Raw genomic sequence first — 68,433 nt, 5'->3', positions numbered from 1 at the left:
TGATGCGTTTGAGAACCCAGTCCTCCAGCAGCACTACAGGAACCTGGAAGCCTTGGCTTTAGATCTCATGGCCCCGGAGCACATAGAGGATCTCACCAGTAAGATGAATACACACACACCATATGCTCCTGATTGGCCCACATGCTTCTTTTTTAGCAGTGCTCAAGCTCGCTTTTTCTTGTCCATTCTTTCTGTTCAATCTCTCCTTATCTTTCTCTCTCTCCCTCTCTCAGTGCCCAATGTGAATATGATGGACCAGCGTCTTGGTTCCCTGGCTCAGGAGTTCAGAGATCTGGTGTACCCTGCTGACTACAACCCAGAGGGCAAGACTGCACCCAAACGCAAACCAGGTGAGTTCTGTATGAACTATATTGTGGCGTATGGTTTACTTGCTTTGTGTCCTGTAGGGGAGATTTTGGTCCGGCCCATGGGGTAAGAAAGAACAGAGTAGTAGCTGGCAGTCTCACTGTTGAAATACTGGTTGTTGTAACATCCTGGCCCTGTGTGTGTTCAGCTGAGGCGGCAGGCGGCACAGAAAAGAAGCCCAAGGTGGAGATGTCTGAGGACGAGCTGAGGGGTCACGTACAGAAAGGCAACCTGGGTAAGCTGACGGTGCCCGTGCTGAAGGACGCCTGTAAGCAGTTTGGGGTGAAGGTCACAGGGACCAAGAAACAGGAGCTAATAGACGCCCTGACTGCACAGCTCACCAAATGAGGCGTAGATGTCAAAATATGTTGACATCTACGCTGTCGATATTCTGGTCAGATGCACTAGATCGCAGGATTATTGGTCTATCTTTGGGCTTCCATTTTAAGGTTTCTAATCTGAGATATATCACTGTACTTAAAATGGAAAGTTTCTCATTTGTGTTGCTAGAATAATATTGTTTCTTTACATGTTTTAAACTTTAATAAAAAATGAAAAGGAACCATTTATATAATTGTCTGTAATTGCTTCAAATTTTACTTGTCTGCAGTTTTTGAACATAAAGGTAACTGCCAAAGTAAAGGGAACATCAACATAGTGTCTTAATAGGGCGTTGGGCCGTCACGAGCTGCCAGAACGGCTTCAATGCGCCTTGGAATAGATTGTACAAGTGTCTGGAACACTTTTGGGGGGATACGACTCCATGACAAATTCAATAATTTGGTGTTTTGTTGATGGTGGTAAACACTGTCTCAGGCTCCACTCCAGAATATTCCTTAAGTGTTTCATAAGGTTGACACGCACACACCCTTTAAACCCCCTATGTACCTTTGAGACCCCTCTTTCAAAGTCACTAGCTAGGTTTCCATCCAATTGGCAACAGATTTTCAGGTGAATATTCTTAATTCTGCATAAAAACAATATGTGCATTTTCCATCAAATTGACTTGTTGCAGATAAAAGCCTGTGCTGATGGGTTAAAGTCCCATGTACTGAATACATTATTTTTTAAAGAACTATACTGAACAAAAAATAAAAACGCAACAATTTTACTGAGTTACAGCTCATATAATGAAGTCAATAAAATTCATTTGTAAATAAATTCATTATGCACTAATCTATGGATTTCACATGGCTGGGCAGGGGCACAGCCATGGGTGGGCCTGGGCCAGCCAATCAGAATGAGTTTTTCCCCACAAAAGGACTTCATTACAGACCAGAAATTCTCCTCTGTTTCATCAGCTGTCTAGATGGGCTGTTCTAAAACGATGCTGGGTGTGGAGATCCTGGCCTGGTGTGGTTACATGTGGTCTGTGGTTGTGAGGCCGGTTGGACTTACTGCCAAATTATCTAAAACTATGTTGGAGGCGGCTTATGGTAGAGAAATTAACATTTACATTCTATGGAAACGGCTCTGTTGGACATTCCTGCAGTAAGCATGCCAGTTGCATGCTCCCTTAACTTGAGACATCTGTGGCATTGTGTTGTGTGATAAAACTGCACATTTTAGTGGTATTTTATTGTCCCCAGCACAAGGTGCCCCTGTGTAATGATCATGCTATTTAATCAACTTCTTGATATGGCACACCTGTCAGGTGTCATCATCTTAGCATAGCAGAGATGCTCACTACCAGGGATTTAAACACATTTGTGCATACCATTTTTGAGGAACTTTTTGTGAGTGTGGAACATTACTAAGATTGTTTTATTTCAGCTCATGAAACATGGGACCAACACTTTACATGTTGCAGTTACTATGACTCGGGAAAGCATGCAGTTTATTAAGCTACAGATTAAATAAATTATGATAAACTACAGGTGGTGAATGTGCATGTGGTGATGAGCTTGATGCCTCTTCCCAATAAATATCAAGGGTCTTATTCTGGTGACATGTTCAATGCTTGGCTGCCATTTGACAAATACAAATATTTTACTCATCCATTATATCAACATGTGTAGACTATAGCCTATACCCTCACTGTATCTGCAAATTGTTGGCTAGATTGCACATGCAAAGACCAGAGTACATTAAAATGTACGTGAAAAAGTAAATGTGTGCAATGTCATCACTGACTGATTTTTATCCACAAGTCAGTTTGGTGGGAAAAAACGCATATATTTGTTAGAATATTTGCATTAAATTTGTCGACAACTGGAGGAAAACCTAGCTACTGAAGTCTCTTCTTGCCATAGTAGCTAAAATAATGGGCATTTTTCTGCATGACCCTAAGCATGATGGGATGTTAATTGCTTAAGTAACTCATGAACCACACCTGTGTGGAAACACCTGCTTTTAATAATTTATATATCCTCATTTACTCAAGTGTTTCCTTTATTTTGGCAGTTACCTTTATTTCCCGTCCTACTTGTATGATTAGAAAAAAGGAGTGTCTCAGTGCCACACATACTGCATTATATCGCTCATTCAGCTACAATAAAGAACACCTTTGTTCCGACGACTCCTCAAAGTACCAAGTAACGAGAGATGGCGCTTTGGTTTTGGCCAGTAGCATACGGACCGGGCTTACCTGTTAATATGGACCAGTGCGACTGCAAACCGGACAGCGATTGTACCTCAATTTACTGTGGAGATGATAGCACTGGTAAGAAGGATATTCACATCCGATAAATTTAACTGTTATCCTATCCGTCCAAGATGTTAAAATAACAAGTATCATACCGACATTTGCTCGGTCTGTGTAACATGCCGACCGGAGTTTTTTTTTTTTTATCTGTTTCAATCTCTGTAGAGACCGTTGAATCCGAAATGTAGGCTACATATTATAAATATATACAATAACGTATTTAGACTAAAATCAATACAAAACACAAAAGTGTACCAAGCTGGTAAACCCACAGTTTATAAAAGTAGAACAAAAAATACCCCGTTTCAAAATGTATTTGGGTTAAAGGTTAAACTCTTGACAAGTAAAGAACATTGATCAGTCTCATGCTTCTCTAATCTTTCCCTGCAGGTCTGTGGTTGGACTTCAACAGTGTTTTGACAGGAGCTCTCACTGTGGTGGGCTATCTCCTCTACAGATTCTCACAGGGTCAGGAGTTTTACACCACAACAGTACTATTTCAGCAAATGCTTTTTTGATGTACATAATGTTGTCTTCTCTATAAGATGATCCTCTCTCACATCTGGGGACTGACTGTATGGTTTTAACATCAGCTGGTGTTGTGCATCTGATTGCTTTATAATCAATTTGTTATGCCACCGTAAATAGAATTTTGTTTGATACTGAGTGAGTTCATTTATCTCTTTGGTCCGCTGCAGCCCTCCCAGCTCTGATAAGATGGCCCATCCATCTCTTCTGCACACTCACTGGTATGTCATCATGCCTGGAGGTTGAACCTTGAACCCTATTGCATTATTCCGCCTGCATATCTTCATCTGAGCAACAGATTAAATTAAATGTCTTCTTGATTAAATCCTATTTGAAACTAAATATTATTCCCTCTTTTTTAGGTGTGTCCTCACTGTGGGGTTGGGTGAGCCACCTGATGGGAACTCTTCGTAGTACGTACTGTCACAATTCTTCCCTTTCCCTTATCAGAACCCACACTCAGGAAAATATTCATTAACATGTTTACTAAACTCATCGGAATGTAAATGTGCAGTAGATTCATTGATTGCCATCACAGGTTTTAGGTAATTATAGAATAATGTATGATGTGGTGGTGAATGATTTGTTAATTTTGTCTTTGTGTGTCAGGCTTACAGTACTTACTGAAGTGGCTGTCACGTATTTGGAGGTTTATAGTTGGTAAGAGATTGCTAATACCCACCCACTTTATAAATGATAATGTCTTTGATTCATAACTCTAAAAGTGTTGATAATGTATTGATATGGTTTTGTTCGTCTATCAGCTTCATTCACAAAACTCAGCGGGTTCACTGTTATCATTCAAAACAACTCTGGTAAGGTTCTCCCTCTCTTTTCTCCCTTTTCTAGTTAATTGCACGTTCTGTTCCTTTATACAGTACCAGTCAAAAGTCTGGACACCTACTCATTCAAATGTTTTTTCTTTTTACTATTTTCTACATTGGGGTAGTAGTGAAGACCTCAAACTATGAAATAACACATGGAATCATGTAGTAAACAAAAGTGTTAAACAAATCCAAATATATTTTATATTCTTCAAAGTAGCCACCCTTTGCCTTGACAGCTTTGCAAATACTTGGTGTTCTCTCAACCTGCTTCACCTGGAATGCTTTTCCAACAGCCTTGAAGGAGTTCCCACATATGCTGAGCACTTGTTGGCTGCTCTTCCTTCACTCTGTGGTCCAACTCCTCCCAAACCATCTCAATTGGTTCAAGGTCGGGTAATTGTGGAGGCAAAGTCATCTGATGCAGCACTCCGTCACTCTCCTTGGTTAAATAGCCCTTACACAGCCTGGATGTGTGTTGGGTCATTGTCCTGTTGAAAAACAAATGATAGTCCCACTAAGCGCAAAACAGATGGGATGGCGTATAGCTGCAGAATGCTGTGGTCGCCATGCTGGTTAAGTGTGCCTTGAAATCTAAATAAATCACTGACAGTGTCACCAGCAAAGCACCATCATACCACCTCCATACTTCACAGTGGGAACCACACATGCGGAGATCATCCGTTCACCTACTCTGCGTTTCACAAAGACATGGCAGTTGGAACCACAAATCTAACATTTGGACTCATCAGACCAAAATACAGATTTCCACCAGTCTAATGTCCATTGCTCGTGTTTCTTGGCCCAAGCAAGTCTCTTCTTATGGGTGTCCTTTTAGTATTGGTTTCTTTGTAGCAAATAGACCATGAAGGCCTGATTCACGCAGTCTCCGCTGAACAGTTGATGTTGAGATGTCGTCTGGTATTTGAACTCTGAAGCATTAATTTGGCCTGTAATCTGAGGCTGGTAACTCTAATGAAATTTTTTTCTGCAGCAGAGGTAACTCTGGGTCTTCCTTTCCTGTGGTGGTCCTCATGAGAGCCAGTTTCATCATAGCTCTTGATAGGTTTTTGCAAATGTTCAAAGTTCTTGAAATGTTCTGTATTGACTGACCTTCATAGCATAAAGTAATGATGGACTATCATTTCTCTTTGCTTAGTTGAACTACCGTTCTTGCCATAATATGGACTTCTGAATACCACCCCTACCTTGTCACAACACAACTGATTGGCGCAAATGCATTAAGAAGGAAAGAAATTCCACAAATTTGAACATTTCACACCTGTTAATTGAAATGTATTTCAGGTTGAGAGAATGTCAAGAGTGTGCAAAGCTGTCAAGGCAAAGGGTGGCTACTTTGAAGAATCTGAAATATTTTTGGGTTATTCCATGTGTTATTTCATGGTTTTGATGTCTTCACTATTTATTTTATAATGTAGAAAATAGTCAAGGTAAAGAAACCTTGACTGAGTAGGTGTCAACTTTTGACTGGTACTGTATGTGTAATTTAGTTTCCCATACTGTTCCCCTCAGGTTAACTATCAAATGTGAAGCAATGTGTGGAATCTGTAAGCAAACTGAAAGAGGAAATTAGACATTTCTATTATGTTCCTTGCTGCGTCTGTATTCCTGCACAAAAAAAACATCCTATCAACTGTCCTTTAGTCTTGTGGGTTGTTTTCCTTAATTATAGAACTAGCACTTGATGAAATCATGACACAAAACCCTCTCCATTCATTGAATTAACTGTTCCACTCATGTCTGTTTATTTTCCAGGGGCTTCTAGTGACAGTCCCCCAGGCACAGAGCCTTCTCCCATCCCTATTTCCATAGAGCCTGGGCTGAGGCTCATCCTTACGGGGCCTCCCGGTGGAGGTCGGACCTCCCTTGCAGATGCCTTGGTTGGCTGCAGCCTCCCTCAGGTTGGGGGGTCCCTGGCGGCTGTGATGGAGTGTACCAAGAGGAGGGTGGTGGTGGACAGGAGAGAGCTGATCATAATCGACACCCCAGACCTCCTGGGTCCATCTCTGGGTGACAGTAAGAGAGCCTTGGAGACCCTCCGCAGCCTGCAGCTGGCCAGCCCAGGCCCACATGCCTTCCTGCTGGTGCTCCAGACCCCTGGCTCTGGAGATGGGGTGGACCAGGATGCTGCTAGTGCCACCAGGGCCCTCCTGGAGCTGGTCGGAGAGAGTGCCACAGGCCACATCCTCATTGTCCTCACCCATGCAGACTGTTTGGGTCCGGGCTCCACGCTAGCCCAGCTTCTGGAGGATGATGCTGGAGGCCTCAGAACTGCTCTGTATCTGTGTGGTCAGAGGGCTGAGCTTGTGGACAACAACCCAGACAAGCCGTTGCAGGAGAGGAGGGAGCTGGTGAGGGGGCTGCTGGAGAGGCTGGCAGAGATGAGGGCACTGAGGGGACACTACACCCACGAGCTGCAGAAAAGGGAGGACCAAGTCAGGGAGGAACTGCTGATGGACATGGCCTCTGTGTTGGCACGGAAACTCGGACAGGAGTATTGAGAGTTGAAGAGTAATACTTCATTTTTGGTACAGATGCATTTTGTTGACTTATTTTTGTCATTCTTGGATTCTGGGTTTGTTATTGTCTTTGGGGAATTGATCCTCATGATGTCACTGTCTCCGCATGTATTATTGTTAAGTATGTCAGACTTAGCATGGGCTTGTTGGGTAAATTTTGTAAAATCAATATGTTCTTACAGTACTGCTGTCAATTTGCCTTCATGTACACTACTTGTTTTCTTGCAGACACCCTTGTCTGTCTACGACATTCCTCCCATGGTTTCTTTTTTTTTTTTAAGTATTAAAGTTTCTTCCAAATTAGTGCAGTGACTCGGACTGTATTTCCTGCTAGTGTAACTGCAAGTCAAAAGAGCCCTTATAAACGTTCATTCAATTTGCGGATGTTTTTGCATAAAATAAATGTTTGGTCTCAACCCATTTTTAGATAACTAAACCATAGATTTAGTTTTTTTTTTTAGTCTCGAGGGAGTGGAGGGACTACAGTTCGCAGATAGCCTGCGCCAGTCCTATGACAAGCAAACAAGCTATTGACGTTTTGCGCATGCTCATATACGGCGCGACAAGGAAAAGGTGCTAAAGACAAAGGACTAAGCAACCCCAGGAAAAGAGGCGAAACAATTCATTTAACCAGGATTATGACAACCATACTACAGTATCGCATGAAGCGAAAGGTAAGTGGCAACAGATAAATATACTAAATATGAAGGGTTTCGCATCCATGTTTATGCTATCAAACAAATGGCACGTACAGCCAGCCATAGAAGGAACATTAGTCTTTGCAGCTGCCTTCCTGTTCTACTGGATTTTAGCTAGAGCGATGGATTTGAAATCAGGTAGATTTGACATATTTCTGTAAATATCACTTGTTTTACAGAATACTAAATAATACTAAGACACTCTTACGCCTGTTGTCTGGTTATATCAGTTTACTGTGATGCCACAAGCATGCCGCTCTTATTGAGTCAGCTGTTAGTATAAATGTTTACTCTGTGTCTTGTGTTCCTTCCTGTTAACCACTGCTGAAAAGACGCTTTAGAAAAACAGTTATCCCTAAATTGTTATTTCAGCATGGCATTGATTTAGGTGACAACCTCTAAAGATGGATTTCTGCCTCTTCCTCCCTCAGCTGTTTTCTTAAGAAGTCGTCTGTATGTCTACATGTCACAGAGCCTCCTGTATCAGGTCCCTCATCTTTTCCACTGGAGCAAACTCTGTGGTGGAGCCGTGGTCCTCTGGGCTCTCTAGAAATGGAAAGAACTCCTAAACTCTCATGACACTTGAGGTGTTAAAGTTATGACACATATCAGAATGGAGGAAGTTGAAAAAAGAGACTCATACTCTTGCTTCTCTTGCTAATTTTTCCATAGATGATCCTTGTGGTTCATTCTAATTTTATACTGAAGCAACTGGAATATCAATGTCTACACACCCAACTTTTTGTTCACATTCAATTCGGGCCTCCTCACTCAACTTGAACACTGTTTGCCAGCAGTTTCTTTTCTTCCAATTGTCCCCTTTGAAACAGCAGGTGTAGTTGAAGTGACCTGGCCCCCCTCAGTGTCATCCAGTAGACCCACCTCCCCCTTCCCTTGTCACACGCTCGCCCCTACAGCAACTGAAAGGTTGCCATGACGATGCTAGTCGTGTCAGCGTAGCGACAGGGTGATGGGGAGTGCTCCATGTTCTGGGAAGGGGAGGGCAAGAGGGGGGCTGCAGGACCTGGGCTGTATGCCATGGAAGCTGAGCAAGCAGAAAGGGGTGGTGGTGCGGGGAGGGGTGGGGTGGGAGAGGTCAGACCTGGGAGAGCATGCTCTCTCCACCCCTCCGGCCACGCCTCCACCGCCCATCTACCACGAGAAGCAGCGGCGTGAGCTGTGTGCTCTGCACGCGCTCAATAACGTCTTCCAGGATGGGGCAGCTTTCAGCAGGGATACTCTCCAGGACATCTACCAGAGGTGGGTGGTTAAAGTTGTGTCCTCTAGGGAAGATATTTCTCTCCTCCATTCTCTATTTCTCAAATTCCTTTCCTCTTTCACCCCCTCTCTCTTTTTCTCCCCCTTCTGCATCTCTCCCTCTACCTTTCTCAACCTTTTTCTCTCTTGCTTCTTCTGTCCTCATCGCTCTCTTGTCCCTCTCCACAGACTCTCTCCCGGCACTCTGGTAACCCCCCACAAGAAGAGCATGCTTGGAAATGGGAACTATGACGTGAATGTCATTATGGCCGCTCTGCAGATCCGAGGATACGAGGCTGTCTGGTGGGATAAAAGAAGGTATACCTCTGTTCTCATCAAAGCTATATGGCCTTCTTCCCTATCTAGTCATTTAACATTTTTATCCAAAACGATGTACGTGGCCCATGCAGAGGTTTTCAAATCCACAACAAGCACCATCCAACCCACTGAGCCATTGGAACCATAATGCTATGCTCATTTGTGTTCTCCATCTAGTTTACTCCTCTCCCTTTTTGGTGCGTGTGTTGTCTGCAACTATGTTAGTCGACTCAGCAGTGCTCAATTTAGTATACTTCAATCACTGGCCGTACGCCAGCTATAGAGTGGAAAGAGGAAGACTTCCTTACATATCCTCTTCATTCTGAATCCCTGTCAGGCACATGGCAGCTACTCATGATTACCCAAACAGCTACCGAAACCGATTGCGACATAAGTACAGTGCATTCATAGGGGAGAGTGGCTTAAGTTAAGTCCTTTTTTACATTTAGCATCACTACGTCAAGGCAAATGTTCTTTCTAACAAAGATATCTACATATATTTCAGGATGTTGTGTATCCCTGGAAATAATCAGAATTCATGTAAACATTACAGTTTTGAAAACATAGCTAGGGGTAAGTGGGTGATGGGGCTGGTAGGTCAAAGTTGATTTCATGGAATGGGTGTGTGGTATACATTTACATTTAAGTCATTTAGCAGACGCTCTTATCCAGAGCGACTTACAAATTGGTGCTTTCACCTTATGACATCCAGTGGAACAGCCACTTTACAATAGTGCATCTAGGTCTTTTAAGGGGGAAGGATTACTTTATCTTATCCTAGGTATTCCTTAAAGAGGTGGGGTTTCAGGTGTCTCCGGAAAGTGGTGATTGACTCCGCTGTCCTGGCGTCGTGAGGGAGTTTGTTCCACCATTGGGGGGCCAGAGCAGCGAACAGTTTTGACTGGGCTGAGCGGGAACTGTACTTCCTCAGTGGTAGGGAGGCGAGCAGGCCAGAGGTGGATGAACGCAGTGCCCTTGTTTGGGTGTAGGGCCTGATCAGAGCCTGGAGGTACTGAGGTGCCGTTCCCCTCACAGCTCCGTAGGCAAGCACCATGGTCTTGTAGCGGATGCGAGCTTCAACTGGAAGCCAGTGGAGAGAGCGGAGGAGCGGGGTGACGTGAGAGAACTTGGGAAGGTTGAACACCAGACGGGCTGCGGCGTTCTGGATGAGTTGTAGGGGTTTAATGGCACAGGCAGGGAGCCCAGCCAACAGCGAGTTGCAGTAATCCAGACGGGAGATGACAAGTGCCTGGATTAGGACCTGCGCCGCTTCCTGTGTGAGGCAGGGTCGTACTCTGCGGATGTTGTAGAGCATGAACCTACAGGAACGGGCCACCGCCTTGATGTTATTTGAGAACGACAGGGTGTTGTCCAGGATCACGCCAAGGTTCTTAGCGCTCTGGGACGAGGACACAATGGAGTTGTCAACCGTGATGGCGAGATCATGGAACGGGCAGTCCTTCCCCGGGAGGAAGAGCAGCTCCGTCTTGCCGAGGTTCAGCTTGAGGTGATGATCCGTCATCCACACTGATATGTCTGCCAGACATGTAGAGATGCGATTCGCCACCTGGTCGTCAGAAGGGGAAAGGAGAAGATTAATTGTGTGTCGTCTGCATAGCAATGATAGGAGAGACCATGTGAGGTTATGACAGAGCCAAGTGACTTGGTGTATAGCGAGAATAGGAGAGGGCCTAGAACAGAGCCCTGGGGACACCAGTGGTGAGAGCACGTGGTGAGGAGACGGATTCTCGCCACGCCACCTGGTAGGAGCGACCTGTCAGGTAGGACGCAATCCAAGCGTGGGCCGCGCCGGCGATGCCCAACTCGGAGAGGGTGGAGAGGAGGATCTGATGGTTCACAGTATCGAAGGCAGCCGATAGGTCTAGAAGGATGAGAGCAGAGGAGAGAGAGTTAGCTTTAGCAGTGCGGAGCGCCTCCGTGATACAGAGAAGAGCCGTCTCAGTTGAATGACTAGTCTTGAAACCTGACTGATTTGGATCAAGAAGGTCATTCTGAGAGAGATAGCGGGAGAGCTGGCCAAGGACGGCACGTTCAAGAGTTTTGGAGAGAAAAGAAAGAAGGGATACTGGTCTGTAGTTGTTGACATCGGAGGGATCGAGTGTAGGTTTTTTCAGAAGGGGTGCAACTCTCGCTCTCTTGAAGACGGGAGGGACGTAGCCAGCGGTCAGGGATGAGTTGATGAGCGAGGTGAGGTAAGGGAGAAGGTCACCGGAGATGGTCTGGAGAAGAGAAGAGAGGAGGGGATAGGGTCAAGCGGGCAGGTTGTTGGGCGGCCGGCCGTCACAAGACGCGAGATGTCATCTGGAGAGAGAGGGGAGAAAGAGGTCAGAGCACAGGGTAGGGCAGTGTGAGCAGAACCAGCGGTGTCGTTTGACTTAGCAAACGAGGATCGGATGTCGTCGACCTTCTTTTCAAAATGGTTGACGAAGTCATCTGCAGAGAGGGAGGAGGGGGAGGAGGATTCAAGAGGGAGGAGAAGGTGGCAAAGAGCTTCCTAGGGTTAGAGGCAGATGCTTGGAATTTAGAGTGGTAGAAAGTGGCTTTAGCAGCAGAGACAGAGGAGGAAAATGTAGAGAGGAGGGAGTGAAAGGATGCCAGGTCCGCAGGGAGGCGAGTTTTCCTCCATTTCCGCTCGGCTGCCCGGAGCCCTGTTCTGTGAGCTCGCAATGAGTCGTCGAGCCACGGAGCGGGAGGGGAGGACCGAGCCGGCCTGGAGGATAGGGGACATAGAGAGTCAAAGGATGCAGAAAGGGAGGAGAGGAGGGTATATTTTACAGGAGGTTTGTGGCACCTTAATTGGGGAGAACAGGCTCATGGTAATGACTGGAGCGGAATCAGTGGAATGGTATCAAACATGGTTTCCAGGTGTGTGATGCCATTCAATTTGCTCCGCTCCGGCCATTATTATGAGCCGTTCTCCCCTCCGCAACCCCCTTTGATATATTCAATATATTATAATGTACAAAATATTAGGAACACCTGCTCTTTCCATGACAGACTGTCCAGGTGAAAACTTGATCCCTTACTGATGTCAGTTGTTAAATACACTTTCAATCATTGTAGATGAAGGGGAGGATTTGTAGATGATTTTTAAGCCTTGAGACAATTGAGACCTGGATTGTGTATGAGTGCCATTCAGAGGGTCAATGAGCAAGACAAAAGTTTAAAATGCTCTTGAACAGGGTATGGTAGAAGGTGCCAGGTGCACTGGTTTGAGTGTGTCAAGAACTGCAACGCTGTTGGGTTTTCACGCTCAACAGTTTCCCATGTGTATCAAGAATGGTCCACCACCCAAAGGACATCCAGCCAACTTGACAATGCTGTGGGAAGCATTGGAGCCAAAATGGGCCAGCATCCCTGTGGAATGCTTTCTACACCTTGTAGAGTCCATGCCCTGGCAAATTGAGGCTGTTCTGAGGGCTAAAGGGAGGGGTGCAACTCAATATTAGAAAGGTGTTCCTAATGTTTTGTACACTGTGTATATCTTGAATGTATTCCTATATTCAGATATAGATCTCTCCATTCAATATGACTTACCCTTCCATTTCTTGACCAGTTGTCTGGGACAGGGATGTTGTTCCATTTCTTGACCAGTTGTCTGGGACAGGGATGTTGTTTAAATGTGCCAATTTGTAGGAAAGTTATCTGCATTAGAGGCTACTAAGCCCATGAAACTTGTTTCATCCCTTGCTGCTGCTCCAATGGACTTCTTCCCTTCTCTCACTTCCTTGGCTACTTCTTTCAAGAACCTTAAGAGGGGCTAGACCCCTGCTTGTTTTCCGTTTGTAAACACAGGCATGATGATCTTGAGTTCATAAGCATGACACATTGCAAAAATACTATACTACTATGCATATTATGCATAGAACTGACTAAATGTAGTCATCATTTGTATGGGGTATGGTGGCCAATTACTCAATTTATCCCAAGGCAAACATTTTGGCTATATTAGCCCACACAGCTACAAGGTTGCATGTTCATGCAATGTTAAGGACCTCCTAATGTTGCTTATAGAGACCCCAACTGATGTATAGAACAATCATAGAAGTATCTACTTTGGTTTAAATACAAGTATCAAAGTCATTAGAATTTGTGAAAATCTTTTCTTCGGACATAACTTGCTTATCACTTTTCCCATGTGGTTTATTCCTTCACAGATGCCATGAAATTATGACCCCTTCATAAATATTTGGTCACATGATCAAGTTTGTGTATAGATATCTAGAAACAAGGGGTGGCTTAACTTACCTCACAGACATCATCATGGATTTACAACATTACAGTAGCTACTGAAAATCCACTCATGGAAGTCTGTGATTGTGTAACCTTTATTTAACTAGGCAAGTCGGTTAAGAACAAATTCTTATTTACAATGACGGCCTACCACGGCCAAACCCGGACGACGCTGGGCCAATTGTGAGCCACCCTATGGGACTCCCAATCATGGCCGAATGTGATTCAGCCTGGATTCGAACCAGGGACTGTAGTGATGACTCTTGTACTGAGATGCAGTGCCTTAGACTGCTGCGCCACTCGGGAGCTTGTGATTGACTTGTGTATTGTGTTCCTGCAGGGATGTGGGCAGTATTGCGCTATCCAACGTAATGGGCTTCATCTTGAACGTCCCGTCCAATCTGCGCTGGGGTCCGCTGCGCCTGCCACTCAAACGCCAGCACTGGATAGGGGTGCGGGAGGTGGGTGGAGTCTATTACAACCTCGACTCCAAACTACGTAGCCCACATACCATCGGAAACCCTGATGAGCTCAGGTAGTGTGTGTGTGTGTGTGTGTGTGTTTGTTATCCTGTCCAGTCAGTAGATTGAGTCCATCATTATTTGCGTTGTTCATTTTACATACATTGTGGAGCAGCCAAGAGAGAATGTAATTTGTATTGTCTCCACTAGGCGTTGCCACATAGTAATACAAAGTCAGTCTCATTCCCAAATAATAATCACTTCCACGGCCGCCATCCACAATGATGATTGATCCTTTGTCTAACTTCTAATAAATAACAAGCTGACATCTTTATTTTCCTTCTGTTCTTTCGATTCCCTCCACACAACAGGAAGTTCCTGCGTTACCAGCTGAGAGGGAAAAATGGTGAGCTCCTATTGGTGGTGTCTGAGGAGGTGGAGGTCCACCAAACATGGAGGTCAGATGGCTGTTGATTGAATGTGCCCGGCAACCTTTTCTCTACGAGATTAGACTTTTCCCAGTTGTTGCTCAGGATAACATGGTGCAATCAGGAGACAGATTGAAGAGCAGGTGGGGTTGTGTTCAGCCAATCACACAGATGCACACCGACCAGACATACTTTTTTTTCTCACACACCCATTGCTGGACTCTGGCTGATGAGACCTGAAGCGATGAAGGAAACAGATGAATACAGGGAGGTAATGAAGAAATCACACTACACAACGTTATGTTTGGTGTTGGGATTCTGTGTTTTTATATATATTGATAACTATTTTTTTTTTTTTTTTGTACGTTTCCAGTTTCCAAGTGTGAGAGGCATGTGACTGTGTGTAATACTACCCATCTGTCACTCTTGCTCTTGCTAGCTCTCTCTCTCTCTTTCTGTGTCCTTGCTCTCTCTCTCTCTGTCCCCCCTCTCTCTCTCTCTGTCCCTCTCTCCCTCCCTCCCTCCCTCCCTCCCTGTCTCCCTGTCTCCCTGTCTCCCTGTCTCCCTGTCTCTCTGTCTCTCTGTCTCCCTGTCTCTGTGTCTCTGTGTCTCTCTCTCTCCCTCTCTGTCCCTCTCTCTCTCTCTGTCCTCCCTCTCTCTCTGTCCTCCCTCTCTCTCTGTCCTCCCTCTCTCTCTGTCCTCCCTCTCTCTCTCTCTGTCCCCTCTCTCTCTCTCTGTCCCCTCTCTCTCTCTCTGTCCTCTCTCTCTCTCTCTGTCCTCTCTCTCTCTCTGTCCCCCTCTCTCTCTCCTCCCTCTCTCTCTCTGTTCTCCCTCTGTCCCCCTCTCTCTTTCTGTCCCCCTCTCTCTCTCTGTCCCCCTCTCTCTCTCTGTCCCCCTCTCTCTCTCTCTCTCTGTCCCCCTCTCTCTCTCTCTCTCTCTCTGTCCCCTCTCTCTCTCTCTCTCTGTCCCCCTCTCTCTCTGTCCCCCTCTCTCTCTCTCTCTCTCTCTGTCCCTCTCTCTCTCTCTGTCCCCCTCTCTCTCTCTCTGTCCCTCTCTCTCCCCTCTGTCCCTCTCTCTCTCCCTCCCTCCCTGTCTCCCTGTCTCTGTGTCTCTGTGTCTCTCTCTGTCCCTGTCTCTCTCTGTCCCTCTCTCTCTCTGTCCCCCTCTCTCTCTCTGTCCCCCTCTCTCCCTCTGTCCCCCTCTCTCTCCCTCTGTCCCCCTCTCTCTCTCTCTGTCCCCCTCTCTCTCTCTGTCCCCCTCTCTCTCTCTCTCTGTCCCCCTCTCTCTCTCTCTGTCCCCCTCTCTCTCTCTGTCCCCTCTCTCTCTCTCTGTCCCCCTCTCTCTTTCTGTCCCCCTCTCTCTTTCTGTCCCCCTCTCTCTTTCTGTCCCCCCCTCTCTCTCTCTCTCTCTCTCTCTCTCTCTGTCCCCTCTCTCTCTCTCTCTCTCTCTGTCCCCTCTCTCTCTCTGTCCCCTCTCTCTCTCTCTCTCTCTCTCTCTGTCCCTCTCTCTCTCTCTGTCCCCTCTCTCTCTCTCTCTGTCCCCTCTCTCTCTCTCTCTGTCCCCTCTCTCTCTCTCTGTCCCCTCTCTCTCTCTCTGTCCCCCTCTCTCTCTCTCTGTCCCCCTCTCTCTCTCTCTGTCGTCCCCTCTCTCTCTCTCTGTCCCCCCCCTCTCTCTCTCTCTGTCCCCCTCTCTCTCTCTCTGTCCCCTCTCTCTCTCTCTCTCTCTGTCCCCTCTCTCTCTCTCTCTCTCTGTCCCCTCTCTCTCTCTCTCTCTCTCTGTCCCCTCTCTCTCTCTCTCTCTGTCCCCTCTCTCTCTCTCTCTGTCCCCTCTCTCTCTCTGTCCCCTCTCTCTCTCTCTCTGTCCCCTCTCTCTCTCTCTCTGTCCCCTCTCTCTCTCTCTCTGTCCCTCTCTCTCTCTCTCTGTCCCCTCTCTCTCTCTCTCTGTCCCCTCTCTCTCTCTGTCCCCTCTCTCTCTCTCTGTCCCCCCTCTCTCTCTCTCTGTTCCCCCCTCTCTCTCTCTCTCTCTCTCTCTCTGTCCCCCCCTCTCTCTCTCTGTCCCCTCTCTCTCTCTCTGTCCCCTCTCTCTCTCTCTGTCCCCTCTCTTTCTGTCCCCCTCTCTCTCTCTCTGTCCCCTCTCTCTCTCTCCCCTCTCTCTCTCTCTCTCTGTCCCCCCTCTCTCTGTCCCCCCTCTCTCTCTCTCTCTCTGTGTCTCTCTCTCCTATCTGTCGTTCTCTGCACATCTCTTCTTTACCTGTCTGTCTTCCTCTGATCATGTCACTGCTCACAATTCTATTTTTTTCACCCGGACAACATTAAATCCTGCCCAAAAAAATAATAAATTTGTACAAACACAGAGCTAATGATGACAGCAACCAATGGAATGCCAAGCACTCCATGGTGTGTCTATTGTGTACATAGACTGTAATATAGTTGGTGAGAAGCACGTTTTCTCAATAGCACAGGAGGACCTGTGTATGTAGCTGTTTTATCCTCTGTTGCTTCTGAGACCATCCCTATCTGTTAGTAGGAAACTCTGCTAGTTAATGTCTTCAAATTAGAAATCCTCTTGGCTGAAGCCATGTTAGGCACAGGTATTGACACATGGCTATATAAATAAAGATTCAATTAAAATGTATTCATGAATTAATTGACAAATGGCTGTATATTGTATCATGGTAGAGCCAGGATTTGTTCTTGACCATGCGGCCTGACCAGGAAAAGCCACACACCTGTTTTTTTTGGCTAATCAGTGCCCAGAGTTTTTTTCTGGTTAGATCATGTGGTCAAGAAAAACTCATGACCTCATGACCTGCAAAAATCCACCAGCCAAATATACAGAGTTGTGGAATTGGTACAAATGCTAATTAAGGTTTCCAGTTATTCGCTGGAAATGCACTGATGTTAGATTTGGATCTATCTGGAGATACCTTGGCTGTAATGTCCACAATGGTAAAGTCCACAAAAAGTAAAGTGGAGTCAGAGGGAAAAGGTTGACAGTTGAGGGAGTAATGGAAAGAGAAAGTATGTCCGATAGATGTGTAGAAGAAAAAGGGAAAGTTTGAGAGTCCAAGACCTGTTAGTTTAGAAATTGAGAATTTTTGACAGCTGTTTGAGAGATTTGGTTGATAGATTTTTATCATCACAACAACATATTATGAATTATTTAAGACTTGATAAGGCCTTAATTTGTTTACTTAGGACGCAGACATTATTGTCTACCAAAAGAGGGGTTGTTAAATTTTGCACCTGGTGGGCTCAATCCTGAAAGCTTTCCTATTCATCTGAGCATCAAATCACATGATTCATTCAACTGTTAATTTAATCATTTGCAACAGTCACACATCATGAGACAAAACAATGAGGTTGCTGGTCTGGGGATGCCCCTAGGGGACTTCAGGTTGGGCAACCAAACTCACTGGTAGAAAATCCCTTTCAAACCAGTAAGTAGTGACATAGTGGATTTAGCGTTTTGCCATGACAATCCCACCCACCTCCCTTCTGTTAAAGGGTCCTGGTTATGTTACTGTTTTCTGTTGTTTTTTTTCTCACAAAAATAAAAATGCTTGTAATGGCACTTTATATGTACACCTGAGGATGTGGCTTAATTTCTTGAGTGCAATTGTTGGAATTTGGATGGAAAATGGAGCGCATTTATAATAAACCCTACTTTGCCTGCTTTGTTTTCCTGCTACTGCTTGTTAAGTGTCATTTGCGTGCGCGGACCCATGTTACGGGCGTTTCGCTCGAGCGTTGTTTTGACACTGTGGAACGAAGAGCGCGCGTTTGGAAGTACGGGAACGCGCCAAACAGTGCAGATGTGTCGCAGATTTGAGAAGTCACTGTACGTACGGAGAGATCGAGTGGAATGGAGAAATTAATCTGGAACTAAATCGAAAACAAACCTCACTTTCTAGAGGGAGGGTTGGGGGAGGATAATACAATTTTTAAACACGACTTCTAGATATTTGTCATAGCCTATACAGTTACTTTGTAGCGACAGAGCTGAACTAACAGCGGTTATTCTCATCTCTACTAGATCAGTTTATTTCAAAGAGTAAGCAGAACGTTCTATATTGGACCAATGGAGCTGTCAGCGATTGGTGAACAAGTGTTTGCTGTGGAATCAATAATCAAGAAAAGAGTTAGAAGGGTAAGGCGTTCATATTGGAAACAAAACGCATGTACCATAATTGGATAATGACAATTTTACGCACTTACGAGAATATCCATTATAGGGTACCCTATATTTAGTAGGGAACACAGATGGCTACATTGAAAAGCACTTTACCAGTGGTCTATTTATATCCAGTATCCATTGACATAAACGTTTAAGGGGGCGTGAGAGTGGGGAGTATCTCTTTAAATTTAACATAACGTGGAGCGTGTTGCAATCGCATTACACTCCGGGTGCCAGTGGTCTATCCTAACGGAAGCATCATATCGGAACCTAAACATTGCATTCAGTCTTGTGCATTGGCAGAAGAATAGCCCACGGGTTATTCAATTATTGCGCATTTGTGAAGAGCTACGCAGTTTCGCTTGAGGAAATGGCAGATACAGGTTTGTGGGTTATTAGGGCGCAAACCGCGGCCGCCTCGTTTGACAAGCATCATGTATGATACGAAGTCCTTGTAAGTGTTGGTCTTACATTACATTAAAAGTGAATTCGATTCGGTCCATGAGTCATTGTCAGTGCAGGCGCTCATCAACCGTTAAAATGGCCAGTCCCCGTAACATAGGGAAAACATTTCATTCTGTCAAATATTGTTGTGCATGTCTTTAATCTCTGTCCAGTTCACATATTAATTTTATAATGTTCTGAGCGTGTGTAGGGGGTGTCTCGTGACGTTCCTAATTCTCTCAAGTCACCAGTGTGCTCGTGCGATGACGTCATTCTATTTAGCAACTGTCAAAGTCAAGAAGCTACGTAGGGTAACGTCATATAGCAACGTCATGGAATCTGACTTCCCGGTAATGACATGATTACATCGTATAGATGAGAAGACATGCATTTCCTTGATTTTCAAAAGTTATTATAGGCTATTTATCTATGTGCTTGGAGTAGACTGTGAGCATAGCAACATTACCATTAACATCCTCCCACACACACTCTCCTCTTTCTCCCTGATTGATGTTTGTCTCCAACGTTCTGTGTCACAGGGGAACGTGGAATATCTATTGAAGTGGAAGGGATGGCCCCCCAAGTGAGTATCATCTCTATGATGTCATCATCATATCCAGTAATCCAGGACCATGAGTCATGCAGAGTATTATTGGATGGATGAGTAACCACGGCGATGTCTTTGTACAGATACAGTACATGGGAACCAGAGGAGCACATCTTGGACCAGCGTCTGGTGCAGGCCTATGAGGAAAAGTAAGTCCATGAGACACTGTAGAGGCTTTACCTAGCTAACGAATATCATAGCACAGTAGTAGTAGTAGTATTAATACACCGTACTGTAGTAATAGTAAACTATGCCTGTTTGTACTGACTGACCTTACCATTCCACCAGAGACCAAAAGGACAGAGCTCTAGTGTACCGGAAGAGAGGACCCAAAGCTAAAAGGCTTCTACTACAGGTGGGATGGGTTAATGTTAAATGTATCTTCTCCTGTGTCTGTTTAGACAGAGTAATACTAGTTGGCATACTAACTAAAGGGGTAAGGATGTTGGAGAAACACTGCTACTAAATAAGACATCTTTATTATTCCCCTCTCTGTAGAACACTATTTACACCATGGATCTCCGTAGTGCCCACAAGGCCCCAGAGAAGCCTCCAGCTCGCCTACGTCTCTCCCTGACTCGCTCACTGGACTCTGAGGCAGAGGATCCAACCTACGGGGCCTGTAGACGGAGCCTGCACCCCCACCTGGACCACCACAAAAACAAACCCAGGAGGTCACAGTTCGTGCACCTGGCCTCTCCCCCTGGTCCCCCTACCCCCACACAGGACCCCACACATGAGGACTGGGGAAGGAGGGAAGAGGAAGATGAGGAGGAGGAAGCTCGACAGGATGAGTCAGAGCGAGAGACAGAGATCTCCAGCGGCATTCTGAATGGTAAGTGTGTTAGTCGGTCACAGGAAGTTTCTATTCTGCCTAATCACCAAATTGACCTAATTCTAGACTGTGTGTGTGTGTGTGTGTGTGTGTGTGTCAACCTGTTAGTAGGTATAGTACAGGAGGCCCGCTGGGCAGACAACCAGGAACATAAGCTCCCCGATCCCATCCAAACTGGCCACTGGCAGAGCAAACAGACACAAGTAATGGCAAGAGAGAGGGTTGACAATAGGGTTTAATGTATGGCGCAGAACAGTACATGTCAATCTTCCTGGTAGAACACAGATGGCCTATGCATAGCCTACAGGCAATGTACTCATCATGCAAGCAATGCACAGTGCTCTTATCAACCTTTGTCAGTGAGTTCATGATATCAGGAACGAAAGACAAATGAGATACACAATCTAGGTCACCATAGAAATGTAACTTAATAATAAGTTTGTTCTTGAATTGCGGTGGCATTTGCATCTCCTGGCTTTGCAACCATGGAAAACACTTTAAAATTACAAATAGTTACAAATCATACATGTTTTTTTGTTTATAATGAACTAAAACATAACAGATGATGTTTATATTGCAAAACCTTACCTTAATGCATTGTATAAAGTACCAAGAGCAAGCAAATTGGTTTGTCCCTGTAGTGATGAGTAGAGTTGTAGTGATAACTTTTGGGCGGTAAAAACACCTATATGCATAAATATTAATATAATAACCATCATATTGTGACGGCCCTGAATTTTTCTGAACCGTCTCAGTGCTTCTCCTTCCAATAGGGCGCTTTCCCTTTAATTCCCAATTAAATAGCCAGCATCAGCTGCGCAAAAGTGGGGTTGTGATGGAGACGTGAATGAGGATGTGTTCAACCCTCAGTTCCGAAGCTTCTCTATTCCGTTTGTTTTGTAGCCTAATAGAGTTTACCCAGGATCGGATCCAATCTTTGCGTCCGTGGACTACACCTCTCCGTTCTTTGTGGCCTTTCTCTGCTGGAGATCTGTTGGCGGATTGGATTGTCTGACTGACCGACTGACTACAACCTTTTTTGTATACGGTATTTCATTTGTTTTGATGTGAGGTATACTGTGATGATTTATGTAGTTAGTTGTAGTTGAGGACTTAGTAAGAGTTGATACGCTTTAAAGTTCTGTGGTAAAATAATTGTTATATTGATTGTATGATTAATACTGGGTTTACGCTACACTTGAATGAACGGACAAACATTACGTGACTAAGGTCACGGGAGTTCCCTGAACTCCTTTACCGGGCAGGACACTTTTTAGGCCCGAGGTACAGGACATTTCTAGAAGAACCAGAACTCATTGTGATATTATTATATGTGTGTGTAATCATTGATGTTGCTAATACAACCCACGCAAAAGAATATAGTTGTTTTTGAAGTTCTTTCCAATGTTTTAAGGGTTTATGAAAAGTTTATTTCCATCCTGACTTTTACATAAGTGTTTTGTATTGGTGTAGACTTGACGGACCAGATGGGACTCATTCCCTCCCAAACCAAAAGGAGAAACCAATGTTTTCTCTGGTAGGCACAACCTACCTGGCACCCCTATAACTAATAACCTCAAGTCAAAACCGTTACAATATGGAAGTAAATTTGGAGTCACGCGATGATATGGTGTGTGGCCCTCTCACTAGGACTCGGGAAACCATCCAGTTGATTAGGCTACAGATGAAATAAATGATAATGAACTTCACAGGGTGGTGAAAGTGCAAGGTGATGAGCTTGATGCTCCTGTCTAATAAATATTAAGGGTCTTATTCTGGTGACATGATGATCGATGCTTGACTGACGTTTGACAAATACAAATATTCTCGCTGTTGTCCATAATAATCTCATCATGTAGACTAGCCAACCCGCACAGCCTACCTGCACTGTAGCCTACCTGCACTGTATCTGTGAGGTGTTGGCTAGAGCACGTGTCAAGACCAGAGTAGGCACATTTGCTATTTAAAACAACAGTTTTTCATAAAACTATGGGTAGAGTTGAAAATGCGATGTAAACACATTGAACTTTAGTTTTTTATTCGGTACATGAAAACCTAAACAAAAAGTACATTTTGTATGCACTACGTCATCGCGCACTGATTTTTTAAAATCCTCAACAAGTCCATTTGTGGAAACAGCACTGGTGGGAAAATGTTTATATTTTCCTTACACCGATTCTAGAATATTCTCATGCAATTCTGTCACCAATTGAATGGATACCTAGCTACTGTGAGCAAAATCATTCAAAATATATCTTTAGTCAATTATGTTTAAATGGTTAATGACCTTGGATGTGTCCATCTGTGGTCTCCAATCCAAAAATTCTCAGTTAACACCAATGACACATTTTAGTTATCATCATTGATGTTACAACTCCTACTGGAGGCACAGTGTTATTTAACCTTTATCATAATGATAAAAACTGTTAAAAGTCATGAAGCTGACATATCAGTTGATTTAGAATGGGAAGATGTACACATACATTCAATACACGTGATAGACTTGATGAAATCCCAGCAAACTTACCCTCCTGTTCTCTCTCTCTCTTTCCTCCGCTCTCCCCTCCCATTAGGGCAGAGTAGGGCAGAGGACTGGAGATCCGTGATTGGCTCAGAGGAAGTGACCGTGTCAGAGAGGTCGGACGTTTGGAACCCAGTGATTGGCCCAGGGGAGGTGACCGTGACTGACGTCACCATAAACTCTCTCACAGTGACTTTCAGAGAGGCCCTGGCAGCCAAAGGCTTCTTCAGAGGCTGGGGCTTAGAGTTCTAGAGAGTTCTAGAGGTTCTTGAGTTTTATCGTCACAATGTCGGGAATGCGTGAACTCTTTCTCCTCATACGTTTACCCTTCTTCCCTTTCTGGCCTTGTGAGTGACCTCTGTCCACACTAACTTCCTATTCTGTTCAATAGGCAGACTGTAGTGTACAGTATACACCGACTACATTGAGATGGGCATACACTCCTACATCGAGCCGGCTATACACTGTATATCATAGCCTTCTATACAAGAAAGGGTTTTGTGCACTGCATATGGACTGTTATTATTATATGTGGCTTAGAGTATTGTAATGATTTAGAAATCCTCTACAAAATGACTTAATCAGCCTGCATACTTTTCTCCTCTCCTCTATGGGTAGATAGTGATAATCAAGACAAGTTGGATCCCACTAACACCCTGCGCAACACATGCAGTGTACACTGTCCTTAAAAGTGGAACCAAAACCTTTCTTATTTATTTTTTTACAAAAAACTGACTTGGGAACAGTCTGTTCTGAATTGCACTGTATTCACATCATTTATGTGGTCATCTTTGTGGAATCTACCATTGGTCAGTGGCTGTTTATCCCACTCCAAGCCGAGGCTGATGGTGTCTTGTGAGTATGACTCGGTAAAATGATCTCCCTCTGCGATCACAATGCAGCAAGGGATTATGGGACTGCCTGAAGTTACTCTTTCTGGAGATATTTTGGGGCTTGTAAACGTGCGTCTGCACGCGCACTCACAACAAAGCAACACTGACTGCCCTCTTTTTGGATGTTTATTAAGCTATCCTTTGAGCTTGAAGTAAGAGGAAATAGACTGAAGGGTATTGTCTTTTTAGTCCTTATTTTTTCTATATATCGATCTGACTGAATGTAATTCAATGTATTTATTATTTGAAGGAGAACTTGTGTATTAGTAAATACTGAACAGATTTTTTTGGTAACACTTTACTTGACACCCAGCGTCATAACCCATTGACATGTTCATAACCATGTCATAACAGCTGACAACTTGTCATAACATACATTGTTATTTTATGGCTGGTTATGACACCTACACTACCGGTCAAAAGTTTTAGAACACCTACTCATTCAAGGGTTTTTATTTATTTTTAATTCTACATTGTAGGATAATAGTGAAGACATCAAACCTATGAAATAACACATGGAATCATGTAGTAACCAAAAAAAGTGTTAAACAAATCAAAATATATTTGAGATTCTTCAAATAGTTACCCTTTTGCCTTGATGACAGCTTTGCACACTCTTGGCATTCTCTCAACCAGCTTCACATGGAATTATTTTCCAACAGTCTTGAAGGAGTTCACACATATGCTGAGCACTTGTTGGCTGCTTTTCCTTTACTCTACGGTCTGACTCATCCCAAACCATCTCAATTTGGTTGAGGTCGGATGATTGTGGAGGGCAGGTCATCTGATGCAGCACTCAATCACTTTCCTACTTGGTCTAACAGCCCTTACACAGCCTGGAGGTTTGTTGGGTCATTGTCCTGTTGAAAAACAAATTATAGTCCCACTAAGCCCAAACCAGATGGGATGGCGAATTGCTGCAGAATGCTGTGGTAGCCATGCTGGTTAAGTGTGCCTTGAATTCTAAATAAATCAGTGTCACCAGGAAAGCACCCCCACACCACCTCCTCCATGCTTTACGGTGGGAAATAAACATGCAGAGATCATCCGTTCACGCACACCGCGTCTCACAAAGACACAGCGGTTGGGACCAAATATCTCAAATTTGGACTCCAGACCAAAGGACACATTTCTATCGGTCTAATGTTCATTGCTCGTGTTTCTTGGCCCAAGCAAGTCTCTTCTTATTATTGGTGCCCTTTACTAGTGGTTTCTTTGTAGCAATTCAACCATGAAGGCCTGATTCACAGTCTCCTCTGAACAGTTGATGTTGAGAAGTGTCCATTACTTGAACTCTGTAAAGCATTTATTTGTGCTGCAATTTCTGAGGCTGGTAACTCAAATGAACTTATCCTCTGTAGAAGAGGTAACTCTGGGTCTTCCATTCCTGTGGCGGTCCTCATGAGAGACAGTTTCATCATAGCGCTTGGGTTTTATGACTGCACTTGAAAATGTCAAAGTTCTTGAAATTTTCCATATTGACTTGACCTTCATGTCTTAAAGTAAAGATTAACTGTAATTTCTCTTTGCTTATTTGAGCTGTTCTTGCCATAATATGGACTTGGTTTTTTACCGAATAAGATTGTTTTCTGTATACCCCCCTACCTTGTCACAAACACAACTGATTGGCTCAAACTCATGAAGAAATTCCACTTTTAACAAGGTACCCCTGTTAATTGAAATGCATTCCACTGGCCTACCTCATGAAACTGGTTGAGAGAGTGCCAAGCTGTCATCAATGCAAAGGGTGGCTATTTGAAGAATCTCAAATATAACATCTTTTGATTTGTTCAACACCTTTTTGGTTACTACATGATTCTGTGTTATTTCATAGTTTGTCTTCACTACTATTTTACAATGTAGAAAATAGTAAAAATTAAGAAAAACCCTTGAGTTAGGTGTTCTAAAACCTTTGACCGGTAGTGTACATAAGTGTCAAAACCCACCACACAAGGTAAAACATTCCATTACACCATGGCCTGCCTGTCAACAGTGTATATATTTTTTTACATTTACCATATTCAATGCTCATTGTAATTGCGCACACATTGATGTCAGACATGCACCTATCCCAATGTGCTGTTGCTGATGATTAGGATAAATGCAGGAGCAGGACAAGACACCCTCTTTTTGACTGATGACTGACATAACAGCATGTACGTGATGGGCTTATATAATTAGGATGGTCATAATGCTTCATGACATTGTCAGAGTGTTTTCTACAAGTTATTTAAAATGACATAATGTATTACAACAAAGGATAAACTTTCAAGAGAAAGGAAACTTGTTGGCAGGGGAAAAAATGATTACAATAAAATGTTGGTTTTGATTTGTGGGTCTCATAACCAGCCATAAAATAACACAATATGTCACAACAGGTATAAATATTGGTCATTAGTGTTACATAGTTATGACACTGGGTGTCAAGTGTTACCTATTTTTCTTCAGATTAAACTATGCGCTAATGCGGTAGCCATGACAAGACTCGTTTGATATTGCCAAATGTGGTTAGTTGCTTAAATATTCACTGCTGAGCAAAGACATTTTGCACTTTATGGTTTGTCTAATCAAAAACCATTGTCTATAACTTGTCAATGTCTGAGATTATTTATATTGTACTAAAAATAAATGGATGTTGAGCTTTAATTGTTCGTTTGTGAATGATTTATCGGAGGTCATGTGGGCGAGATAATGAAGTAAATGTGTTGTCCGTGCAACCAATGTACGATTGGCTGAATCATGTTACTGTAGCTTGTGTAAATAGACATTACAGGTATTGTTCCAATGGTACAAACATACTTTATTGTACAATAAAATTATTTGCAAAAAAAAATACAAATCAGACCACCAAAATAACTTAAATTTGAAATGGAGCAACAGTTCTTTTCTGCTTCCTTTTAGCACAAGCACCAAAATATGTAGAGAAAAGTGGTCAAAGATTCCATTTGAACACTAAACAAATATTAAATAGTCTTATTTCCAGTCTCTTTAGGAAGAAACACAAACTAAACAAAAGTTCAGTTGCCATGGTTTCTACAGTGATTCAGTATGTATACATTTATATGCATGTACATCTCTTCAAAATGGCATGATATACTCAAACCCGCAGTATCAATGACCGCAGTGTCATTTTGCATCACATCTTTAATACAAAAAAAGTTTAATCTAATTCCTGTAGCTTCAAGTTTTATATATATATATAAAAGAAATTAAATAATATATCTATATATAAAAGACTCTTTTTATATAAAAGTCTCAAGATATTGCCACTTTTTTCCCCTCCCCCCAAATCCCAACCTATAGAGAAAAATAAGTGAACTTGTGAAATCTTTAATGACCAATTCATTGTCTGACCACACTAATAAGCCTTCTCCCCGGTATTGTGTTGCGCATGTGAATGTGTTGGTGATCACAGCAAACAAGATGTGATTTGTTAGAATAACCCGTGTCAAAAATACAAAGGCGCATTGGTGCTCATATGACCTACACCCCATACTGTACCTTACAGAAACCTCAATACTTTCAATTTGGGAGGAGCCCGAGTTGCTAGGAAATCAAATCAAAAGGAGAACATCTATAATTGAGTCTCTCTGCTCATCCTAGGTTAAAGTCTGTACACCAACTTTATGCTGTTCATTTTATTACAAAAACAGCATTTCATTAAAGTCCAGTTCTTTGTACAGTAATATTAGATTACACCCAATGGTGCAGGGCAAAAGACAACAAGGGGGATGTGACTAGGAGGTGGGAAAGGGCAGCATTGTTGACAAAATATATATTTTTTTAAAGGAGGTGAGTTTATAGCTAGAAAACCCCGCTACACATTGCCCATATCCCCGTTCCTCTGCGTTTCATTTCATGAGGGTATGCATGTACACACGCACACAGCCATCAATCTATCCGAATCAGCTGGCAACAGGCAACATCCTCAGTAAGTCCATCCATCATTCTGTAGTAAGTGTGGGGGTCAGAGGGGAGTGCACATTCATGGGAGAGAAAAAAAAAAGTTGAGACACGGGGAAAGATGTGCTCACGTAGAAGATCTGGGCGTCAAAACTGGAAGCTTCTGACCTGAGACAGTCAGTCCAAGAGGGAGATCAGCCAGTGTTCAACACCCTCCCCACAACACTAAGTTTAACTTAGATTACAAAACCAGAAAAAGTCACTCACAAAAAAAAAAAAAAAAAAAAAAAAAAAACTCACCTTTCTCAATCCTCTCGGTTTTTGGACAGTCCTTTTCAAAAATATATTCTGTGAAATGTAGCAGTCGCAAGGTACCATTTACCGAAAAAAAAAAAGTACCCCCCCCCAAAAAAGGCAGGAAGATATGTTGTGATGTTTGTTTGTAGATACAGCAAAAATATTGATCATTATAATATATTTATAAAAAAAAAAAAATACTTCTGCAAAACAGATACAATCATGACTGGTTTTATGAAGGAAAACAGAAGGATAAAAAGGTCCATTGTATTAGCTCACTGTAATTTTCCACCACATTTAAAATCTTAAAAATATGTGTAAAAAAAAAAAAAAAGCAAAAAAATTCAGTCCCCAAAAATATTACTTGTGTCATATACTAAGGAAGAACTCTCACATCCAGAAACTCCTTACACACAATTGGCAAAAATGTTATATATATATATATAAATAAAAAACATAAACAGCAATAACTTACCATTCGTTTAATTTATTCATTTATTGACTTGTAGATTTAAAATGTTGCATCTCCCATAGGAAGTTAAGTTCTTTTCATTTATACATCAGAAAAATATTAAATAAAAATACCTTTTAAAACTGCCATCCCCCTTCCATTTAATCCCAGCAAGACCCATGAAGGCAGTTCTTCAGACCACTGAGACAGACGTAGTAGTAGGTTACATAATGTCTAAACTGTTGTGGTTAATGTTCGTCCCCAGGTCCTGGTTGTTATTACCCAACATGTCCGATTGCCCTGGGCCATGCAAACCCCCCATCCCACTTATCTGGGACATCATAGCACTTGGGTCCGAACCAAATGTACCCGGGTCCCCAGAGTTAGTCTGTTGTTGTTGCTGTGACAATTGTTGTTGTGGGTTTTGGGAGGCCACCATGCCAGGGTGGTGCTGGGAGAGGTGACCTGGGTGTGGGGAGCCTGTCTGGTTCTGGGGGGAGATGCGGTGAGGGGAGGGCTGGGGTTGCATGCGTGGCGAGGGGCTGGAGTGGGGTGGCTGGGACTGTGGCCGAGGGGAAGGCTGAGGAGAACGCACCTGGTTACTGAGAGATTGACCGCCCAGAGCCTGGCCCTGGAGGTGGGGGTGTGGGGACTGGGCCATCTGCTGCTGGGGGCTCATAGGACTGCCGTGCTGGGCAGGCGAGCCCCCTCCTAGGTGCTGCTGCTGGAGGAGTCTCTGGTGGAGGGCCTGCTGGAGAATGGCATGGGAGGACTGGGGCTGGGGGGGACCACCTTGGCCTTGTTGGGGAACCTGCTGCCCCTGTTGGAGCTGCCCAGGCCCCGCACCCCCACCATCCTGTTGCTGCATCTGCTGCATCTGCATCTGGTGCTGCAGCCTCTGTTGCAGGGCTGTGGCTACCTGCTGAGACATGGTTCCAGGGTAGCCCTGCCCTTGCTGGCCCTGCCCGGGACCCGGTTGGGGTCCCTGCCCTCCCCCCTGCTGCGGCCCTCCCCCCCCAGACTGGGTCTGGCCAGGTTGACCAGGCTGGCCCTGCTGCATGAAGCCCTGCTGGCCCTGACCCTGCTGTTGGGGGGCTGCTGGAACTGACCATTGTTACTCATCTGTTGTTGTTGTTGCTGCTGCTGTTGCTGCAGGTGCCTTCGCATCAGAATCTCTCTGAACTGGGGAGTCATGTTGGACATTGGGGTGCCTTGGCCTGGCATACCGCCTTGTTGTTGCTGCGGTTGTTGCACTGCCATTTGCTGCTGTTGCTGCAAACTCCCAGGCAAGAGGGGGCGCTGCAGCTGTTGCTGCTGCTGTTGTTGCTGCTGTTGTTGCTGTTGTTGTTGCTGCTGCTGTTGCAGCTGCTGCTGCAGTTGCTGCTGCTGCAACTGCTGTAGCTGAGCCATAGTGGGTATATTTCCTCCTCCCTGGCCCATGTTCATACCTGCCTGGGCCGCTCCAGGATTTACGTTGACCTGCTGACCATCCATAACAACCTGGTTACCACCAGGCCCAACTCCTACCCCACCAGGGGCCCCCTGGAACCGCACACCTCCAGGCCCCCCTCCGGGGCCTCCTCCCGGTGCCCCAGGCACCCCTGGACCTCCCTGGTATCGGGCGGCTCGCTGCTTGATGAAAGCAGCCATGAGGAGGGGGTTGGAGCGGAGGATGTTGAGGACCTGTTGCTGCTGGCCGGGGGAGCTGGGAGAGCGGAGGGTACGCAGGAGGTCCTGTAGAGCTGCCTGGGGGAGGTTCCCTGTCCCCACCATTGCCGCCGCCGCCCCAGCCACGCCACCTTGAACTCCCATCAACCCCATTAACCCCCCTTGCCCTGCCTGCTGTTGTTGTTGCTGGGGCTGACCTTGCTGTTGTTGCTGCTGCTGTTGTTGCTGGGCAAGCTGCCGCTGCTGCTGTTGCTGGGCAAGCTGCTGCTGTTGCTGCAGTGTCAGGTGACCCATCTGTCCCATCATGCCTTGCCTCTGCTGGGGAGTCATCCCACCAGGGCCTCCCCACTGCTGTTGGTTGGGGTTCTGAAGTCGGGCCTGCTGCTGGAGCTGAACCTGAGGGGGGATCTGGGACTGCTGCTGCATGCCTCCTGGCCCCACCACCATCCCCTGCTGCTCCATCAGGGTCCTCCCTGCCAGACCCTGGCCCTGGGGCCCTACCATGCCTGCTCCTGGGTGGGCCATGCTCTGCATCTGGGCCTGGGGGTTCTGGTGGTGAGGGGGGATCATGCCTCCACCCTGGGCTGCCTGCTGCCTTTGGAGGATCTGGGCCTGGGCCATCTGACGCTGGGTCTCTGCCACACGCTGAATCTTCAACGCTATCTCCACCGCTGCCGGAGGAGGCCCCTGCTGCTGCGGCCCCTGGGGCATGGAACCCTGGCTAGGGTTGGTCTGCTGCTGTGGAGGGGTGGCTGGGCCCAGACCAGGTTTACCCAGGGACTGGTGGAGGGGCGAGGCTCCTGGAGGTCTGGGGGTGTAGGGGGGCAGACCTCCTGGGTGCTGCATCTGCTGGACATTTGGAGACTGGCCCTGTTGCTGCTGTTGGAGCTGTTGTTGGACCATCTGTTGCTGCTGAGGAGAGTTAATCATTCCCCCTCCCCCCTGCATCTGTTGCTGGAACTGGTGCTGCATGTGGTGCTGCTGGGGTATGCTGCCCTGCTGCTGCCCTGGGGGGCCCTGGCCCATCCCCTGCTGGGGCATGTTCCCCTGGGTGGGGGTCTGAGGCGTGGGGGGCTGCGTGCCCACAGACATGGGGGTGCTGGGCCCTGTGGTGCCGTTGTTTCCCGGAGATGGTAGTCCACCGTTTCCCCCGGTCCCGGAGGTGGCTGACCCACCCTCTGCATGCTGGCCATCCTCCTCCGCAGCATCTGGGCCTGCTGTAGCCGATGCTGGAGCTGCTGCTGCCTCAGCTTGTGCTTGATGTTCAGACAGAACGGTACGGGACACTTGTTCTCCTGGCAGTGCTTGGCATGGTAGCAGCAGAGAGCGATGAGCTGCTTGCAGATGGGGCAGCCGCCGTTGGTCTTGCGCTTGCAACCTTTGGTGTGCTGCACCACACGCTTCATCTTCTGGCAGGACGGCAGGCTGCAGTTGGCATTGCGACACTGGCAGGCGTGGACCAGAGACTGGATGCAGCGCTGGATGCTGAGGCGCCGCGAGTCCCCGGGGTTGGCAATGGACGAGGAGGCTGCGTTGTTGCTCTCGTCGTCCAGGCCCAGACCCAGCTTCTCCATCTTGTGGATGTGGCCCTTAGTATTGTAGCAGGTGATGCACAGGTCATAGTCCTGGGACAGAGAGGGGAGAAAGCATGTGTTGGTTACTACTCCACACGTTATAAGTTCAAAAATGTATGTAGCAACTAAGGATTCTAGTTTTAATGTCCTGTAGCCCTAGGCTACTTGATGTATTCTATAAGAATGGCGTGAAACTCTCCGCAGGTGCATCATCTCAACCACATTAGGCTTCACAATCATATGTAAAGTGCTGGTGCCATTTGCTCAATATTGGATGAGAAATAAAATGTTATACCCTGAAAACTTACTCTCCTCTCTTTGATAATGGTAGTTGCTTTAAAAACAGTGCTTTTTCCACAATTGCAATGTGTAAATGTGGTACAATGGACATATGCTTGCGCTTATCTCTCCAACTAATTAGTATGCACATGGGAGAGGCAGTGAAACAGGGACAGGGCATCGAATTGGTTTTAGGAAATAAAACATTTTTAAAAAAGAGGAAGGCATCATCCCAGCTTTACCCATCCCCTCTTCTTTCCTCCTCCCCTTCTAACCCTCCACCAGCCCCTCACCTCGCAGACGGTGCAGTGGTAGCGTGTCTCCACATGGCCCTTGCACTCATTGCAGGTGTAGACGAAGCGGTCCTGGCTCTGGTTGTGGAGCTCCACCAGCATGCACATGGAGCTCCACTTGGACCTGCGCAGCGAGCTGAACTCCAAGTGTTTGTCCCGGGCCAGGGTGAGGAAGGCGTCGCGCCCATCCATCAGGTCGCAGGCCATCAGGCCGTCGGGGTCCGTAATGGGGCCCAGCGTGTTAGACATGGGTGCTGCTATCAGACGGATCACAAAGAATACCTGGCAAGGAGAGAAGGGTTAACACAGAGAAGAGTGAGAAGATACTGTCTTAGTGGAAAGTAGTTTTGGGTTTGCGAAAGTGACTCGTTCAGACGGTCCTAAAATCTGATTCTCACCAATTTACTCCAAGGGAGTCTGATTTACTACCTAATGTTTGTAACTTATGTTCAGAAATATATTAAAAACATTCGATGGTCTCTTCCTCCTACCTCTTTGTGCTTCTCCATGCTGGCGTAGAGTTTCTGAGAGAGGTCATTGGACACGTTGGGCAAGCCTGGCTTCTTCTTATTGGCTCTGCTCATACTGCTCTTATTCTTAGAAGTCTTCTTGCTGTTCTTCTTCTTGGCGTTCTTGCTGTCGCCCTTCGTGGCCTGGAGGTGAATTACACAGTAGTACCACTTTTTGATTTAGATCAAATGTAGAAATGCAGTTCATACAAGCATCAATTTAACATTTTGTATTTAAAAGTTCAAATTGAATCACATTGAAAGAGATCAAAAGACCCATACGAACACACAGCAATGTACCTTGTAGTAAATACCTATCCCACTTACATCTACGCTCTCGTTGGAAGTACTGTTTTCCTCTCTCTTCCTCTCTTCCTCCTCCTGCTCCAGCTCCTTGATGCTCTCCTCTAGCACGTTGGGCCAGAAGTCCCCCTCAAAGTACGGCAGCTCCTTGGCACTGGTCAGACGGTCCTCCGTGGCCTGCTTGAAGATGTCCTGAGAGAGGGAGAGAGATTAAACCTCCACTCGTCCTGCTTTATGTAACAAATGCATAACACCAAAACATGAGCAGTGATAAAAATTGTGCTCCTTCTCAGAAGCCAATCCATGACTCTGTCCTTGTGCACTCAACCCCTCCACTTGTGGATGAAGCCATTTAAAATTCGAACTCTGTCCCTGCATGGAACCCTCAAGCCTTCCTCAAGACTCTTACCTTGAAGTCGTGCACTATGCGCTCCGCCACAGCCTTGTCCAGCATCTTCCTATACCACTCCTGTAGCCTCTTGGGCTTGGGGATCTTCTGGTCCATAGGGTGACAGTGGAAGATGTAGTCGTCCCCTTCACTAGGTGGGCACGCCCAGATGTGACCCGTCGTGTACCCCAGCTTCTTGACATACTCCAGGTAGCCAATGAGAATCTCATGGTAGACGCCCGTCCTCAAAGAACGAGGCTGGAAGAAGTGAACACTGTCCAGGTACGAGATGTACACGCGTCTGGGGTAGACAAGTAGGCAGAGAGAGAAAGATTAAAGATGAGGTCAAGTCCTTTGATGCATGTACATATAACTGCTCCCAACTGAGTTAAGATAAAATGGACCCTTAACAGAACCATTACCTCTGATTGGGAGGAGGGCAGTCCGAGCCATACTCCTGTACATGCATGCCGAAGAAGCAGACGTCAGCGCCATCGATGTCCTCAAAGGCAAACAGGGCTTTCGTTCTATATGGGAACGACTCACACATCTCCCCAGTGTCCACAAACCTGGAGACACGACAAGTGACGAGTGAGACAACTGATGCATGCATCGCAACAGGGTTAGGTAGGTTACTTTCTAAATGTAATCCGTTAGTAACTAGTTACGGTCATCAGTAACGTAACCTGATTACTTCATTACTTTTAGATTACTGTCCCCTTAAGATGCATTAGAAGGGGAAAAGGATTGCGACTTGTGATCTGACTCTCAGGTGGAACAAACTTAAAATGTACGCCTTCAATGTTTAATTGAATTTCATTGAGAAAACAGGAAGATGTCAATGCATTTGTTCTCAAACATCCTTTCTGAATTCAAAAGTGTCTAATATAACTGCAATATTGTTGCTTTTAACTAATTACAGTTCACTTTTTTGTAATCAGATAACATGTGATCAGTTACTACCCAACCCTGCATACCAATATCTTCAGAACTTCACCATTCAGAGAGTTACTGTTTCTCCAACTAACAATTCTATGGGGGAAAACCCTTTTCTCTCAGAATTTGAGTTATCCAATCCTCTCAGATGTACAAAAGTGCCTAGGGGGTAGTGGCTATGGGCTGATTTTGGCTTCAGCAAATTACTACATTAACCTCACTTGTTCCACCACTACCGTTATCCCTTTCTCTTGTTCCATTTCTTCAGGGTAACACCCCCCCCTCCACCATGGTGCCTGTCCCTTACCTGGACTTCATGCCTGGTTTGACCTCCACCACCTTGTCAGAGACGTGGACGACTCGGATGGTGACGTCACCCGACTCAGGGTGGCTCTGACGTTTCAGGAAGTCATTCACCCTCGTCTCCAAATAACAGCCCAGCTTAGTGTGGGGCAACCCTAGAGGAAGGGAGATGAGCTTAGTTTAGTTACAAGTAAGCTAGGTAAAGAGGGATGAACTACATCAAAATGGACACGGGTAAGTGATATTTCGATGATTTTTTGATAAAGACATTGGTACTTACTTTTGGCGGCATACTTGTTCTCTCTACGTGTCTTATTCAACTTCTTTAAGCAGCCATCACAATTAAAACTGGTAGGAGAAAGAGTTCATTAGAGAAACAAGACTCTTAAACACAAACTGCCTCACCTTTCCTAGGTTACAGGGCACACACAGACTTACCCTAACGGCCAGATCGTGTCGTTGTGCAGGACACAGATCTGGTGCATCTTACGTCCACAGTCCATACATTCCACAAGCCTGCAGAGAGGAACCAAATCAATCACTGCGACTACTTACAACTGCACAACTACATTGCGCTCACAATGCAATCACAACATGAATGCAATTACTCAAGATATTTACTTCTAATGGTGAACTTACAATTCAGGGTCCAATGTGTCATTCTTCTTCTTCTCAAACTGATCTTTACCGATGGAACTGAAGTGAGAAAGAAGAAATGCCACCCCCAGTCAACGTCCGCAACCAGGCCACACCCAGTCAAAAGCCTCATGTTTTTATTTTATTTATGAAAATGGAAAAAGTTAAGATGGATGAACCACAGCCTAGGTGGTTCCCAACCTTCTTTGAAAGATTTTATTGAGTAAGAGTTCATGAGGAAATCAGTCAATTGAAATAAATTCATTAGGTCCTAATCTATTGATTTCACATGACTGGGAATACAGATATGCATCTGTTGGTGAAAGATACCTTAATTATTTATTTTTTAAATCACAAAAAAAGGGCCTCAGAATCTCATCATGGTATTTTTGCGCATTCAAATTCCCAATCGATAAAATGCAATTGTGTTAGTTATCCGTAGATTACGCCTGCCCATACCATAACCCCACCATCAGCAAACTGCTGCTGGCAAATTCTCTGAAACGATGTTGGAGGCAGCTTATAGTACAGATATTAACATTCTAGAGTGGCCTTCTTGTCTCCAGCAAAGTGCACCTGTGTAATAATTATGCTGTTTAATCAGCTTCTTGATATGCCACACCTGTCAGGTGGATGGATTATCTTGGCAAAGGAGAAACGCTCATTAACAGGGATGTAAAGACATTTGTGCACAATGAGAGGTGTATATGGAACATCTTTTATTTCTATTTTTTGTTTAACTATTGCCACAGCTCCTTACTCATGATAAAAAAATATATATAAAAAAAATAAGGTATTTAGTTTTGAACGTTTGAGCTAGAGGAAAGTGTTTTTCTGCATTGTAAAGGTAAACCACAAACACAAAAGCCATGCTTGTGTGCATGTGTAACTTCGCTGTAAAGTGCCTGGGCTAAATGGTTCTCACTGGCAAAGTCAAACGACTTTGCTCGTGATGAGTGCCCCTCAAATGATACAAATGTAACAGCCTGAGCACACCAGACTGGAAACGACATTACAGATGTAACAGCCTGAGCACACCAGACTGGAAACGACAATACAGATGTAACAGCCTGAGCACACCAGACTGGAAACGACAATACAGATGTAACAAAGTGCTATTCAATGTATTTATCTGAGAGCCACTGGTGCTCCCAAGTCTAAATTCAACAGGTCACGTTTACAAATGAGTGCAATTATTATTATTTTTATTAATTAAGAAAGGGTTCACGGCACAAATGAGCACTCCTCAAGGAACACCACTGTGCCAAAGCACACAGGATGAAAACCACTGGTCTAACCTTTACAGGATTTCCCAACCCTCTCCCCCCTCCCCCAACCGTTAAATAAATACATCAAATTCTAAAATCACCACAAGGTGGGAGCATTTGATTCTCTGGCTGTGCCCTCGTCAAACATTTCATATAGAAAGTATAAGACTCATGAAACCTGCCAGATATCCTGGCCAGATTTTTAAATACGTCGTGTTTTCATCCCAATCGTGATTTACTAAAAAGAGATGCTGCAAAACAGATGTAGGGCTATAGAGGAAGACCCGTCTGAGAGGTGAGACAAACACTAACAGCAGCAGTACAGATGTACAATAAAACCAATCACCTACTGCAGAAGACAGAATACCACAGAAAACATAGAAATGGAAGGGAGACATTCACAAAATATTACCAATAACAGCAAATGGAGGTACTTTAAGCAGATATGAGGGAGAAGCTTGGCATATGAGGAGTCAAATAATAAAAGCCTAAATATAAAATCAAATTTACGTTAAAACTAAAAGACAAGTTGAGGGAAGGCTAGAGGGTAACGTTCTACTCACGTCGGAGGCTGGGAGGGGTCGTCTCCTAGGGACACGTTGTCCCCCTGGATTTCGTTGAAGCACTTCTCACAGAAGTGGTACCTGTCAGCAAGAAGCCCAAATTTTGGTGAACTACACCGTTCCCCAACAGCACAGCCAATCACAGAGAAGGCACGGGGAGGCAGCCACCAATCAGGGCAAGGCATGGCAGGACAGGGCGGGAGCAAGCACGCAGGAGGAGCGCAGAGTGGGCGGGGCAGGGGTCGTCGTCAGAACAGCCAATCATGATTCAGGATTGAAGGGGGGGGGGGGGTTGGAGGTGCATGATTGGATCAGACAAAAGCAAGCCAATGCAGATGGCACAGGCATTGACGACAGGGGGAGAGGACCGAAAGGGTTGGATGGTGAGGAGAGGGAGGACAAGACAACAGAGCAGAAGGCCGAGGCAAAGCACAGATTAGCATTTGGACATGAGAAGATGAGCAAAACCACCACAGCAGCGACAGAATCAACTGGAGGGGGAAGGAGGGGAAACATGGGACAATGCAGACACTGAACAGATATGAAAATGAAGTGGCAAACCATTTATTTCCATAGAAACACAATTCAACATAGAAAAGTTATTCTATTGATCACCGTGTGTGTCACTCAGATTCCTCCCCATACCTGTTCTGGTAGCTGAAGTAGGCAGCGTCCCGGGGTATAGTGCACAGCTGCTTCCCATAGCAGCACAACGTCTGGGGAGAAAACTCCAACTGAGGGAGGAGAAGAAAGGAAGACAGGAAAGAGAAAGATAGACGATAAATGAACACTTAAACCCAAACTACATTTTCAAAATAGTTTGGCCCTTCAATACCAGGAGGAATATAATATTTGTACAGAGCTTTTCAGTATAGGTTTAAAAAAAAAGTGCTACCCATTTTACAAATGTAAGTAGTAACAAAAAGATTGGAGCAAGGAGAATGAAAAGAGATGGCTAATTACAAATCTGATTTTTGTTACACATTGCCAGGAGTTTTACCAGACCATGCGACCAGGGAAACATGATCATGAGCACCATTAGACCCAAGAGGACAGGCTATATACAGCCTCTGCCCAAAGCAATAGAAAAATGTTTTGGCGTCATCATGGGTCAGAGGAATGGGTCAGTCCTGGCTCACATGGACCTTCAGGCTCACTGTCACAGTACAAGACAAGAGCTGTATGGGGCTGAGCCCCGACCGCCACACCTTGTTTTCAAAAACGGAGACGCTCAAGTCATCCCTGTTGACCACTTTGCTTAGCCCATTCAAGAGCAAAGTCAGAAATAGCTGCAAGGTTATGCTCAAAATTAGAAAAAGTGTTGAACGTTAATATGGCGGTGTGTTATGCAAACGCTGAAATTAGCCAAGCCTCGTCTCCATGCACAGAATGGGATGTGAAACTAACGACGTAATAGCCACATCTAGCCTGACACTGTACGTCACACACCCTAGTAACCAACCACAAACACATAACCCCCCCGCATCACACTCCCATTTCACCTTCCGGCCACAGCAGTAGCCCAGGTTGACCATGACGGGGTCTATCTCAGCCTCGAACACCTCGGCCAGCTTGGAGCAGTACTTGTAGACGCGGGACGTCTTGCGGTTGTATAGCCAGGCATTGTTTAACATGACCCAGATGTCATCCACATACTGCCAGGGTTCCTGGTACTGACCCGTGTCAAGCTTCCGCTTTATAGTGGACAGGTCCATGGGGGTCTTCACTATGTCAAAGTAGTCCTGGGGAGGGAGAGTTTAGGTTCCTTTATTATTCCACAGATGGGAAATTGGTTTGGCTAGCTTCACATGTAAAAAGCACATTTTTGGTGGAGCATTAACTGAAACCGTGCGAATATGCAGTACATACAGGTATGCCCAGTAGGTGAGGGTCGACAGGCTGTCTGAAGGGCAGAGACTCTGGGTCCTGTCTGTATAGAGATTCCAGGGTGGGTATGAGGGCCTGGCGCAGCTCCTCTGGCTTAAAGACTGAGAAGAGGTGAAAAGAGTAGAGGGGGAAGGAGAGGGGTAGAGAGACAGGTTAGGGTTCAAGTCGGATTCAGAAACGGATAACGGCATACATTTTTAGAAGCAGGAACATACTGTGTGGTTATAGAAACAACTCAGTACATATGCTATCACAAAACACAGTCCTTACTCTTCCTCTTGTTCTGGGCACCAGACGGTGTACCAGGGGACTCGGATCCCTTCTCTTCCTCTTTTGGCTCCTTCTTCACCTCCGGCTTCCGGTCTTCAGTCTTCACCCTGTCTTCACTCTTTACCCCCACCAATGATGACGTTTCCATGGGAAGACCTTTGCCCCCACACTCTTCTTTCTTCACCCCCTCCATTTTGATGGGTTTGTTCTCCATCTTGACGTTGGATAACTTCCCCCCCTTGGAGCAGCCTTCCTCCCCGTCGTCCTCCTCATCCTGCTGCTGCTTGACCTCCGTCTTGGGGTCCACGGAGGCCGAGGCATCCGAATGGGAGGCCTGCTGGGAGGCTGTGTCCACACTGCTGACCGACGCTGGGGTCAGAGCCTGACCGTCCTGGGGCTGGAAGCCCCCCTTCTGGGACATCTGGGGGGGGTTAGAAAATAATTGATATCACAAGAGAATGCAACAACCCCCATGGGAGTTAGTGAAGGTGAGGAAATTGACAGGCAACTGAGTGCTGTAAGGTGGGTGAGAGGAAGTTCCAAAACAAATCATTAGTACATTGGCTGTTAACTCTTCCATTTTGCAGCTGTATGTCAATGTTGTGATTACTTTTGTAAAACTGGTACTGAATCTATGTACTATTCATACCACATGTTGGAGATATAGCTGTACTTTTCTACATGATCTATTAAGTCAATCTCACCGGAGTGCGAGGCGTGCGAGGGAGCTGGCCTCCATGTGGGTTGGGGGTTGTGGAGGGGTGACCAGGGTGCGATGGGGTGGTGGACCCCACCCCCATCCCCTGCTGCATGGGCTTGTTGGAGCCTGGCCCCTGGCTGCCGGGCCCTAGCTGCTGCTGAGGGCCTGGGGGGGCCAGCTGAGACGGGTTGGGGGTGTGGGGCTGGGGGGTCTGTGAGCCCGCTAGCCTGGGTGGCGTTTGGTGGGGTGTGGGGGTAAGACTGCGGGCAGGGGAGGGAGAGCTCTGGCGCATGGCCGCGAGGTGTGGGATGGAGTTGGGCTGCTGGGGGTTGTTGGACAGGGGCAGGTTGGACAAGGGGCCTCCACCCACACTCTGGGGACCCATGGGCCCCACCGAGGGGACGCCACTACCCCCACCGACCGAGCCAGGCCCGGCTAGAGGGCTGTTGACGGGGAGAGGGGAAGGAATGGGTATCTGAGTCTGTAAGGAGAGATGAGGTATTTAGCATGAACAGTTCATACATTATTCAGACGTTAACATACATTATGTATGACGGGGCATCCCTCCAGTGAACCTACATGAGGAAACACTCGTGTAGGAAGGAGGGTTTCACTTGTGCATGTACAGATGTGTGGGAATGTCTTAGCGATTGTGTTTAGTTGGTTTGGTGATATGGTTCACAATTAAAACCAACAGCAGAACCCAATCTGTTCTTCCATTTCCTGCATCTACATAATTGAGGGCAGCGACAGACCATATAGTTCCACTTTTGCCCACCTCTCTCACCTGTACCATGCCTCCCTGGTTGCCTTGCTGGGTCATACTAGGCTGTGCCATGCCTCCCTGGTTGCCTTGCTGGCTCATGCCAGGCTGACCAGTGCCGAGGCCTGGACCGGAGCCTGGGAACTGTCCCTGGGGCAGGTACTGGTTCTGGCCCACGTTGGGCTGGCTCATCCTGGGGTTCCCCATGCCCATCTAAAAGGGGGATACAGACGTTGGTTTAGAACAGAGCTCAGTCCATTCAGACACTGATACTAGGGACTACTCCATGTGTTTAATCAATGTATACGTCAGTGCTATGACATGATACGGTTCCTCTTGCGTCAAAATAAGATCAATTGAACACAAACTTTTGTATTTGGGTATAATTCGCCCTTTTCAAAACAACGGCCATTAAGTGCATATATATTTTTTTTTAAAGAGTACTGACCTGGTTGATGGGTGTGAGGGGTAGAGGAGGGGTCAACCTCTGACCCATAGACTGCATCCCCATTTGGTTGAACTGGTTCATACCTGAAGAAAACAAGCATGAGGATGAACACAAAGAAAACGTATTTAGGTGCTTATGCATCTAAACATGCTGCATAACGATGGACATAGTAACCAGGATGGCTCAAGGCACACTAACAAAGTTACAGAATAAAATTGTCAACATGAGCCAAATGTAGTAACCTCTCAAGTGAAACGATAAGGTATAACACCACTAAAAACAGCCCAATAATGTATGTTTGGCAACCCCTCCTGTCCCCATGGACTCACCTGCAGGGTTCTGCATCCTATTAACCATCTGGTTGGGTCCACCGGGCCGCACCAGAGAGTGGTCAGGGAGGGGACCATCTGTAGGGGTGAAGAGGTGAAAAAATGGATTGCCACTGTTGCACTCTAAAGAGCGTGTGTCCTGTCTGAGAATCTGAATGCAGTATGCACATCCATTTGTGATATTACATGTGTATCCTGTCCACTCAGTGAGAGGCAGTGAGGGCATGCCAGCTGGCCCTAAACCCTGTAAGGGGCCATGCCAGCTGGCCCTAAACCCTGTAAGGGGCCATGCCAGCTGGCCCTAAACCCTGTAAGGGGCCATGCCAGCTGGCCCTAAACCCTGTAGGGGGCATGCCAGCTGGCCCAGGGCCCTAAACCCTGTAGGGGGCATGCCAGCTGGCCCAGGGCCCTAAACCCTGTAGGGGTGGCCACCAACATACCCTGCTTTTGGAGCCGCGTCCGCCTCTTCTCCTCCAACTCCTTCTGGATCTTATAGATCTTCTCAGCCAACAGGTGGTAGTACTCCGCCTGGGAGGAGAGAGACATACAAGGAGAAATGATAGCATGAAGGAGACAGCGAGATGAATGAAGGTTAGGATGATAGAAGAGGGGTAATGATGAGAAAGGGGAACAGCGTAAGGGAAAGAGGGGGAAATTAGTTAACACACTAGGAACAGAAAAATACACTAAATGAGAGAAATTCTGAAGTGTATTTGTATTCCACAGACATTTGTATTGTCTAAGGGTTGCCCCCCTCTCAACAGGAACTCAGTTAAAGTCTTCACTCAGTCAGTGTAACAGCTTACCCTGCTGTTGGCAGACTCGTACATGTCCCCCTCCACCTTCCTAGCATACGCCACTAGGTTCTCCATCCGCCTGTCCTTCAGAGCAGCAGGGTCTGGGGTCGGGAAGATGGCTTGTACCCTACACACACAGAGAGAGAGCGAGACAAGAGACTAAGGAAACTGGGGTGGGGGGGGATATGAACGAGAGCAGAACGCAAATCACATTTCAGTGCAAAGAGAATGAGAATGATTTAAGAGGAACGCTAGGGGAGCTGCAGCAAGGAAGAGTGTTGAGAACCGACAATCACACCTAGCTAGCTGTGTCTGAGCTGGGAGACAGTGGAGAGGTGCTTAGATGTGGTGAATATGGTCAGTGTGTGCTGTCATAGTCGTTCTGCGCTGTATGAAAACCCAGAGGATGTGAGTTTACTGTGAAAATGTCTGCGGCCTGTTCTGCAGTGTCTGGGCTGGTACATTTACCACAAATAGTTCTCTTCATATTTCCTATTTGTCTAGCAATTCAATGTTCCGTGTTCTTACAGGATACCCATCTATGACATGGCATTAGCTGCATTGAAACGGGGGCTAGTTTTTGGCTTGTATACAACTAATTGAACCAAATTCAAATGAAAGACACTGCTAAACCAAATTTAGCAGGATGTCTTCATTATCCACAAATTAGAGACCCTTTAGGCTCACACGCCCCACTCACACGCCCCACTATAGGCTCACACGCCCCACTATAGGCTCACACGCCCCACTTATTTTTATTTCACCTTTATTTAACCAGGTAGGCCAGGCGAGGACAAGTTTTCATTTACAACTGTGACCTGGCCAAGATAAAGCAAAGCAGTGTGACAAAAACCAGAGTTACAAACAAACGTACAGTCAATAACACAAAAGGAAAATCTATGTACAGTGTGCAAATGTAGAAGAGTAGTGTGTGTTCTGGTATAGGCTCACACGCCCCACTACAGGCTGTAACTCTTTAGCCGTATAAGAGTGTTAAACCCTCATCCAGAGGCTCTTGTTCCTCCATTCCAGCTCAGTCACTTACAGTTTGTGCACCAAGTGGTTCCTCAGGTCCTGGGTGATGTCCTCGTGCCAGCTCTTCCTCATGCCCGCTGCAGAGGGTGGGGTCGCCGTGGGCATGCATCCCATGTTACCCGCCCCGCCCGCATCACTCATCAGACTAGAACAGAGAGAACAAAGTTCAATTCATCACTGTATTTGATCAAAAAAGCACAACTTGGAGCGTTTGATAGCACCTGCCTGGAGTGTCAGGTATGGTCAGTGGGGTTTGCACTTCAGGGACTATTCTATAAAGTATATTTGAAAGCAGGTCTGCTACTCACCCCTGGGAGTTCATGTTGAGGTGTAGCATGGTGTCCTGTAGCAGGCTGGCCTGCTGGTTCTGAGGTGAAACACCCACACCTCCATTCACTCCCATCGGGTTACCCACTGACAGTGTAAGAAACATTAACACAGTCAATATTCAACATAACTTTTTATTTTTATTCTCAGAGCCACCAACAAACACTACTTACAAGTCAATGATAGAAATAACTTCCCCTGTGTGTTTTATTTGCAAATGACTTGATAAAAAAAGGCCAACTTGACAAATGTTGACAAACAAAACGTGCAGAGATAAACATATGCGTGCTGGAGTAATTCCCATTAAAGTGGGGGGCAGCAGTATAACCTTACTACTGTGGATATTGACTGGTTACATTCTTCAATCCCCAAGAGGGACATGCACACTGTTGCTGTGGTACATCAATTATTAAAACCAGTAAAAAAAAAAAAAAAACATACATTAGACTGGACTAACTAAACAGCTTACCCATGGGATTGAGCGGCCTCATGCCCGGTTGGCTCTGCAGGCCCTGTGAGGGCAGAGAAGCCTGGTTGGGCTGGCTCTGCAGGCCCTGGTAAGTGAGGCCCAAGGCGGCGTAGGCCCTCTCGATGGAGCTGGGGTCGATCTGGCTGGGGGGGTTGAGGTTTGGGGTGCTGGGCTGGCCTCCGGGCACTGAGCCCAGGGAACTACCCAGACCTACACCAGCACCCCCTAGCAGAGCTGTAGAGACAGTAGAGGGGCAGATCCATTGGTGTTAATACTTCTGTCCTCTAGGACGCATGCTATGAACACCGAGGTCAGGAACACAAGGAACTGGTCTGTCGAAGTTTAAAATATAGTCACTTACAACATATTTATACGGCAACAGATCCAGAAGTCCACGGCAGAGTTCAATCATAAGACAAAAGCTCATAGCATCTAGACCACTTGTATACAAACATACACACTATTTTAAAGAGTGGAGACCTGATGGCTCTTTAAAACCTAATAAGAATACTACAACCACATACTACTATTACAGGAGCCAGCTGTGCGTGTGTGTGTGTGTGTGGGGGGGGGGGGGGGGGGGTAGCGTTTGATGGGCAGAGACACTCACACTGCTGGTTCCTCTTGTCCCCGGCGTTCTTGAGTGGCAGGCAGACCGGACAGTCATGCCGTGTACAGTTCTTCCAGTGAGAGATGATCTGTCTGGATGAAGCACAGTGAGCCACTGGGGAAGAGAGAGGGGGGTGGGGCAGAGAGCGGAAAATAAAAAGGGAGGGAGGGAGAAAAGGCTAATGTGATGAGTACGTCAGACAATGGTGAATATCATACACATCTCAGGTGTGACAGGGAACCATCATGCAGGTCTTTCTCTGTGTTTCATCAGCTCACCTTGGCAAGACTTGCCGGCCTGGCAGTGGGTCATGTGGTTGAGGACGTTCTTCATGGTACGGCAGTGTGGCAAGTTGCACTGGCGCACCTCCCCGTTGGCTTGCTCCCGCCGCTGGCACTTGTGTGCGTGTAGCAGGAGCACTAGTTGCTGCTGGATAAGCTTGCGCTTCTCAGGGTCGGCCGTAGGGGGCGCCCCGGCTGCTGCGGCTACAGACACGGTGGGCCCTAGGCCTCCCTGGGCGTTGGGGACCATCCCTGCAGTGCCTCCGGCTCCACCGCCCACACCTGCAGCGGACTGCTGGGAGGCCTGGGAATAGAGAGGGGAGGAAGAGAAAAGAGAACTGTGATAGTCAGTTAAGGGCTGGTCAGTGCAGTTGAATGGTACCCAAACGGTAGCACCACCTGCATAAGAAAGCTTTGTGACAGGTAAGTGAGAAGAAATACTTAAAGAGACTAGCTAGCCAACTTCCTAACCATGGCAGACATGCCCTGCATGGGCTGGCTCTTCTTGTCCATGCTGAACTGGGCCAGGCTGTTGGGCATGGAGCCTTTGTTCTGGAGCGGAGGGCCCAGCCCTGCTCCCCCCAGGCCTGCCTGCTGCCCTCCATAGGGGCCTCCATAGGAGCCCGGGTTACCCATCATACCCATCTGAGGAGATTTGGGGGGCAAGAAAAACAGTTTAATAAATTGACATTATTTCTACAGCTTTTATATGCTGCTCCAAACAATGTGTATGAAAATGTAAGTGTTCAAGTCATTTGTGTCATTTCAGACAGTAGCCCTGTTAAATGAACACAACCCCGGGGATATTACCCACTTACAGTGAAGAGCATCTACGCTAAAAGAACCACCATCGCCTTTCATAGAGATTATTAAATCATGCTGCTTTTTTACCACTAATCAACTTCCCTTCCATTTACACACCAATTAAATCAACCACTTCTAAAGAGAGACAATGTACTTCATTTCTAATCAATTAGCGGCAGGTAGCGCTGGTGGGTTCAATTAACTCATTAATGATGGCTTAGAACAGGCAGACCAATTACTACTCCGCCATGCCACAGTTGCCCCACATTTCATGTTGACACGTTGGAATAAGACGACCACTGATGTGAAATATTAATCAAGGGCTTCCACGTGGCTCCCAATTTGTAGTAAAATATCACACCAGCAGTTACCACAAAGTGCTTATACAGACACCGAGCCTAAAACCCCAAAGAGCAAGCAGAAGAAGCAGCGCTGGTGTGTGTGCTCATGCATCTCCACCTCTCCAAGAACTTGAGGTTAAGTGAACGTTTTTATCAATTTGCATAAATTCCCTCCCCAGCTTTCTCCCTCCATATCCCAGCCATGCTCTTTCCTGTAGTCTTTCCAGCTCCCCGACATAGCCTTTAACCACCCCAAGCTTTTGATCGCTACAACTCCAATTTGTACGTTTTTAAACCATGATTAATACATCCTTAATAGGAGTACTGAAATGTGCTCTTTCAGCCTGCTCTCTTTTCGTGTGAATAAACTGTTGGATAGTAACGTTGTGTGTAACGCTTGTAGCTTTCTTGGTCAGGGGGGCTTACGTGGGGGGGAAAAGACACCAATCTCCCCTCCTTGGTAAAATAAAGAACAGGTCAATTAAAAAAAACATCTCTCTCCTGTGGTCTGAAGAGTCCATACATACCTTGTTCATTGCTCCAGGTTGCTGTACTCTGAGTCCAGCCTGTCCACCAGCCCCCTGCTGCAGAGTCTCAGCCAGCAGGTTACTGTTCCCCCCAATCCCCTGGTTCAAGAAGCCCATCCTGGGGGATCCGTTCATCACCTGCCCACCCATCATGGATTGCTGCTGCTGTCCGTTGCCCTTCTGGGCCCCCATCATTCCCCGATTCATGCTGCCCACCATCCCCACCTGCTGCTGCATCATGCTGGCCTGTTGCTGAGGTGAGAGGTGTTGCTGCTGGCCCATGCCCTGGGGCCCAGGGGACACCTTCATGTTTCCCAGGTGGCCCATGCTGGCCCCGCCTGTACTGCCCACTGTGCCCTGCTGGGTGGAGGCGTGTGGAGCGCCTGATCGAAGGAGCTCGGAGAGCTGCTTGTGCTTGGCCACCGCGTCCTGGCCACCCCCTCCCCCTGGGCCCATCCCACCTCCCAGGCTGGTGTGCAGTTGGCTGAGGTCCCCACCGTTGACCAGGCCCAACTCTGAGGAGTTGATAAGCTCGTCCGGGAGGTCATGCTCCAGGTCAAACAACGAGCCGAAATCTGTGCAGAGAGGGAGAGAAAGAGAGCACATGGAGAGATGAGGGAGAACGAGCAAGACGGGATTGTGAGTGAGAGAAGAGGGGATTGGAATATAAGAGAAGGAGAGGTGTGCTAGGGTACATTGCTAGCATAACAAATTATTAACAAAACCAAATCCAGTGTACTGCATTCAGACATGGTTGCATCAAATGAGGTGGCTAATTGGCATAACCAGATACCTACATTTGTATAATGAGGAAAACCAAAGCTTTGAAATGAAGGCAGATGCCCAAGCAGACACACAACCCCACCCCCACACACAGTGGCCGACCACAGATTGTCTGTGCCGGATCTCAAGCGTGATTTAGCTCGGCAGAGACAAGTTTACACACACGGGGCACACACCGGGCTCAACACTGCATTAACACCACACAGAGAGCCAGGTTAATAGAGACCCTCTGGACCATCACCAGGGTCACTGAACAGTAGGCAACAAACGGGAGAAAAGAGGGCAACGTTATGCAAAGCTGTGCCAGAGTATTGAACACAACCCAGGGATGAGTCTGCTCATCACAAAATGACAACTAGAGAATTTACAAATTACATATAGGCCTACAAAAAAAAATTCTGGATATGTTGGACCGCCACAGCATTCTCTGAACAGTATGGGGGGGTGGGGGGGTTCAAAAGTGCAGTACATGCACTGGATTATTTTCTGTTATTAGGGTAACTTGGACCCCTTAAAGTATTTTGTGTCAAGTGGCTGACTTGAGCACGTATCAGATGGACAATGGGAGGCCGTAGCTCTGCAATGACAAAATGTACGAACAGTTTCAAGTCCCATTTCAAACATGCCTTCTCACATAACTACTAGCGAGCATCTGCAGGCCATTTTAACACATCCGAGTGGTAAATAATGTGGCCACGTTCTATGGCTTTTTGTCTTAACCGTGTAATTGTTCACCTTTTTGTATAAGGTTGCTGGCCTGGATCCTCCAGTCTCTCCCACACATCTTCAGAAAAACTGACAATGGCAATTTGAGCATAACAATCACTCGGTTAGCTAGGTAGCTACATGGATGGGCCTGCTGCAGTAGCTAACGTTATCTAACTATGAAATTAACGTTAGCCAGCAATCAAACGAAGCTAGCGTACTAAATTGGAAACATGTAACTTTTCCAGGTAACCAGGTGAAGGAAACTTCAACAATTAGTTTACTAGCTAACGATATCTATATATATAGTTAATGATAACTATGAAATACTCTGTTGGAAAATGTATATACACATCAGACAGTGTTGAATTTTACTGTTCGTTGGTGCGTTTGAGTTAACGCGTTAGCATTGTATGGCGATGAGCTTTGTCATAACTCGCTTTGAAAGTTAGCTAGCGAGCTGACTAAATAGCTCGTTAGCAACCTACAAATAGCTCACTAGTTAGCAAAGTAGCTAGCTACTTGGCTAGGCAAGTCAATTTACTGGTGAGCGAGTTGGACCATTTGTGTTTCATGGATTGCCACTTATCTAGTTTGCTAATTTATTATAAAACGTATTTCCAACCATCATTTGCCACACCGATCAAGCGGTATGCTTCAGCACTAGCTAGCGCGTTGGCTACTTAAAAATAGTTAGCAAGCTAACGTTAGCTGTGTCGCCTAAAATGAAGAAGTACTTGTCAACATCGGGGATCATTTAAAATGTTAACCGTGTTCCTGACATACCATTTATATTTCCCTGTATTTATTACCTAAATACCAACGACAAATATACGCTGTAGCCAACTACCCATGCAGCGAAGTAGCCATCAATCTAAGCCCCGCATTCGTAACTAGCTACAGTAGTAGCCAGCGTTCATCGTAGTACTGAAATTACTAGCCTATCACTAGTCAAGTCCGACATACAGTCGCTAGCTAGAGCTAGTACGACAAAAACAGTGGGGCAATCTTACGGCCCCTTCCTATTTCGAATAAAAATCACATTTACATTTTAAAATACCAAATAAAAACATAACACATAATACCCTAACAAACCAAATAAAAAAAACATTTACCGTTTCCATCGCTGGCGGAGACAGACAGTGCCGGAGAGGATAGTTTAGGCCTCTTGGCTGAAGGCGGGCCAGAGTCCAGAACGTTCTCGGCCATATTTTTTCGAATTAAAAAGATATACGGTATCCACAACGGAAGACGTTTTCACGTCTTTTGAACCTTATTTTCCTTTTCGATTCCACAATTCTGACTTTTCCCCCTCCTTTTGGGGGACGAAGGGGGGGAAAGTCGCGTGTACAATATACTCCTTTCCTGGGTTCGCCTCTCGATTTCAGCTTCGGCGTATCAACCCCCTCCCTAGTCGAATTTTTTGTTCTTTATAAATTGCCAGCGGAGGAGGAGGGGGCTCGGTGTGAGAGAGAGGGAGACACGCGTAGTGGCTCTCCTCTAAACTCATATAGCTTCATCTGATGCGAGAAAATTGTCCCAATATATATCTTCCATGATTACACCCGTCATTTATGCCACCCTTAGCGTAAGATGAACATAAACGTCGGGCAGCAAACCCTTGTCGGCTGTGGCAAAGAGGTGATGCGAAAAAATCCAGCGCAGCTGCAATTTATTGGGGATAGAATAAATAGCTTGTTATCTCCAGGGTCTGGAAAATGCAATAGTTGAAATGTGTGTATTTCAATACATGTATCCTATATGTTGCAATGTAGTACAAATATGATCAAATGTATCTGGTTAAATCAGAATTGCAACTGCATGCATGGTGGTAAATTATGGACATGGGAATTTGAATACATTAATGGGATGTCAATGGTTGCACCATGCAACAACTTATTTCATATAACCTAGTAGAACTACACTCTTGAATACTTCTTTATAATGCGGAGGTTTTTCAGTCACCTCTCTTCTTTCCTTCCTTAGAGCCCCTGGCTCATACCAGGCCACGTTCAGCAGCCTGCTGAAACGTCCAGAATGTAAGTAAATGCAGAGCCATACAGGCCTATATATACTGGATAAATGCACATAGGACTGGTATGATTCCCAATAGGCCTATTCTACATGGCACCTTATCATTTCTGTTTTATTATATACATTTTCTGAACGTTCTGTAGCGCTTTGCTATGTACACTATCATATCCCTATTCAACATGACAGCGAGTCATATCTCTCGCTACACAATACATTTCTTTCTGAATGTTCTGTAAGGTTGTAGCCTCTGTAACAGGCCCATGTGGACTGTTCCCTGGATTCCCATATATTCCCGTTAATTCCCACAGAAAGTTTCCAACTCTGAATTTTCCCAAAAATGTGCAACCCTACTGACAATACAACAGTGGTAGGCCTGATCACCGACAACAATGAGACAGCCTATAAGGGGGAGGTCAGAGACCTGGCCGTGTGGTGCCAGGATAACAACCTCTCCCTCAACGTGATCAAGACAAAGGAGATGATTGTGGACTACAGGAAAAGGAGGACCGAGCACGCCCCCATTCTCATTGATGGGTTTGTAGTGGAGCAAGTTGAGAGCTTCAAGTTCCTTGGTGTCCACATCACCAACAAACTATCATGGTCCAAACACACCAAGACAGTCGTGAAGAGGGCACGACAAAGCCTATTCCCCCTCAGGAGACTGAAAAGATTTGGCATAGGTCCTCAGATCCTCAAAACGTTCTACAGCTGCACCATCGAGAGCATCCTGACTGGTTGCATCACTGCCTGGTATGGCAACTGCTCGGCCTCCGACCGCAAAGCACTACAGAGGGTAGTGCGTACAGCCCAGTACATCACTGGGCCCAAGCTTCCTGCCATCCAGGACCTATATACCAGGCGGTGTCATAGGAAGGCTCTAAAACATATTTGTGTCAAAGACTCCAGCCACCCTAGTCATAGACTGTTCTATCTGCGACCCCACGGCAAGCGGTACCGGAGCGCCAAGTCTAGGTCCAAAAGGCTTCTTAACAGCTTCTACCCCCCAAGCCATAATGCTCGAACAGCTAATCAAATGGCTACCCAGACTACTTACATTGTCCCCCACCCCCTATATTACACTGCTACTACTCTCTGTTTATTATCTATGCATCGTCACATTAACTCTACCTACATGTACAAATTACCTCAACTAACAAGTGCCCACCCACATTGACTCTGTACCAGTACCCCCTGTATATAGCCTCGCTACTGTTATTTTGCTGCTGCTCTTTAACTATGTTATTTTAATTAAACATTTTTATTTATCTATTTTTTACTTAAGACTTGTCTTTCTGCATTGTTGTTTAAGGGCTTGTAAGTAAGCATTTCACTGTAAGGTAGATACACCTGTTGTATTCGGCGCATGTGACAAATACAATTTGATTAGATTATAAGTGCAACTTATAAAAAACAAAATCACCGTAAATATAAGAATAACACTGACACTTTCTAGGGTATTGGAAGTGAGCCCTCATCTAATTCAGTTGGTTAGCCTCCACCATGTTGTGCCATACTACATGCCTGCCTGGTCCTGCTTTGACTCTGCCCTATGGTTTATGCAACTGTCTGGCTGGACTTTTCCCTTATCATGACTTCAATTCCATCCATTACATTACAGTAGGAATGCCCCCTGGGCTCTCTAGAGCTAGGCTGGACAAGATACATAGTTATGTTCCCTGGACACCGTTTCCAAACCCCGATACCCAACCCATCCACAGCCAGGATGGGCTCCCCTGCATTAGTGTTACGCTTGAACAAAAGCCTGCACACACACACACAGTGGCACTCCAGTCAGAGTTGCCCATCTTTATAGTGCACGGGTCAAACCCACAAATTTGGGCCTTCGGGCTCTCTTGTGTTGAAAATGTCTCATAGCGATTTTCTTGAAGACTTAAAGTTGGAAAATGTGTGTCAGCAGTGCAGTACTGGCAGCTTTCTCTGTGTACGCAGACCCGCAAGCAACAGCGGCCGGGCCCTGATGAGTTCAGATTTTTTGTGGCCCCCACCCCCATCGAATTTACCCATCCCTGCTCTAGTTCCTCAACAACACAGCTAGCTGAGCTCAAAAAAGCACCTTATAGTTTAAGACTCGTCTTTAAATCATAAAAGTGCTTTGAAATTACTAAGGAACTTTGCACACTTTGAAGAGGTATATGGCCACTTGGAGACACCAGTTAGTCCTTTGACTCAAACCCTTGTCGTTTCTTTGTTTTGTGTTGCACCTACCGCACATTTTCCAGGAATATTCTTATCATGTTACTGAGTTTATCCAGAGTATTTTCAGATTTTGTTATCAACAAATGCGGCAAAAAGTACAGTAAATGTAAAATGCACAATAAATCAACAGCAACAGTGTAATGTTTGGATTCAGTCTTGTGTCAGGCGAACTTGTGTCCTCACCTTTGGTTTAACAATTTTCCCATAATCTCCAAACTTTCAATTTCCTTTTAATTGCTACCATGGTTATGCATTTCATATTTCTTCTGTAAGAAACATTTAAATGTAGCCCTGTCACGTTCGTCATAAGGAGTAGACCAAGATGCAGTATGTTCCATCCTTTATTATGGGAATAGAAAACTTCAAAGAACAAAACAACAAAACGAACAAACGAAACGTGACGCTATAATAATGCTCACAGGCAACTAAATATAGACATGATCCCACAAAGCACATTTGGAAAATGGCTACCTAAATATGATTCCCTATCAGAGACATTGATAAACAGCTGCCTCTGATTGGGAACCATACTAGGCCAACAGAAATATAATTCACCTAGATAACCCACCCTTAAATCACACCTTGACTTATCCAACATAGAGAATAAAAGCTCTCTATGGTCAGGGCGCGACAGTACTCCCCCCCCCCCCCTCCCCAATGTGCGGACTCCGGACGCAAAACCTGACTCAATAGGGGATGGTCCGGGTGGGCATCTACCGTCGGGGGCAGCTCCGGTGCGGGGCGAAGTACCCACTCCGCTCGTGGACACGTCATCAGAGAAACTGGACCTTGGCTCGTTGCCGGGAAGAACCGGACCGTGAATCATCGCCGGATGCTCCGGACCGTGGATCGTCACCGGGGGCTCCGGGCCGTGGATCGTCACCGGGGGCTCCGGACCGGGAACCGTTGCCGGAAGCTCTGGACTGGGAACTGTCGCCGGAAGCTCTGGACTGTGGAGGCACACTGGAGGCCTGCATAACCCGTCCTGGCTGGATGCTCATTTTCTCACGGCAAGTGCGAGGAGCTGGCACAGAACGCACCGGGCTATGGATGCGCACTGGAGACACATTGCGTATCTGCATAAAACATGGTGCCTGACTAGTCCCACGCGACTGTCTTGCCCCAGACACCAAAACATCCACTCTACCTCATCACTCCCCTCAACTATCTCCCAATACTCCTCGCTCAGTCTATCCCAATATTCCTCTTCGCTCTCAGACTCGCCCCTCGGCTTCGCCGACCAACCCGTGTGCCACCCCCCAAAAGTTTTTGGGGCTTCCGTCGTGGTCGTGAACTTCGGAGTCTCCGTTGATCCTCCTGCGTCTGCTTCCATGGAAGGCTTTCGTCTCCTGCCATTATCTCCTCCCAAGTCCAGGATGTCTTCTCCTCCTGGCCACGCTGCTTGGTCCATTTGTGGTGGGATCTTCTGTCACGTTCGTCATAAGGAGTAGACCAAGATGCAGCATGGTATGTTTCCATCCTTTATTATGGAATAGAAAACTTCAAAGAACAAAACAACCAAACAAACCGTGAAGCTATGATAATGCTCATAGACAAGATCCCACAAAGCACAATGGGAAAATAGCTACCTAAAAATTATCCCCAATCAGAGACAACGATAAACAGCTGCCTCTGATTGGGAACCATACTAGGTACAACATAGAAATATAATTCACCTAGATAACCCACCCTTAAATCACACCACGACCTAACCAACATAGAGAATAAAAGCTCTCTATGGTCAGGGCTTGACAGCCCTATCAATATAGGCCAATTCCCACAGGTATAAAGGGTTAATCCCACAGAAGCCTTTTTCCAATATGGCCACCAAACAACTCAATGGGGTCCTATTTGATCAATTTCACATGACCATACCTGTATAAATTAGAATTGGCAGTGGAGGCTGCTGAAGGGAGAGCAGCCATTTCCATGAGCCCATCCTCCCCAATTAAGGTGCCACCAACCTCCTGTTAATTGTAGCATGTCCAAAAATATATTCATATGTTCATAGTGAATTTATCAAACAAATTTATCAAACAAACACAAGTAAAATAACATGGCTATATACAGTGAGTACCAAGTAATAACATGGCTATAACATGGCTATATACAGGGAGTACCAGGTAATAACATGGCTATATACAGGGAGTACCGGGTAATAACATGGCTATATACAGGGAGTACCGGGCAATAACATGGCTATATACAGGGAGTACCGGGTAATAACATGGCTATATACAGGGAGTACCGGGCAATAACATGGCTATATACAGGGAGTACCAGGTAATAACATGGCTATAACATGGCTATATACAGGGAGTACCGGGTAATAACATGGCTATATACAGGGAGTACCAAGTAATAACATGGCTATAACATGGCTATATAAAGGGAGTACCGGGTAATAACATGGCTATATACAGGGAGTACCAAGTAATAACATGGCTATAACATGGCTATATACAGGGAGTACCGGGTAATAACATGGCTATATACAGGGAGTACCAGGTAATAACATGGCTATAACATGGCTATATACAGGGAGTACCGGGTAATAACATGGCTATATACAGGGAGTACCGGGCAATAACATGGCTATATACAGGGAGTACCGGGTAATAACATGGCTATATACAGGGAGTACCGGGTAATAACATGGCTATATACAGGGAGTACCGGGCAATAACATGGCTATATACAGGGAGTACCGGGTAATAACATGGCTATAACATGGCTATATACAGGGAGTACCGGGTAATAACATGGCTATATACAGGGAGTACCGGGTAATAACATGGCTATATACAGGGAGTACCGGGTAATAACATGGCTATATACAGGGAGTACCGGGCAATAACATGGCTATATACAGGGAGTACCGGGTAATAACATGGCTATATACAGGGAGTACCAGGTAATAACATGGCTATATACAGGGAGTACCGGGCAATAACATGGCTATATACAGGAATTACCAGGTAATAACATGGCTATATACAGGGAGTACCAGGTAATAACATGGCTATATACAGTGAGTACCAGGTAATAACATGGCTATATACAGTGAGTACCAAGTAATATCATGGCTATATACAGGGAGTACCAGGTAATAACATGGCTATATACAGTGAGAACCAGTACCGAGTCTATGTGCATGTGTACGAGGTAATTGAGGTAGATATGTACATATAGGTAGGGATAAAGTGAATAGGCAACAGTAGCAGCAGCGTACAATATGTGGTGTGTGTGAAAGTGTGTGTGTGAGTATGTGGCGTCAGTATCCATGTGTACGTATTCTATGTGTGTGTGGCCATATGTAGCGTGTGTGTGTTGGGGTGTCGGTGTAAGTACTGTATATGTGAGTGTGTGTGTAGAGTCCAGTGTGTGTCGAGTCCAATGTGTGTAGAATCCAGTGTGTGTGTGTAGAGTCCAGTGTGTGGATAGAGTCCAGTGTGTGGATAGAGTCCAGTGTGTGGATAGAGTCCAGTGTGTGGATAGAGTCCAGTGTGTGGATAGAGTCCAGTGTGTGGATAGAGTCCAGTGTATGAGTAGAGTCCAGTGTGTGAGTAGAGTCCAGTGTGTGAGTAGAGTCCAGTGTGTGAGTAGAGTCTAGTGAGTGGATAGAGTCCAGTGCGTGTGTGTGGAGTCCAGTGCGTGTGTGTGGAGTCCAGTGCGTGTGTGTGGAGTCCAGTGCGTGTGTGTGGAGTCCAGTGTGTGTGTGTGGAGTCCAGTGTGTGTGGAGTCCAGTGTGTGAGTAGAGTCCAGTGCGTGTGTAGAGTCCAGTGCGTGTGTAGAGTCCAGTGTGTGTGTAGAGTCCAGTGCGTGAGTAGAGTCCAGTGCGTGAGTAGAGTCCAGTGCGTGAGTAGAGTCCAGTGCGTGAGTAGAGTCCAGTGCGTGAGTAGAGTCCAGTGCGTGAGTAGAGTCCAGTGCGAGTAGAGTCCAGTGCGTGAGTAGAGTCCAGTGCGTAAGTAGAGTCCAGTGCGTAAGTAGAGTCCAGTGTGTGATTAGTGTCCAGTGTGTGAGTAGAGACTAGTGTGTGGGTAGAGTCCAGTGCGTGTGTAGAGTCCAGTGCGTGTGTAGAGTCCTGTTTGTGTAGAGTCCAGTGTGTGTAGAGTCCAGTGTGTGAGTAGTGTCCTGTGTGTGTGTAGAGTTCAGTGCGTGTGTAGAGTACAGTGTGTGTGTAGAGTCCAGTGTGAGTGGAGTCCAGTGTGAGTGGAGTCCAGTGTGAGTGGAGTCCAGTGTGTGTGTGTGTGTGTGTGTGTGTGTGTGTGTGTGTGTGTGTTTGTGTGTTTGTGTGTGAAATTCAGTGTGTGAGTAGAGTCCTGTGTGTGTGTAGAGTCCAGTGTGTGAGTGGAGTCCAGTGTGTGAGTGGAGTCCAGTGTGTGAGTAGAGTCCAGTGTGTGAGTAGAGTCCAGTGTGTGAGTAGAGTCCAGTGTGTGAGTAGAGTCCAGTGTGTGTGTGTGGAGTCCAGTGTGTGAGTGGAGTCCAGTGTGTGAGTAGAGTCCAGTGTGTGAGTAGAGTGCAGTGTGTGAGTAAAGTGCAGTGTGTGAGTAGAGTGCAGTGTGTGAGTACAGTCCAGTGTGTGTACAGTCCAGTGTGTGAGTAGAGTCCAGTGCATGTGTAGAGTCCAGTGCATGTGTAGAGTCCAGTGCGTGTGTAGAGTCCAGTGCGTGTGTAGAGTCCAGTGTGAGTGGAGTCCAGTGTGTGTGTGTGTGTGTGTGTGTGTGTGTGTGTGTGAAATTCAGTGTGTGAGTAGATTCCAGTGTGTGAGTAGAGTCCAGTGTGTGAGTATAGTCCAGTGTGTGAGTAGAGTCCAGTGTGTGAGTAGAGTCCTGTGTGTGTGTGGAGTCCAGTGTGTGGGGAGTCCAGTTTGTGTGTGGATTCCAGTGTGTGTGTGGAGTCCAGTGTGTGAGTAGAGTCCAGTGTGTGAGTAGAGTCCAGTGTGTGAGTAGTGTCCAGTGTGTGAGTAGTGTCCAGTGTATGAGTAGTGTCCAGTGTGTGAGTAGAGTCTAGTGTGTGAGTAAAGTCCTGTGTGTGTGTAGAGTCCAGTGCGTGTGTAGAGTCCAGTGCGTGTGTGTGGAGTCCAGTGTGTGTGTGGAGTCCAGTGTGTGTGTGTGTTTTAGTCCAGTGTATGTGTGTGTGTGGAATCCAGTTTGTGTGTGGAGTCCAGTGTGTGTGTGTGGAGTCCAGTGTGTGGGTGTGTAGAGTCCAGTGCGTATGTAGAGTCCAGTGTGTGTGTGTGTTTGTGTGTGAAATGCAGTGTGTGTGTAGAGTCCAGTGTGTGTGTAGAGTCCAGTGTGTGTGTAGAGTCCAGTGTGTGTGTAGAGTCCAGTGTGTGTGTAGAGTCCAGTGTGTGAGTGGAGTCCAGTGTGTGAGTAGAGTCCAGTGTGTGAGTAGAGTCCAGTGTGTGAGTAGAGTCCAGTGTGTGAGTAGAGTCCAGTGTGTGAGTAGAGTCCAGTGTGTGAGTAGAGTCCAGTGTGTGAGTAGAGTCCTGTGTGTGTAGAGTCCTGTGTGTGTGTAGAGTCCAGTGTGTGAGTAGTGTCCAGTGTGTGAGTAATGTCCAGTGTGTGTGTAGAGTCCAGTGTGTGTGTAGACTCCAGTGTGTGAGTAGTGTCCAGTGTGTGAGTAGTGTCCAGTGTATGAGTAGAGTCTAGTGTGTGAGTAAAGTCCAGTGTGTGTGTGTGTGTGTAGAGTCCTGTGTGTGTGTAGAGTCCAGTGTGTGAGTAGTGTCCAGTGTGTGTGTAGAGTCCAGTGCGTGTGTAGAGTACAGTGTGTGTGTAGAGTCCAGTGTGAGTGGAGTCCAGTGTGAGTGGAGTCCAGTGTGAGTGGAGTCCAGTGTGTGTGTGTGTGTGTGTGTGTGTGTGTGTGTGTTTGTGTGTTTGTGTGTGAAATTCAGTGTGTGAGTAGAGTCCTGTGTGTGAGTAGAGTCCTGTGTGTGTAGAGTCCTGTGTGTGTGTAGAGTCCAGTGTGTGAGTGGAGTCCAGTGTGTGAGTGGAGTCCAGTGTGTGAGTAGAGTCCAGTGTGTGAGTAGAGTCCAGTGTGTGAGTAGAGTCCAGTGTGTGAGTAGAGTCCAGTGTGTGAGTAGAGTCCAGTGTGTGAGTAGAGTCCAGTGTGTGTGTGTGGAGTCCAGTGTGTGAGTAGAGTCCTGTGTGTGTAGAGTCATGTGTGTGAGTAGAGTGCAGTGTGTGAGTACAGTCCAGTGTGTGTACAGTCCAGTGTGTGAGTAGAGTCCAGTGCATGTGTAGAGTCCAGTGCATTTGTAGAGTCCAGTGCGTGTGTAGAGTCCAGTGCGTGTGTAGAGTCCAGTGTGAGTGGAGTCCAGTGTGTGTGTGTGTGTGTGTGTGTGTGTGTGTGTGTGTGTGTGTGTGTGTGTGTGTGTGTGTGTGTGTGTGTGTGAAATTCAGTGTGTGAGTAGATTCCAGTGCGTGAGTATAGTCCAGTGTGTGTGTGTGGAGTCCAGTGTGTGAGTAGAGTCCAGTGTGTGAGTATAGTCCAGTGTGTGAGTAGAGTCCAGTGTGTGAGTAGAGTCCTGTGTGTGTGTGGAGTCCAGTGTGTGGGGAGTCCAGTTTGTGTGTGGATTCCAGTGTGTGTGTGGAGTCCAGTGTGTGAGTAGAGTCCAGTGTGTGAGTAGAGTCCAGTGTGTGAGTAGTGTCCAGTGTATGAGTAGTGTCCAGTGTGTGAGTAGAGTCTAGTGTGTGAGTAAAGTCCTGTGTGTGTGTAGAGTCCAGTGCGTGTGTAGAGTCCAGTGCGTGTGTGTGGAGTCCAGTGTGTGTGTGGAGTCCAGTGTGTGTGTGTGTTTTAGTCCAGTGTATGTGTGTGTGTGGAATCCAGTTTGTGTGTGGAGTCCAGTGTGTGTGTGTGGAGTCCAGTGTGTGGGTGTGTAGAGTCCAGTGCGTATGTAGAGTCCAGTGTGTGTGTGTGTTTGTGTGTGAAATGCAGTGTGTGAGTAGAGTCCTGTGTGTGTAGAGTCCAGTGTGTGTGTAGAGTCCAGTGTGTGTGTAGAGTCCAGTGTGTGTGTAGGAGTCCAGTGTGTGAGTAGAGTCCAGTGTGTGAGTAGAGTCCAGTGTGTGAGTAGAGTCCAGTGTGTGAGTAGAGTCCTGTGTGTGTAGAGTCCTGTGTGTGTGTAGAGTCCTGTGTGTGTGTAGAGTCCAGTGTGTGTGTAGAGTCCAGTGTGTGAGTGGAGTCCAGTGTGTGAGTAGAGTCCAGTGTGTGAGTAGAGTCCAGTGTGTGAGTAGAGTCCAGTGTGTGTGTGTCCAGTGTGTGGGAGTTCCAGTGTGTGTGTGGAGTCCAGTGTGTGTGTGGAGTCCAGTGTGTGAGTAGAGTCCAGTGTGTGAGTAGTGTCCAGTGTGTGAGTAGTGTCCAGTGTATGAGTAGTGTCCAGTGTGTGAGTAGAGTCTAGTGTGTGAGTAAAGTCCTGTGTGTGTGTAGAGTCCAGTGCGTGTGTAGAGTCCAGTGCGTGTGTAGAGTCCAGTGCGTGTGTGTGGAGTCCAGTGTGTGTGTGGAGTCCAGTGTGTGTGTGTGTTTTAGTCCAGTGTATGTGTTTTGTGGAATCCAGTTTGTGTGTGGAGTCCAGTGTGTGTGTGTGGAGTCCAGTGTGTGGGTGTGTAGAGTCCAGTGCGTATGTAGAGTCCAGTGTGTGTGTGTGTTTGTGTGTGAAATGCAGTGTGTGTGTAGAGTCCAGTGTGTGTGTAGAGTCCAGTGTGTGTGTAGAGTCCAGTGTGTGTGTAGAGTCCAGTGTGTGTGTAGAGTCCAGTGTGTGAGTAGAGTCCAGTGTGTGAGTAGAGTCCAGTGTGTGAGTAGAGTCCAGTGTGTGAGTAGAGTCCTGTGTGTGTAGAGTCCTGTGTGTGTGTAGAGTCCAGTGTGTGAGTAGTGTCCAGTGTGTGAGTAATGTCCAGTGTGTGTGTAGAGTCCAGTGTGTGTGTAGACTCCAGTGTGTGAGTAGTGTCCAGTGTGTGAGTAGTGTCCAGTGTGTGAGTAAAGTCCAGTGCGTGTGTGTGTGTGTAGAGTCCTGTGTGTGTGTAGAGTCCAGTGTGTGAGTAGTGTCCAGTGTGTGTGTAGAGTCCAGTGCGTGTGTAGAGTACAGTGTGTGTGTAGAGTCCAGTGTGAGTGGAGTCCAGTGTGAGTGGAGTCCAGTGTGTGTGTGTGTGTGTGTGTGTGTGTGTTTGTGTGTTTGTGTGTGAAATTCAGTGTGTGAGTAGAGTCCTGTGTGTGAGTAGAGTCCTGTGTGTGTAGAGTCCTGTGTGTGTGTAGAGTCCAGTGTGTGAGTGGAGTCCAGTGTGTGAGTGGAGTCCAGTGTGTGAGTAGAGTCCAGTGTGTGAGTAGAGTCCAGTGTGTGAGTAGAGTCCAGTGTGTGAGTAGAGTCCAGTGTGTGAGTAGAGTCCAGTGTGTGAGTAGAGTCCAGTGTGTGAGTAGAGTCCAGTGTGTGAGTAGAGTCCAGTGTGTGTGTGTGGAGTCCAGTGTGTGAGTAGAGTCCTGTGTGTGTAGAGTCATGTGTGTGTGTAGAGTCCAGTGTGTGAGTGGAGTCCAGTGTGTGAGTAGAGTCCAGTGTGTGAGTAGAGTGCAGTGTGTGAGTAGAGTGCAGTGTGTGAGTACAGTCCAGTGTGTGTACAGTCCAGTGTGTGAGTAGAGTCCAGTGCATGTGTAGAGTCCAGTGCATGTGTAGAGTCCAGTGTGAGTGGAGTCCAGTGTGTGTGTGTGTGTGTGTGTGTGTGTGTGTGTGTGTGTGTGTGTGTGAAATTCAGTGTGTGAGTAGATTCCAGTGCGTGAGTATAGTCCAGTGTGTGTGTGTGGAGTCCAGTGTGTGAGTAGAGTCCAGTGTGTGAGTATAGTCCAGTGTGTGAGTAGAGTCCAGTGTGTGTGTGTGTGTGAGTCCAGTGTGTGGGGAGTCCAGTTTGTGTGTGGAGTCCAGTGTGTGTGTGTGGAGTCCAGTGTGTGAGTAGAGTCCAGTGTGTGTAGTAGTGTCCAGTGTGTGAGTAGTCCAGTGTGTGTGAGTCCAGTGTGTGAGTAGTGTCCAGTGTGTGAGTAGAGTCCAGTGTGTGAGTAGAGTCCAGTGTGTGTGTAGAGTCCAGTGTGTGTGTAGAGTCCAGTGTGTGTGTAGAGTCCAGTGCGTGTGTGTGGTGTCCAGTGTGTGTGTGAGTCCAGTGTGTGTGTGTGTTTTAGTCCAGTGTGTGTGTGTGGAATCCAGTTTGTGTGTGGAGTCCAGTGTGTGTGTGTGGAGTCCAGTGTGTGTGTGTAGAGTCCAGTGCGTGTGTAGAGTCCAGTGTGTGTGTGTGTGAAATTGTGTGTGAAATCAGTGTGTGAGTAGAGTCCAGTGTGTGTGTAGAGTCCAGTGTGTGTGTAGAGTCCAGTGTGTGTGTAGAGTCCAGTGTGTGTGTAGAGTCCAGTGTGTGAGTGAGTCCAGTGTGTGAGTAGAGTCCAGTGTGTGAGTAGAGTCCAGTGTGTGAGTAGAGTCCAGTGTGTGAGTAGAGTCCAGTGTGTGAGTAGAGTCCAGTGTGTGAGTAGAGTCCAGTGTGTGTGTAGAGTCCAGTGTCCAGTGTGTGAGTGGAGTCCAGTGTGTGAGTGTGAGTCCAGTGTGTGAGTAGAGTCAGTGTGTGAGTAGAGTGCAGTGTGTGAGAGTCCAGTGTGTGTGTAGAGTCCAGTGTGTGTGTAGAGTCCAGTGTGTGTGTAGAGTCCAGTGTGAGTGAGTCCAGTGTGTGTGTAGAGTCCAGTGTGTGTGTAGAGTCCAGTGTGTGTGTAGAGTCCAGTGTGTGAGTAGAGTCCAGTGTGCGTGTGTAGAGTCCAGTGTCGTGTAGAGTCCAGTGTGTGTGTGTGGAGTCCAGTGTGTGTGTGTGTGTGTGTGTGTGTGTGTGTGTGTGTGTGTGTGTGTGTGTGTGTGTGTGTGTGTGTGTGTAGAGTCCAGTGTGTGAGTAGAGTCCAGTGTGTGAGTAGAGTCCAGTGTGTGAGTAGAGTCCAGTGTGTGAGTAGAGTCCAGTGCGTGAGTAGAGTCCAGTGTGTGAGTAGAGTCCAGTGCGTGAGTAGAGTCCAGTGTGTGATTAGTGTCCAGTGTGTGAGTGTGTGTGTAGAGTCCAGTGTGTGGATAGAGTCCAGTGTGTGTGTAGAGTCCAGTGTGTGTAGAGTCCTGTTTGTGTAGAGTCCAGTGTGTGTAGAGTCCAGTGTGTGAGAGTCCAGTGTGTGTGTAGAGTCCAGTGCGTGTGTAGAGTACAGTGTGTGTGTAGAGTCCAGTGTGTGTGGAGTCCAGTGTGAGTGGAGTCCAGTGTGAGTGGAGTCCAGTGTGTGTGTGTGTGTGTGTGTGTGTGTGTGTGTGTGTGTGTGTGTGTGTGTTTGTGTGTGAAAATTCAGTGTGTGAGTAGAGTCCTGTGTGTGTGTAGAGTCCAGTGTGTGTGGAGTCCAGTGTGTGAGTGGAGTCCAGTAGAGTCCAGTGTGTGAGTGAGTCCAGTGTGTGAGTAGAGTCCAGTGTGTGAGTAGAGTCCAGTGTGTGAGTAGAGTCCAGTGTGTGAGTAGAGTCCAGTGTGTGAGTGTCCAGTGTGTGTAGAGTCCAGTGTGTGTGTAGAGTCCAGTGTGTGTGTAGAGTCCAGTGTGTGAGTAGAGTCCAGTGTGTGAGTAGAGTCCAGTGTGTGAGTAGAGTCCAGTGTGTGAGTAGAGTCCAGTGCAGTGTAGAGTGTGTGTGAGTAGAGTCCAGTGTGTGAGTAGAGTCCAGTGTGTGTGTAGAGTCAGTGTGTGAGTACAGTGTGTGTGTGTGTGTAGAGTCCAGTGTGTGAGTAGAGTCCAGTGTGTGAGTAGAGTCCAGTGCATGTGTAGAGTCCAGTGTGTGTGTAGAGTCCAGTGTGTGTGTGTGTGAGTCCAGTGTGTGTGTGAGTCCAGTGTGTGTGTGAGTCCAGTGTGTGGAGTAGTGTGTGTGTGTGTGTGTGTGAGTCCAGTGTGAGTAGAGTCCAGTGTGTGAGTAGAGTCCAGTGTGTGAGTAGTGTCCAGTGTGTGAGTAGTGTCCAGTGTGTGAGTAGAGTCCAGTGTGTGTGTAGAGTCCTGTGTGTGTGTGGAGTCCAGTGTGTGTGTGAGTCCAGTGTGTGTGTGTGAGTCCAGTGTGTGAGTGGAGTCCAGTGTGTGAGTAGAGTCCAGTGTGTGAGTAGAGTCCAGTGTGTGAGTAGTGCCAGTGTGTGAGTAGTGTGTGGGTAGTCCAGTGTGTGAGTAGAGTCCAGTGTGTGTAGAGTCCAGTGTGTGTGTAGAGTCCAGTGTGTGAGTAGAGTCCAGTGTGTGTGTGTAGAGTCCAGTGTGTGAGTAGAGTCCAGTGTGTGTGTAGAGTCCAGTGTGTGTGTAGAGTCCAGTGTGTGTGTAGAGTCCAGTGTGTGTGTAGAGTCCAGTGTGTGTGAGTGTGTGTGTGTAGAGTCCAGTGTGTGTGTGTGTGTGTGTGTGTGTGTGTGTGTGTAGTCCAGTGTGTGTGTGTAGAGTCCAGTGTGTGTGTAGAGTCCAGTGTGTGTGTGTGAGTCCAGTGTGTGAGTCCAGTGTGTGAGTCCAGTGTGTGTGAGTAGAGTCCAGTGTGTGAGTAGAGTCCAGTGTGTGTGTGTCCAGTGTGTGTGTGAGTCCAGTGTGTGTGTAGAGTCCAGTGTGTGTGTAGAGTCCAGTGTGTGTGTAGAGTCCAGTGTGTGTGTAGAGTCCAGTGTGTGTGTGTGTGGAGTCCAGTGTGTGAGTAGTGTCCAGTGTGTGTGTGTGTCCAGTGTGTGTGTGGAGTCCAGTGTGTGTGTAGTCCAGTGTGTGTGAGTCCAGTGTGTGTGTAGAGTCCAGTGTGTGTGTAGTCCAGTGTGTGTGTAGAGTCCAGTGTGTGAGTAGAGTCCAGTGTGTGTGTGTGTGAGTAGAGTCCAGTGTGTGTGTAGAGTCCAGTGTGTGTGTAGAGTCCAGTGTGTGTGTAGAGTCCAGTGTGTGTGTAGAGTCCAGTGTGTGAGTAGAGTCCAGTGTGTGAGTGGAGTCCAGTGTGTGTGTAGAGTCCAGTGTGTGTGTGAGTCCAGTGTGTGTGTAGAGTCCAGTGTGTGGTGTCCAGTGTGTGTGTGTGTGTGTGTGTGTGTGTTTGTGTGTGTGTGTGTCCAGTGTGTGAGTAGAGTCCAGTGTGTGAGTGAGTCCAGTGTGTGTGTAGAGTCCAGTGTGTGTGTGTGTGAGTGAGTCCAGTGTGTGTAGAGTCCAGTGTGTGTGTAGAGTCCAGTGTGTGAGAGTAGAGTCCAGTGTGTGTGTAGAGTCCAGTGTGTGAGTAGAGTCCAGTGTGTGTGTGTGAGTAGAGTCCAGTGTGTGTGTGAGTCCAGTGTGTGTGTGTCCAGTGTGTGAGTAGAGTCCAGTGTGTGTGAGTCCAGTGTGTGTGTAGAGTCCAGTGTGTGTGTAGAGTCCAGTGTGTGTGTAGAGTCCAGTGTGTGAGTGAGTCCAGTGTGTGAGTAGTGTCCAGTGTGTGAGTGTGTGTGTAGAGTCCAGTGTGTGAGTAGAGTCCAGTGTGTGAGTAGAGTCCAGTGTGTGAGTAGAGTCCAGTGTGTGTAGAGTCCAGTGTGTGAGTGTGAGTCCAGTGTGTGTAGAGTCCAGTGTGTGAGTAGAGTCCAGTGTGTGAGTAGAGTCCAGTGCGTGTGTAGAGTCCAGTGTGTGTGTGTCCAGTGTGTGAGTCCAGTGTGTGTGAGTCCAGTGTGTGTCCAGTGTGTGTGTGTGAGTCCAGTGTGTGTGTGTGTGTGTGTGTGTGTGTGTGTGTGTCCAGTGTGTGAAGAGTCCAGTGTGTGTGTAGAGTCCAGTGTGTGAGTAGAGTCCAGTGTGAGTAGAGTCCAGTGTGTGAGTAGAGTCCAGTGTGTGAGTAGAGTCCAGTGTGTGTGTAGAGTCCAGTGTGTGAGTAGAGTCCAGTGTGTGAGTAGAGTCCAGTGTGTGGAGTAGAGTCCAGTGTGTGTGTAGAGTCCAGTGTGTGTGTAGAGTCCAGTGTGTGTAGTCCAGTGTGTGTGTGTGTGTGTGTAGTCCAGTGTGTGTGTGTGTGTGTGTGTGTGTCCAGTGTGTGTGTGTGTGTCCAGTGTGTGTAGAGTCCAGTGTGTGAAAGTCCAGTGTGTGTAGAGTCCAGTGTGTGTGTAGAGTCCAGTGTGTGTGTGTGAGTCCAGTGTGTGAGTAGAGTCCAGTGTGTGTGTGTCCAGTGTGTGTCCAGTGTGTGTGTAGAGTCCAGTGTGTGAGTAGAGTCCAGTGTGTGTGTAGAGTCCAGTGTGTGTGTAGAGTCCAGTGTGTGAGTAGAGTCCAGTGTGTGTGTAGAGTCCAGTGTGTGTGTAGAGTCCAGTGTGTGTGTAGAGTCCAGTGTGTGTGTGTGAGTCCAGTGTGTGAGTAGAGTCCAGTGTGTGAGTGTGTGTGTGAGTGAGTCCAGTGTGTGAGTAGAGTCCAGTGTGTGAGTAGAGTGCAGTGTGTGAGTAGAGTGCAGTGTGTGAGTAGAGTCAGTGTGTGAGTAGAGTGCAGTGTGTGAGTACAGTCCAGTGTGTGTAGAGTCCAGTGTGTGTGTAGAGTCCAGTGCATGTGTAGAGTCCAGTGCGTGTGTAGAGTCCAGTGTGTGTGTAGAGTCCAGTGCGTGTGTAGTCCAGTGTGTGTGTGGAGTCCAGTGTGTGTGTGTTTTGTGTCCAGTGTATGTGTGTGTGTGTCCAGTTTGTGTGATTCCAGTGTGTGTGTGAGTCCAGTGTGTGAGTAGAGTCCAGTGCGTGTGTAGTCCAGTGTGTGAGTAGTGTCCAGTGTCTGAGTAGTGTCCAGTGTGTGAGTAGAGTCAGTGTGTGAGTAGAGTCCAGTGTGTGTGTGTGTGAGTGAGTCCAGTGTGTGTGTGTAGAGTCCAGTGTGTGTGTAGAGTCCAGTGTGTGTGTAGAGTCCAGTGTGTGTGTGAGTCCAGTGTGTGAGTAGTCCAGTGTGTGAGTAGAGTCCAGTGTGTGTGTAGAGTCCAGTGTGTGAGTAGAGTCCAGTGTGTGTGTAGAGTCCAGTGTGTGTAGAGTCCAGTGTGTGTGTAGAGTCCAGTGTGTGTGTAGAGTCCAGTGTGTGTGTAGTGTCCAGTGTGTGTGTAGAGTCCAGTGTGTGTGTAGAGTCCAGTGTGTGTGTAGAGTCCAGTGTGTGTGTGTGTGTGTGAGTGTGTGTGTGTGTGAGTGTGTGTGTCCAGTGTGTGTGAGTCCTGTGTGTGTAGAGTCCAGTGTGTGAGTGAGTCCAGTGTGTGAGTGGAGTCCAGTGTGTGGTAGAGTCCAGTGTGTGTGAGTCCAGTGTGTGAGTGTGTGTGAGTAGAGTCCAGTGTGTGTAGTCCAGTGTGTGTGTAGTCCAGTGTGTGAGTAGAGTCCAGTGTGTGTGAGAGTCCAGTGTGTGAGTCCAGTGTGTGTGTGTGTCAGTGTGTGTGTAGAGTCCAGTGTGTGTGTGTAGAGTCCAGTGTGTGTGTAGAGTCCAGTGTGTGTGTGAGTCCAGTGTGTGTGTAGAGTCCAGTGTGTGAGTAGAGTCCAGTGTGTGAGTGGAGTCCAGTGTGTGAGTAGAGTCCAGTGTGTGAGTAGAGTCCAGTGTGTGTGTGAGTCCAGTGTGTGTGTGTGTGTGTGTGTGTCCAGTGTGTGAGTAGAGTCCAGTGTGTGTGTAGAGTCCAGTGTGTGTGTGTGAGTCCAGTGTGTGTGTAGAGTCCAGTGTGTGTGTAGAGTCCAGTGTGTGAGTAGAGTCCAGTGTGTGAGTAGAGTCCAGTGTGTGAGTAGAGTCCAGTGTGTGAGTAGAGTCCAGTGTGTGAGTAGAGTCCAGTGTGTGTGTAGAGTCCAGTGTGTGTGTAGAGTCCAGTGTGTGTGTAGAGTCCAGTGTGTGTCCAGTGTGTGTGTAGAGTCCAGTGTGTGTGTAGAGTCCAGTGTGTGTGTAGAGTCCAGTGCAGTGTGTGTGTAGAGTCCAGTGTGTGTGTAGAGTCCAGTGTGTGTGTGTGTGTGTGTGTGTAGTGTCCAGTGTGTGTGTAGTGTCCAGTGTGTGTGTGTGTGTGTGTGGAGTCCAGTGTGTGTGTAGAGTCCAGTGTGTGTGTAGAGTCCAGTGTGTGAGTAGTGTCCAGTGTGTGTGTGTCCAGTGTGTGTGTGAGTCCAGTGTGTGTGTAGAGTCCAGTGTGTGTGTGTGTGAGTAGAGTCCAGTGTGTGTAGAGTCCAGTGTGTGTGTAGAGTCCAGTGTGTGTGTGAGTCCAGTGTGTGAGTAGAGTCCAGTGTGTGAGTAGAGTCCAGTGTGTGTGTAGAGTCCAGTGTGTGAGTAGTGTCCAGTGTGTGAGTAGAGTCCAGTGTGTGAGTGAGTCTAGTGTGTGTCCAGTGTGTGTGTGTGTCCAGTGTGTGAGTAGAGTCCAGTGTGTGTGTGTGGAGTCCAGTGTGTGAGTAGAGTCCAGTGTGTGAGTAGAGTCCTGTGTGTGTGTAGAGTCCAGTGTGTGAGTGGAGTCCAGTGTGTGCCAGTGTGTGAGTAGAGTCCAGTGTGTGAGTAGAGTGCAGTGTGTGAGTAGAGTCAGTGTGTGAGTACAGTCAGTGTGTGTAGTGTCCAGTGTGTGAGTAGAGTCCAGTGCGTGTGTAGAGTCCAGTGCGTGTGTAGAGTCCAGTGCGTGTGTAGAGTCCAGTGCGTGTGTAGAGTCCAGTGCGTGTGTAGAGTCCAGTGTGTGTGTGGAGTCCAGTGTGAGTGAGTCCAGTGTGTGTGTGAGTCCAGTGTGTGTGTGTGTGTGTGTGTGTGTGTGTGTGTGTGTGTGTGTGTGTGTGTGTGAAATTCAGTGTGTGAGTAGATTCCAGTGCGTGAGTATAGTCCAGTGTGTGTGTGTGGAGTCCAGTGTGTGAGTAGAGTCCAGTGTGTGAGTATAGTCCAGTGTGTGAGTAGAGTCCAGTGTGTGAGTAGAGTCCTGTGTGTGTGTGGAGTCCAGTGTGTGAGGGAGTCCAGTGTGTGAGTAGAGTCCAGTGTGTGAGTAGAGTCCAGTGTGTGAGTATAAGTCCAGTGTGTGTGTG

The 68,433-nt window shown here is 46.7% G+C and overlaps 5 protein-coding genes across 8 annotated transcripts in view; 4 read left to right on the top strand and 1 right to left on the bottom strand.

Annotated features, from left to right (window-relative positions):
- Window positions 1–928, top strand: part of xrcc6 (X-ray repair complementing defective repair in Chinese hamster cells 6) — a 5,361-nt gene extending 4,433 nt beyond the window's left edge. The window contains exons 11-13 of the mRNA XM_029639996.2: window positions 1–98; window positions 234–350; window positions 515–928. The exon at window positions 1–98 is cut by the window's left edge and continues 3 nt beyond it. Of these exons, the coding sequence (XP_029495856.1) occupies window positions 1–98; window positions 234–350; window positions 515–714 (415 nt within the window). The 3' untranslated portion in view covers window positions 715–928. The remainder of the gene's footprint in view (window positions 99–233; window positions 351–514) is intronic.
- Window positions 929–2,638: 1,710 nt separating this feature from the next.
- LOC115112645 (GTPase IMAP family member 4-like) lies at window positions 2,639–7,206 on the top strand. Its single transcript, XM_029639672.2, has 7 exons — window positions 2,639–3,028; window positions 3,401–3,478; window positions 3,709–3,759; window positions 3,901–3,951; window positions 4,148–4,198; window positions 4,303–4,353; window positions 6,139–7,206. The coding sequence occupies exons 1-7, from the start codon at window positions 2,911–2,913 to the stop codon at window positions 6,882–6,884; spliced, it is 1,146 nt and encodes a 381-aa protein (XP_029495532.1). The 5' UTR covers window positions 2,639–2,910; the 3' UTR covers window positions 6,885–7,206.
- A 249-nt stretch (window positions 7,207–7,455) lies between these two features.
- Window positions 7,456–15,172, top strand: LOC115112644 (josephin-1-like). Of its 2 annotated transcripts, none has more exons than XM_029639670.2 (5): window positions 7,456–7,576; window positions 8,032–8,860; window positions 9,047–9,175; window positions 13,770–13,890; window positions 14,262–15,172. In XM_029639670.2, the coding sequence occupies exons 2-5, from the start codon at window positions 8,571–8,573 to the stop codon at window positions 14,298–14,300; spliced, it is 579 nt and encodes a 192-aa protein (XP_029495530.1). In that variant the 5' UTR covers window positions 7,456–7,576; window positions 8,032–8,570; the 3' UTR covers window positions 14,301–15,172. The 2 variants fall into 2 exon arrangements, with proteins under 2 accessions (XP_029495530.1, XP_029495529.1); XM_029639669.2 differs by having other exon boundaries at window positions 13,770–13,964.
- Window positions 15,173–18,102: 2,930 nt separating this feature from the next.
- cbx7b (chromobox homolog 7b) lies at window positions 18,103–26,440 on the top strand. Of its 3 annotated transcripts, XM_029639994.2 has the most exons (7): window positions 18,103–18,158; window positions 18,354–18,467; window positions 19,478–19,521; window positions 19,629–19,694; window positions 19,834–19,900; window positions 20,044–20,380; window positions 22,954–26,440. In XM_029639994.2, exons 2-7 carry the CDS (start codon window positions 18,399–18,401, stop codon window positions 23,151–23,153), a joined length of 783 nt encoding a protein of 260 aa, XP_029495854.1. In that variant the 5' UTR covers window positions 18,103–18,158; window positions 18,354–18,398; the 3' UTR covers window positions 23,154–26,440. The 3 variants fall into 3 exon arrangements, with proteins under 3 accessions (XP_029495854.1, XP_029495853.1, XP_029495855.1); XM_029639993.2 differs by having other exon boundaries at window positions 18,123–18,467; XM_029639995.2 differs by lacking the exon at window positions 22,954–26,440 and adding an exon at window positions 20,489–21,758 and having other exon boundaries at window positions 18,123–18,467.
- Window positions 26,441–28,461: 2,021 nt separating this feature from the next.
- LOC115113829 (histone acetyltransferase p300-like) lies at window positions 28,462–49,860 on the bottom strand. The gene is given in 31 exon segments (XM_065012657.1): window positions 28,462–29,537; window positions 29,540–31,264; window positions 31,267–31,738; window positions 32,260–32,541; window positions 32,751–32,912; window positions 33,096–33,263; window positions 33,481–33,760; window positions 33,882–34,028; window positions 34,703–34,853; window positions 34,979–35,046; window positions 35,137–35,214; window positions 35,338–35,394; window positions 37,166–37,246; window positions 37,811–37,899; window positions 38,668–38,907; window positions 39,035–39,153; window positions 39,323–39,743; window positions 40,027–40,503; window positions 40,810–40,998; window positions 41,234–41,316; window positions 41,563–41,640; window positions 42,003–42,090; window positions 42,369–42,486; window positions 43,405–43,539; window positions 43,703–43,808; window positions 44,191–44,424; window positions 44,801–44,914; window positions 45,079–45,385; window positions 45,553–45,726; window positions 46,754–47,328; window positions 49,357–49,860. Coding segments are annotated over 31 exon segments (8,181 nt in total). The 5' UTR covers window positions 49,451–49,860; the 3' UTR covers window positions 28,462–28,668.
- Between the last annotated feature and the right edge of the window lie 18,573 nt (window positions 49,861–68,433).

The sequence above is a fragment of the Oncorhynchus nerka genome, linkage group LG28, assembly GCF_034236695.1.
Source record: "Oncorhynchus nerka isolate Pitt River linkage group LG28, Oner_Uvic_2.0, whole genome shotgun sequence".
Taxonomy (NCBI): Eukaryota; Metazoa; Chordata; class Actinopteri; order Salmoniformes; family Salmonidae; genus Oncorhynchus; species Oncorhynchus nerka.
Note: the sequence above shows the minus strand (reverse complement) of the source record. Positions and strands in the feature narration are given on the sequence as shown.

Bases quoted from the DNA above. Each gene is read 5' to 3' on its own strand.
- LOC115112645 (XM_029639672.2), top strand. From the start codon at position 2,911: ATGGCGCTTTGGTTTTGGCCAGTAGCATACGGACCGGGCTTACCTGTT. The intron at 3,029-3,400 runs GTAAGAAGGATA...CTTTCCCTGCAG, and splicing joins CTGTGGAGATGATAGCACTG to GTCTGTGGTTGGACTTCAAC. The intron at 3,479-3,708 runs GTCAGGAGTTTT...GGTCCGCTGCAG, and splicing joins CCTCTACAGATTCTCACAGG to CCCTCCCAGCTCTGATAAGA.
- LOC115112644 (XM_029639669.2), top strand. From the start codon at position 8,571: ATGGGGAGTGCTCCATGTTCTGGGAAGGGGAGGGCAAGAGGGGGGCTG. The intron at 8,861-9,046 runs GTGGGTGGTTAA...CCCTCTCCACAG, and splicing joins CTCCAGGACATCTACCAGAG to ACTCTCTCCCGGCACTCTGG. The intron at 13,965-14,261 runs GTAGTGTGTGTG...TCCACACAACAG, and splicing joins GGAAACCCTGATGAGCTCAG to GAAGTTCCTGCGTTACCAGC.
- cbx7b (XM_029639994.2), top strand. From the start codon at position 18,399: ATGGAGCTGTCAGCGATTGGTGAACAAGTGTTTGCTGTGGAATCAATA. The intron at 19,695-19,833 runs GTAAGTCCATGA...CCATTCCACCAG, and splicing joins GTGCAGGCCTATGAGGAAAA to AGACCAAAAGGACAGAGCTC. The intron at 19,901-20,043 runs GTGGGATGGGTT...CCCTCTCTGTAG, and splicing joins CTAAAAGGCTTCTACTACAG to AACACTATTTACACCATGGA.